Consider the following 70,874-nt stretch of genomic DNA (forward strand, 5'->3'; position numbering starts at 1 on the left):
ATGAGAAGTGGACTTACTGTACACACTTATTGCAGTACAGCCATTAGACCACTCCACTTCATGCCCCACAGATGTAACTGTGCCACAGCTTGATTGAATGCTACCTAATAGCTGGATGAGGAATTTCAACTTCATTAAGAATGTAGCAGACTAACAAAATCAAAATCCCTGTCCAAGGGATATGATACCATGAAGGTATATTAAACCATTAGCTTTCTCCCAAAGAAATCAGCCACTGATGTGTAAAATATGTGATTTCTTTCGAATTGACCTTGTGAGCTAGCATGCATTTGATGGAGTTGTTTGGAACTGAGCTAACAAACATCTTTCTCATTTTAAAAATTCTCTTGAAAGGGTTTCCCAGGTCTACGAGGTGAGAAAGGAGATAAAAGTGAAAGGGGAGAGAAGGTCAGTATATTTTATATCTTTTCTGGTCACAAAGGGCCAGATTTTGTCCACACAGTCATGGCAACCCTTTTAAGCCAACAAGATTAAAACAATGTAAATAGAAGAAGTTGTTTACCCAAAGTTTATCCATGAAATTAGATTTTTTGGTGTGTATCTATATGTACATACATACATATATGCCTCTTTTTCAATGGAAATTCATCAAAATCAACATTCCAGCAGAACATTTAGATTTTGATGAATCCGCATTTTCCAACAGACACCCATCCCATTGGAAAATTTCCAACTGGTTTTAATTATGGGTTTGCATCAGCATAACTACTTCAGTGTATCTATTCACCATTGTGAATTGTTCCGTGAAAATGGTAACCCTGGAAGTCTTTCTCACATTAAAATTGAACTGTCATCCTTCAGTGTCAAGTGTGGCTTAACCTTTTTATTGTGTCAACAGGGAGAAAGAGGAATACCTTGCAGAAAAGGAGCCAAGGGGCAAAAAGGAGAACCAGGCCCGCCTGGGTTGGATCAGCCTTGTCCAGTGGTATGTCATTGTTTTGCACAGGGGGAAAGCTTTACCTTACATTCCATGGCACCAAGAGTACCCATGACACTTTTCTCTTGACTCTGCTGTCTGTTGGAGGGCTCTGTTTGACAGCTCAGTTAATTTGCACTAGATCAGAGCAGACTGCCATTGTTTTCTGACTTTTTTTTTTCAGTGTTTCTTTCAATCTGCACTGCTGAGGCATGAGTGCTCAAGACATATCGGCTCACTGTAATGATCCTTTACTTGCCAGATAAGAACTGGCTGCAGTAATAAAGAAAAGGATCTTGTGTTAAGGACCGTCTTATTTAAAACTCAAAGATAGATGTGCAGTAGATAGTTCACCCTTTTAAAAGAGTGGTGAGTGATTTTAGCCCAGCACATCTCTATTCAGATCTTGGGGATTTGGAGGACAATGTGGTACTGTGAGAAGATTAGATATTGAGTCAAATTCATTCCTCAAGTCACCAAACATTACTTAAGTGAGTTTGCATTGGGGTTAAATTTGGCCCGTTTTTTCCTTTGGAAATTGATAGTTGATTGCAGTGCAAATTTCTCAATTTATAAATTAACTCAGATTAAAATTACACACCCTTTCCTGCGAAATAAGGACAGCTCAAGCATTAGTCCAAAGGCCATGTTTTAGGTCTGGTTTTGCAGTCCAGGCACTTTGTGCTATCATGTACAAGGGGCATCTTTTCATTGTGAATTCCCCAAGCTGTCAGTGAGTCCAGGGGAGAAGGCATGCTGTTGAGTGGTCCCTCTGACAGCTGCTCAGAGTAGGACAGCGACTAGCACCAAAGGGCTCTCTCTCCTCAGACAGCAATTGGGACCGGTTGAGAGTGAGAAAGAATCAGAGAATCTTCCTTCCACTTCCTCAAAACAGCTGGTTTTTTGAGACCAACCTTAATCAAACTTACTGTGTATGTTTCCAGAGTTTCACATTCATTTGATAGGGCCTAGATCAGTGGTGTGGCCCGTGGGCTGCACGCGGCCCATGAGGGTAATCCGCTGGTGGGCCACAGGATGCTTTGTTTACCTGAGCATCCACAGGTACAGTTGTTCGCAGCTCCCAGTGGCTGTGGTTCACCGTCCCCAGCCAATGGGAGCTGCAGGCGGCTGTGCCTGTGGACAGTCAGCGTAAACAAACGGTCTCACAGCCTGTCAGTGGATTACCCTGACGGGCCGCGTGTGGCCCATGGGCCACAGGTTGCCCACCACTGGCCTAGATAGAACAGTTAGATTCTGTTTTATATCAAGGTAGACAGGTGATTGAATTAATATCTTTTATCGAACCAACTTCTGTTGGTGAAAGAGACAAGCTTCTCGAGCTACAAAGAGCTCTTCTTCAGGTCAAGATAGTCCTTTTCTAAACTACTGTTTTCCTTGTACCTGTAAAATGGGTGTGTTGTTGCTTATCCATCTTGGTAAAATGCTTTGAGAATTATGGATGAAAGTTACTGTTGTTATTTATTAAAGGAACATTGTTGAAATCAGTGGTTATAATTTACTCCAGCCATAGTGATCTACTGTGAGGTACTTGCTTTAAACAAGGTAAAGTAAATGCTTCTTTGTTAGGCCTGGTCTACGCTTAAAACTTTTGCCAGCATAGCTTGTCAGTCAGAGATGTGATCTTTTTTTTCTTCCTTCTCCCTACCTCTGACCAACAGAGCTGTGCTGGCAAAAGTTCTGGTGTAGACGCAGATATACCAGGAAAGGAAATTTGCCGGCATATCTTACTTTGTTCAGGAAACTGGCATAAGGTATACCAGCATTTGTAAGTCATTTTGGCTTCTGTGGATCAGCTTTCTTTGTGTGTCAAATTATTTTACTTCCCTGGTTTTAATTTTGCTGTTACAAAGTTATAAGAATCTTGTCTGATGACAGAGTTGATGATGTCTAGATGAATTTTCTATTCTTGTCATCAAAGATAGATTTACAGTAATTTGAACCCATTTTCTTTCTGTTGCTGATGAAATTAAGTCTAAGTAACTTTTCTGTGTCCTTCATCAATTTCAACAAGCAGTTCATTTTTAAACAGGGAGAACGTAATCTTAAAGGCGATAAAGGGGAGCCAGGCTTACCAGGCCTGAATGGGTTGAGCATACCCTGCCCTTTGGTATAGTATCTCCTCTCTTTTCCTTTCTTGCATGGCTCTTGTGTCTAATTGTTTCTGCAGCTGCAAAGCTCTTTCATGATGGATATATGAGTGCCTTCCCCTAAAGAGAGAAGGAAACACACATTAGATTCAGAGCCAGTTTGTGCTTCTATGGAATGGTGGTCATAGGAGTACACTGACAGGCCATGCATTGAAAGAGCATTTGCTGTGTCAGAATCCAGCTGCCCGCACATATTGGCTGTCAAGTCAACAGGTTAAAGTGCAGATTATGTGAAAATGTGCGTGCTTGGCTGTGCTGTGGAAAGTGACTCTGCATGGCCAACTGAAGGAGTTTGCTGTAAAAAAACATAGAAAAATATGCATGTTTAGCTGGTCTATATTCTTCTTCCAAGCAAACAAATGGCAGTACACAGGCATTCTTCCACAAAGTTAAACAGGTTCCTACATGGATCAAGGAAACCAAATGTATACAGGGGACCCCAGTGAACTTTTGACCTTTTCCCCTCAGAGTAGTTTTATCTACCAAAGTATTTCCCATTCAAATTACAGGGAATACTTCAGTACAGGTAAATACCGAGGTGTGGTAAATATCAAGATTTTAATGGCATTCACTATATATGGAATCTGGTTTCTTCTGCACATAGACAGTATATACACTTGCTGATACAGTATTTCCATTTCCTAACTACTATGCATGTGGATTACAGGGCCGCCCAGAGGGGGGGGCAATTTGCCCGAGGCCCCACTGACAGGGCGGTGGCAATTCGGCAGCGGGTCTTTCAGTCCCTCTCTTCCTCATCGGCGGCACTTCAGCGGCAGCTCAATCGCTCCGCTTCAGTCTTCTGCAGCAATTCGGTGGCAGGTCCTCCTGTCCTCTTCTTTCTTTGGCGGCACGACTTGGGTTTCTCTTTTTTTTTTTTCTTCGTCGCTTGGGGCAGCAAAACTAACTTTTTTTTATGGAAGGGGCCCCTGAAATTGCTTTGCCCCAGGCCCCCTGAATCCTCTGGGCGGCACTGGTGGATTAACCTATACCTTATTGTTTCAAGACCCTTCGTTTGAGTAGTTGTCATCCTTCACTTTCTGACTTGCTGCATAATGTTGCTGTGTGCTATTGAACAGGTTTCAGTCCAGGAGTAGATAGCATGCTCCCTGTGTAGTGTTTGCAAACTAGTTTTTACATCTGTAAAGTGCTCTGGGATCCTTTGGGGGGAAAGCTGCAATATAAATGCAGGTGATTATTATTAATTATTATTATTATAATTGCCAAAATAAATATATGGGTTATATATTTTTATATTTTTATTTGAAAAGTTCCTGTCTGGGGCAAGATGCTGACTTTTCTGTACTTAATAAGAGCCAAGGGAAGAGAATGTGTCATACTTGAACCCTGAGTCATCTTGCCAGCAGGAAGTGCAGGACAAGACAGAGTAGGCTCAGGGTTGGCTTTGACTGATGGATGTCTAAATGCAAGAGTGGGATTCCTACTCCAATCCTCCAACTCCTCCCATCCCCCTGTAGCCCCTGCAGCAGAGGACAGGAATTTACCTCTAGCAAATACAGTGTTCACATGGTTTGGCGAAGTGCTCTCTTTCAAAGGTACTTCATCAGAAATTCAAAGTTTTATGTGGAAGCAGCACAAAGACCAAACATGTTATAATCACTCTGTAATGATACAATAAAAGATGTGTTACTATAGCATGACCTGTGTATCATGACATGAGTAATGTTGGGAGGGTGTCATTCCCCTGCCACATCTGTCTCACTGGGCTTCATGTAGGTTAGGTTATCTTATGAAAGTTAATGCAAAATATAAGTAATAGGCTGTGAAACGATGGACAGTAGTGGTCTGGTTTTTAAAAGGAGCAGCCCAAGGTCTATGTGCATTTTTCGCTTATATTTACCCAGAGTTACCATGACTGTGCACACAGACCTGGTATTTGCACACACAATAGCTAATTAGTTACCTTTCTACCAACTTATGTGTGAATACCCAGTTTTCACATGCGCACACACAGTAATTACATGTGCAGAAATGGGCCTCGTGCTCTTTAAAAATCCAGCACCAAAAACAGAGTATATATAGGTGACTTAATCTGCTATTTCTTCCAGTGTGGCTTTGAACTGGAGAGTTGGTTCATATTCACATCTAGCCCCTTTCCCTTCTAAGGATAGGTTAATTAATTCACTTGTCAAATGCATGTGGTTAATTTTTTTCCCCTCACTATAGCCAAACTTTACCAGCATTATTATCTTCATAGGACTCTGATACCTCTGTGCGTCAGTAACTAAGCATAAAATGCCCAATCTTTACTTCCACTGAGTAGTCCGATACTCCTTGAGTCATTATTATTTGTATTACTGTAATGCCTAGGCAACCTGGTCATGGATCAGGACTCCATTGTGTGAGGTGGTGTACGAAAACAGAACAAAAGGATGGACCCTGCCCCAGAGTTTACAAGCTAAGTGAAAAGGAGGACTTGTGGCACCTTAGAGACTAACAAATTTATTTGAGCATCAGCTTTCGTGAGCTACAGCTCACTTCATTGGATGCATTCGGTGGAAAAAAAATATATATGCATCCAATGAAGTGAGCTGTAGCTCACGAAAGCTTATGCTCAAATAAATTTGTTAGTCTCTAAGGTGCCACAAGTACTCCTTTTCTTTTTGCGAATACAGACTAACACAGCTGCTACTCTGAAACCTGTCAGTCTACAAGCTAAGTGAAATCTTATTGAAATCAGTGGAATGACTCTGGACTTCTCAAAGGGATTAAGTGTTGCAGAATCAGACTAAAAGAAACTGAGATGTCATTTAAAAAAAACTAAAATAAGAAAACCACCAAAAGCTGTGTTCCTGCAGAATTCTCTCCATACATGCTTCTCACAGCATAAACCCCTCAGCCTTTTAAATCAGGTTGTGAAATGAATTCACTGTGATTCCAGGTTTTTTTAATTGCGCCTGATAACTAATTGTTTCTCTTGCATATGTATTTTTGTTTTTATACAAATATATGTTTTTGCATGGTAATTAGAGTCAGTCTTTGTCGGTTGTTCTGTTGAATCTTACATCATCATGATGAATGGCCTGAGTTTTTTTTCAGCATGAAATTCAGGTAACTTCAAGTAGAAATAATACCTGTGAATTAATTTTTTCAGGGACCAGATGGACTGCCAGTACCAGGATGTTGGCACAAGGTAGAGTGAAACCCCCTGCTTTGTCAGTGGTTTGAATTTGGTTGCATTTTGAGTTTTTGTTTGTATTTCTGAGCTTCATTTAAACTGTGCAATGGAGAACGTACCTTACTTAGAAATTGCCATACCAGATCAAAGCAGAACTTATGTATCCTGTCTCTGACAATAGCAGAACCAGATTCTATAGAGGAAGTGCAAGAAACTTCAGAGCTGACAATTGCTGAATACCTTACTCATAAACCGGGTCCATAAAGAGCCAGTTTTTTTCAGGCCTGGCTTTACCAGGGCTCCATTTTTGCACTTGCAGTTTAGGGACCCAGTCATGTGCATAGTCAGTTTAGTAACTTGATTAATATGGGTAGCTCACATTTAGGTGAATGTGATCATTCATGTGAAGAAAGCTACTCAGTGTGCAAAAGTTTGTCAGTTTGAGCCCTGGGTCACTTAGAGCTCTTTGTACCTGATTTGTAGGCACACTTAGATGTTTATGCATCCAAAATGCCTAAACTACACTGACAAATATTTGCACCTGCCAAACAGCTAATCTTGCCCAGAGAGTGTAGGGGTATGTGTATAGCATGTATATATAGTCCATTTAGGAAATACAATAAAATGAAAAAAAATTAAATATTGAAGTTGTTCTGCACAAATGAAAACTAAGTTAAGCCCAAATTTTTGAAATAAATGTCCCCCACTCTAACCAGGCAATGCAGAATGGGGATTGTGCCACATGCTTCCTCAGCAATAAGTTTCAAATAAACGTATTAAAAGTATTTTCTCCCAATGTAAAATCCTCTTGATGCCATCAACGAACCACAAGTATTTGAGAATATAGCAATTTTTAAGAGTGTATCATTTTTTGACAGCACAGATGCCATGGTTTTCAAGGATGCCATAGTGCTTGTGAAATTACTGTCAGGGATAGCTTTAATGAATCGGGAAAGGTGAAAAGCTTGTTCCTGTGCTGAATGTTCCCTGCCACCTCATTAGTGAAGGCGGTTGGCTCAGAAATCTGGGTTTAACTTAATTTTCATTCTAGTTTTACAGTTCTCTGTTAAGCCCTCCCCATACTCTAGCTTTTAGCCATGATTTAGAAATCAGATAGAGTTTTGGCCTCTTTAACCAACTTACAAATCATTCAGTTTCATACAGGACAGGGGTGCTGGAACAATTTTTATAGTGGTGGTGCTGAAAACAGAAACCCTGTATTTGGTTATTACAACTTCAAGCCAGGGGGTGCTCCTGCACTCCCAGCACTCCGATACAGGTGTTTTTCTGCCATCACGATAGTGCGTCCTCACCTACCACATTGCCTGAAAGTGTTTGTTCTAGTGCATTCTAGGAAAATCTGGGCAGCTATTCCATAGTGCCTCAGTAGTGGGGATAAAGCACCTAAATGACGTGCACACAAAAGAGCAGGAGCACACAGAACAGTGCATCCTGGGATATCTAGTAAACAGACAGCTAGGAGGGAGGACTGCCCAAACCAATTGCCTGGTATGGTTAGGGCCTTTTCTCCATATCACTAAAGGACAGTACTGTAAACTAGTTACAGGCAGAGAAGCATGTGGCAGACTAACACTCTGGCAATGCTGGGACATTAGTAATTGTTCAGCTACCAATCAGATTTTAACCATGTGATGTGGGAATATAAATCAAGTTCAGAGTCGACCACATCACTAGCTGGTTACAAACTCAGAATGTAGGCAGTGCCTTAAAAGAATAGTATTTAATTATATGTTGATTCATTTAGTTGTTTAATATTAAAAAGCCAAAAGGGGTCAATTCTTACAGCATTAATATTAACTACTTTATGGTAAATGAGTGTAAAGAAACATTCCTGTCTTTGTGATTAAAACATTGTCCGTGTGGTTTTTTTTCAGTGATCTCTAATCATGAAGCATAAAGTGTGTAAATAATGTGACATATTTTGATCTTTTAATTTTTGTAAAGAAAAAATCAACAGTAATATATTGAACTTTTTTATACTGGATGCTGTCATTTATGGACTTTTAAAATGTTATAAAGTTTCCCAAGCCCATAGGACACGCATGGTAACATTGGGAGTTCATGTACAAACAAGCTGCAGTGGATGGGAATAATCGTATTTGCTGCTAATGCTACTGTGTGGACTAACAGTACTGAGACAATTTGTTGCCTAGTGTGCCTTAGAGCATGGAGGAGAGAGATCCCTCTCCTAAATTTGGCTTTCAACTCTGCATTTCTGTTGCACACTCACTAAAAGGGTGAAAAAACATGGCTGAAAGCAAAAAAGAAAAGAATGCAGCCCTAGAAATGAAAGAAACTCATTTGTCACCCGGCCGAGTGAAAGGACTTTCAGCTGGCAGAGAAAACAAGGCCAACCCCGTTCGCTGCTACATGCTCCCACCCTGATGGAAACAGTAAAGTTTTGGCTCAGTATGATGAACTCGGCCATCTATGCATGCTTCAACTACTAATGACAAAACTTGTATCTCGGGAAGAAACATACATTTAACTTTCTGAGGTGTGTGGCTGAAGAGTTGCAAGAGTCTTGCTGGGGATTCCATCTTTCTTACTACAGAATCCAGAGAACCTGGGAAACCTCATCTGCCAAACACACTTTTTTAAAAAATTGCTATCTTAGGCTCGGCGCATAATGAGAACTCTGCTAAAGTCTTTTCTAAAGCAAGAGAGCACTTAAAAGTGCTACACTGGGAGGATCCCAAAACTTCGAAGAGGTCACAGTATGAAATACAGTATTCAATTCCCTTGGTTGGTAGGGCTTGTTTTGTGAACATTGTATAATTTGATCTGCATACTCATACTCTTCCTCCACCTTCTTCTCCCTGTCTCTCTCTCTTTGCTATAAATGAGTTTGAACTCAGGCTCAGTCTATACCACACAACCACTCAAAAATACTCTGTGATCTGTGACACAGTAATCCCATTCTGCAAGTTACCTTGACCACTCCATTCCATTCTTGAAGAAATGAGAACATCCAGAAAGCCTAATGGTTTCTCTTTATTGGATGGGGACAGGGCTTAGCAGTAGACGCCAATGACATTGAAAAGTGGACAGACAAAACTTGGAAGTACTGGTAAACAGGTCATCGGAGCCTATATCAGGTAAAGCCTAATTAACCAAAAGCTCAAGACCCAGGCTTTTAGGACATGCTGATTTTGTAGATGTACTAGTAGGTGAGGGAACAGGAGTAGTAAGGTAACCAGGCAGATTGGAGAAACCTAGAGTGATTGCACAGCCATCAAGTACACTCGTCTTGGATAGGAGCTGCAGCTGCATGCCGTACAAAGTGGAATAGCAGTGTGCCACCCAGGGGGAGGGGAAGGTGTTCCCATCTTGGACAGAGCTGTAGAACTGGCTGAGGAGAGTTGGCTCTGAAAGGAAAAAGTTGCATGGCAAAGTATTGCAATCCTTTGATCTCTGTGCTCCTCCCAATGCACTTCTTTAGTAGCATAATGTAACTAAAGAATAAAGAGAGAGGAAACATCAAAATGTTGTGCCTATGGTGCTTATTGTGTTGATACAAACCTTGTGTTTAGATCATTATTCCATTGAGTCTACTGGGTACATGCAGGCTTGTGATGAAGTGAGGATACTGGGATAAAGGCAAGAATTAATGAGCTTTGCCTGTACAAGTTAACCTAGTGCAGAGTTAATTCCAGCTCTAATAAAATAAACAAGGATAATATGCTCAGTACTGTATGCTGCTCTCCATTAATGTCTCCAAACAGATAGTAGAAAGTTTCAGAATTATGCCTACGAATTATCATCAATGCCTTGGTGCATTATTTTTACTGGATTTGTCTAGGAAAGCCTCCTAGACAACAGAGAGCATTTCCTGTACACAGATTAATGTTTGAAATGGACATACAGCTCATCATGATAGAAGATGTGGACTACATAAAAGATTCACAGGAATATGCAGTTAACTTTATTTCTTATATTTGTCAGCCACTCTGGTTTTGTATTACTTGTCTTTTTTTGTTTAAAGACTGTAAAGATGTATGTTGTATTTTTTACTTTTCTCTATAATTATATTGATTAAAACTCAGATAAATTAATAGGTCAAGAAATAGGAATTATATAATTTAACCAGCAATAAAAATGTGTTTTAATTATTTCTAATTCATGAAGTTAGCTATCACTTTAAGGGGAGATTTTGAAAGGCACAAAGGGCAGTTACGCACCCAGTTCCCTAGTTCACATTAACATACTCCTATTTGGTTATGTTAACACGAACTTAGATATCTTTTGGAGTACACCAACAGGAGCTACATGGGGCATTTAGAGTACAGCACACTGGAGTGCTTTACAAATCACACCTTTCTAATGCATTTTGCCAAGGCAATGTAAACAAGCCCTAAAGCTAGAGTGGTTTATTTCATTCACTGTTGTTCAGGACAGTCCTGGCCATATGCTGCACCCTGTCATTTCAGTCATGTTAAATGCCCAATTGTTGTTAACAGAGTTCCAGTACAGTTGCCCTGTCTGGCCTAGTCTATGCAGAATTTTAGGGAAATCTTCCGCTGTTGGTCTAGTATTCGTGTAGCACAATCGGTGCAAGCAACAGTGTGATTGCACCAGTGCTATAATAGTAGTGGGAGATCTTGCTATAATTCCTAATGGGAAGACTTCCTCTGGCCTTTACTACTTTCCAAATATTTCCCATCATTGCAAGCTCCAGTTCCGTGCCACCAGCATACAGACATTGGGAGCCTGAGGTTGACTCACTGCCAGTATTTTAAACAACCTGATGATTAAGCCTGCCCTTGTGGGGGGAACTGTAGTTTGCAGTTGATGCAATTACATACTTGGAGGTTAATCAAGGAATGTTTCTCCTAGTTAGGAAAGAGATTGGGAGAAAACCCAAACTGACTCCAAACTGAAAATATTTCTTTTCAAGCCTTGATGGTTATTTTTGATAATTAGATCAAGAAATCAAGATGTTGCCAAATACTTTATTTTCTTTCATCCATTCATAGATGCTGACATTTTCTGTATATATAATGATGATGAACTTATTTCTCCTGTATATTTAAAATCTCTATCTATGAATGTTTTCTCCTAATGCTAAAGCTGAAATATTTCTTATGTGTTTTCTAGAAAACCAAAGGATAAAATGTTTCTTAGTCAGTTTTTCAGTTTTATATGTTTGGTGTCTGATGGTCTTTAACTAAACAAATCACTGATATGTGCTTTTTGAACTGGTCATTCTTGTTAATGCTAAAACTGAAAAGGATGGAATCTACCCACGTCAAAAATATTAAGCATATTCCATATTTTTTAAGCCTTTCAGATATATTACCATGGTTATCTACTATCAAAAGGTTGTACGTTTGTTATGGCCAAGACTTCCATGACAGAAACCCTGCTCTTAGGGTTGTTTTTTTCGATGTTTGTTTGTGTTTTTGTTTTATTTAGTCACAGGGTCAAATTCTTAGATGGTGTAAAACTAGCATCAGTCCACGACAGAGCAAGGATCTTTCATGAATTTTTACAAATTTTGGCCCCAATCCTGCAGTTAGACCTCTGCAGGCAGACCCTTCCACCAACAGAGATCCAACTACAGGATCAGGACTTTGGTGTTCTCTACACACTATGTAGAGGAGTTTGAGTTTTCAACTATTAGCTAAACACCACTAAATTGTGTTATTCAATTCACTATAAAATAAATGGTATTTATTTAAATATTCTCATCACTTCCTATGGCAAACAAAGTATTGTTATGCCATAACACTTCCAGATTTATTGCCATGACAAACAGCCAGCCTCTGCCATAAATAACCTTTCATAATATATAATTATGCATCCTTTTGGTATGAAAATTCAATAAACAAAACTAGATGTACAGAATAGTTGATTTTGGTAGATTGCATGGCAACTGAACGGTTGTTTAATGCTGCCCCCTAGAGGATATGTTTTCTAACAAAATAAGTAGCTTTATGTCAGGGAGAGGGGAATCTGATTTTTCTGATGTTAATTTGGGGGAGAAGTATGGATAACTCATGTATTTTTATGGTTGAAATATCTCTGTAAAACAACAGAATATTTATTTAAATACAGTTTCATATTTTCAATTTTTTTCATTTTCTGACATGTCATCATAATGGGAAACACCATAAACTTCTCATTTGTTCTTATTTAATTGTTGTCCTAGTAATTAATTCACTGTGCTTCTTAGATAGACAAAAAAAAATTTGCCTGAGATTGCCAGCCAAACTTCTTTGAAAGGAGAGAAAACTTTTAAATATTTTCCATATTGTCAACAGATTTATCTGAACAATGAGCCAAATGTACAAATAAAGAAAATTAAAAATCTGACTATAAAATGTAAACAATAAAAGCTGCTCTTAAAAAAATTATCCTTAGACAAGTACTATATGTTCTTGGCCCAATTCTGCTCAACAGAATTTACACCAGTGTAGCAAAGAGTAGAATTTGGCCATTTTTTTTTTTTTAATGGTACTTGTTTCCATTAGGATGCACTGTAACCTCGGTATTGCTTTCCCTCATTTTATGCATGATTGTTTTTACTTCATAAGCATTTTTTTACCTGACAATGATAAAAACAGTAGATTTGTAAGTAAATATTTGCTGGTGCACTTAATAAATGGGGCTTCCTATCTGTTAGCAATAAAGTTTTTGAAGTATTTAATGAAATGTTTTCACTGATTTCAAGCTGCCCAAATCACTTTAATTTGCACAGCTGGCACAGATGTGACATACTGCCTTGCGTGTTACTGACCTTGGCAGCCTTACAAGACAACCTTTATGAAGAGATGAACTGTTCTTGAACTGTTTCACTGTTACGCTAAGAATAACTATTCTACTAATGCAGAAAATTAGGAAGCAAGAACAACTGATCACTTTAGTCCATCCCCACTGCATTTTATTAGAGGATCAACCAGTCTTTGGCAGCTGTACCCAAAATTGTTATAAATCCCAGATATGAATCTAATCCAGTTTTAAATACTTTGGTGACTAGTAGCTTCATCTACTTCCTTTGGTAGTCTACTGAACATCAAAGTAAACCACTGAGTACAATTACTCTTCTTAATTTGCACTCAGTCTCTCTTGCTTGTAGTTGGTTCATGATTTAATACATAGTTTTAATTGTGTGACTCTTGCATGTATTTCTATTCCATTTAATCATCATGCAAAAATGTTCTAGCATTATTTTGTGGAATATGAGCACAGTGAGCAGTGAAAACCTGTCATTTCAATAATTTAAAACTGAGCTGAACAAGGCACATGAGCATATACTGCAGAGACTATGCAGTATTCTAGAGAGTTTAGGGGGAGCCAGAAAAAGATATTGAGGCATCAGTTTTCAATGCATTAGAACTGGCAGTTATCAAAACCACTGACTGTAGGTAGGAACTAGTATATCTGCAATTTACAGTTCTCCTTTCGTCTGCTGTAAAACCCTGTGTACTACAGGTTGGCAGAGGTTGCCTCATTGTTGATGAGTTTCATGTAATGTGAACAGTCAGCTAACTATTTTTATGAGGCTCCATTATACAACAAAGAGTTCTTAAAAGGAGGAAAGTAAAAATGGAGTAATCTCAATGCATATATTTAAAATACATAATCTGAAATCACTAAGACCTACCCTGCTGCTTTTTCTGATGATAAATACTATTTGTACCTATCAAAAACTGATATGTACAGACCTTAGGTTTTGCAATTTATTTTGTGTGAGTGTATAAAATTGAGTTTGTATTTTCAGATTTGTTTTCTTTAGTTAAACATAAATATAGTTAGGACCTGATTTTGCAAAGTGCTTAGCACCCAATTACTCACTGAGTTTCAGGATCAGGCCCATTAGCTAAAATTAAAACTGGATCAGCCTCTTACTGGGTGCATTCTGGTTGGTAACTTCAGTGTGGTGGAGTGCAATATTGTAGAAATTCTCAGAATACAATAATTTTTATCTTGCACTGTTTGTTTTTTCTCCATTTACCTTTGATGTTTTACATTCTGCATTTCACAGGAAAAAAGATATATTCAGTATGATAAAACATACAGCTGGAAATGCCACTGAGCAGGAAGTTAAGGCTACAATCACAGTTTACAATCCAAATAATCAAAGTGCAAACAAAACCACCTGCTATCTGTTGCCCCATACAATATTATTTGCAGTGGATATACAAGTCTTTTTAAACTGCATTCATTCTATAATCTAAGTGCAATTATCTGCAGTTGAAGAAGCTACAAATGTTAGTATTTTATACTAAATGAAAATCTGACATATTTATACAGTATTTAGAAGAATATAAATAAGTGTATTAGCTCACCTGGTTTCATTATGTCAGTGGGGCCTGATCCTATAAACTGTTATGCAAGCATTCCTTATTCATGTGAGTAATCTCATTCATTCAGTTGCATCTGTTCATGTATCCACATGAGTAAGTGTTTGTGTGCTGGGCCTCTTGTGAAGAACAGTTCTGTTTGAATGTATTTACATAGTATCTTATCTAAAGCTTTCCTAAGTTTCAGTAAAATGTATTGCTTTTCTAAAAAAAATAGGTACCTTTATACAAAGAAGGTATTTAGCAAGTCTTTTATTTTTAAACCCTTTTATAAACTGTTAAAATGTACATGCCAAGAGCAGTGTTCTACTTAGCCATATTTTTGGGGAACAACTGTTTGTTTTTTAAAAAGGCATTAATAGTGTTTCTTATCCATTGTTTGTTATGTTAAAATGGTATTAATAGTACTCCATTTTATTTTATTTTATAACTGCAATAGACAGTGATTATTTTGAAACCTTCAAAACCATTGCTTCATTGTGTTTTAATCTGTAATAAATTAATATTTGGACTCTTTAAAAAAAAATAAAACTGCCTCCCTTTCCAAGTTGTTTTTATGATGGTGTGAATGTGTATCATAAACTGCAGCATCTGTAGCTAAGAATAAACTTTCCAAATTGTAAATGTTAGTTATTTTAAATAACTACTAAATGTTTTTAATGAGGCAAGAATTCAAATAAAGATTAACAACCTTATTAATGGCAAAGAGTCCTGTGGCACCTTATAGACTAACAGACATTTTGTAGCATAAGCTTTTGTGGGTGAATACAGACGAAATACCGCTGCATCCGACGAAGTGGGTATTCACCCACGAAAGCTTATGCTCCAATATGTCTGTTAGTCTATAAGGTGCCACAGGACGCTTTGCCGCTTTTACAGATCCAGACTAACATGGCTACCCCTCTGAACCTTATTAATGTTCCCTTTAATGTATGTTTAGTTATAAAACAAATGAATTTGACTTTAAAATCAACATAGTTTTGAGTCCATTTTGCATCATTGTTTCCAAATCATCCACATTTACACAGAAATTAAATTCCTCTTGTATTTATCAAGTAAATCTATCCACAGCTGCAACTAAAGATGCAATTTATAGATGACCCTAATTTCTAATCAATAATAAAATCTATCAAGCCGTTTCAAACAGTTCACAAAGGGCTCAGGCCTGCAATCTCTGCAGACTGCTTACTCCAGAACGTTAGTGGTTGCAGGCATTGTTTTGTAACAACATTTATATTTAAAACAGGGCAAACTTTTTAAGGAATGGGTGGGAGAATTCCCCTCAGGCTTTCAATAGTTCTTCCACTGTTCTCAGTGTGTACAAATCGGTGCAAGTAAGTTATTGTGACCAATCTGAACTAATAATAGTATTTCCCCTGTTATGCATGCACCCTCTTTACCAGTTTGAGAGTAAACCATTTTTCTCCAGCATTGTCAGCTCTGGTGCTCTTTCACTGAGCAAACACAGGAATGTGGAAATACAAACTTTTCTTTGCTTAAGACTATGGGGTTTATATCGTGCTTCCAATACATTTGTGATATCGAACAATGTTCTGAAAGGTAGCCCACAAAAACACACACCACAGTTAATTTTTAGATACAGAAACACCCGCCTTAAAATACAAATATTCAAAAGAGAAAACTGTACAACACAGATAATGAGCATTTGGAAGAGCCCAGGCCAGTGACATAAAATTATTTTTATTAACCCCATGTGAATTCTAAAAAAAGTGACACCTACTTCACTGATATAATCTCCACAGAAAATTAGAATCCAGACAGGAAGTCTCAAAGTGCATCCGATGAAGTGAGCTGTAGCTCACGAAAGCTTATGCTCAAATAAATTTGTTAGTCTCTAAGGTGCCACAAGTACTCCTTTTCTTTTTGCGAATACAGACTAACACGGCTGCTACTCTGAAAAGTGATCAAAGAATCATAGGACTGGAAGGGACCTAGAGAGGTCATCTAGTCCAGTCCCGTGCACTCATGACAGGACTAAGTATTATCTAGACCCGAGGTGGGCAAACTACAGCCCACAGGACCGTCCTGCCCGACCCTTGAGCCTCTGGCTCCTCCCACACTGTCTCAGCTGGCCGTGCCACCAGCGCTCTGGGCGGCGGGGCTGTGAGCTCCTGCTGGGCAGCGGGGCTGCAAGAGCTGCTGGTGTAGTGTATTAAATTGCTCCCCGTAGGAATGTGCTACTTACCGTGTACTACTTACGGCTGCCAGTCCTGGTGCTCTTAGTGGCCTGGTAAGGGGGCGGAGAGCGGGGGGGTTGGATAAGGGGCAGGAGGTCTTGGGGGGCAGTCAGGGAGCAGGGGGTGGTTGGATACATGTGGGAGTCCCAGGGGGCCTTTCAGGGAGTGGCGGTGTGGACAGGACTTGGGGCAGTCGGGACAGGGAGCAGGGGGGGTTGGATAGGGGGTGGGATCCCAGGAGGGCAGTTGCAGGGGTCCTGGGAGGGAGTGGTCAGGGGACAAGGAGCAGGGGGGGGTTGGATGGGTCAGGGGTTCTGTGGGGGGACGTGAAGTGGGAGGGAGCAGATAGGGGGCAGGGGCCAGGCTGTTTGGGGAGGCACAGCCTTCCGTACCTGGCCCTCCATACAGTTTCGGAACCCCGATGTGGCCCTCAGGCCAAAAAGTTTGCCCACTCCTGATCTAGACCATCCCTGACAGGTGTTTGTCTAACCTGCTCTTAAAAATCTCCAATGATGGAGATACCACAACCTCCCTGGGAATTTATTCCTGTGCTTAACCCCCCTGACAGTTAAGAAGTCTTTCCTAATGTCCAACCTAAGCCTCCCTTGCTGCAATTTAAGCCCATTGCTTGTCCTATCCTCAGAGGTTAAGAAGAACAATTCTTCTCCCTCCTCCTTGTAACAACCTTTTATGTACTTGAAAACTGTTATGTCCTCTCTCATTCTTCTCTTTTCCAAACTAAACAAACCCAATTTTTTCACTCTTCCCTCATCGATCATGTTTTCTAGACCTTTAATTATTTGTGTTGCTCTTCTCTGGTGAGTTCTTTTCTATTGGAGACACTGTGTATTTGTTAAGGTCTTTTTTAATGGGATCAGAAAGCACATGAATGCAGTGATGCTCCTGCTGACATAATGCCATCACTAGAACAGCCTGTGCTAAATGCCAAAAGTTCTGAATAATTAATAATTTGCAGCATTTAATCTATCACTGTTCAAAGCACTTTATACACCTTTACTAAGGCCTTGTCTACACAAGAAAGCTGCACATTAAGTTTCACATAAATATAACCATATTTTTAAACCAATATACTTAAACTAGAGCAAACTGTGTAGATACAGTTCTTTCAGTTTGAGCGACTTATGGGTTAGCTTACACTTGTTCCCAAATGACCTAAACTAAACCAGAATAAGTCACTCTTAAAGTGTTCCCAAGGGGTTTTGCACCCCTTTAACAACATGAGCTTCAATTCATACTGTAGGCTGGAACAGTGTAATTTGCTCTTGTAGACAAAGCTTAATTCAGGGGTTGCCAACCTATGGCTCCGGAGCCACATGCGGCTCCTAGTACCTAGTACCTGGCACCGACTTCGGGGCTGGAGCTACAGGCACCAACTTTCCAATGTGCTGGGGGATGCTCACTGTTCAACCCCTGGCTCTGCCCCAGGCCCTGCCCCCACTCCACCTCTTCCTGCCCCCTCCTGAGACAGCCGTGCCCTCGCTCCTTCCCCTCAGAGCCTCCTGCATGCCAGGAAACAGCTGATTGGGGGTGCAGGGAGGGGGCACTGATCAGCAAGCCTACCAGTGGGTGGAAGGCCCTGGGAGCAAGAGGGGAAGCTGATGTGGGGCTGCTGACGCATTACTGTGGCTCTTTGGCAACGTACATTGGTAAAGTCTGGCTCCTTCTCCGACTCAGGTTGGCCACCCCTGGCTTAATTGCTAGGGTTCCCCTCTGGCTTGTTTTTACTGCTGTCAGCACTAGGATCCTTTCCTTTGTGGAGGGCCTGGCCAGTGGCTGAGTTTTCTGCCCCTTGGAAGTGACAAGCCTGGGGTAAGAGCGAGACAGACTGGCTATTACATGCACGAGCAACGGCAGGGCTGGGCCTGATAATTAGGAGACTCCAGGGTGCCCATCCCCTCTCCGCGGCAGCGAGAGAGGGAGGTCGGAAGAGAAGCGGTCTAGGGGGCCCGCGGGGCGGGCATGGGGAAGCTGCAGGGCCAAGGTGGGCCCAGGTCAGCGGGGAGGCAGCAGGGCCAGGGTGGGAGGCTGCGGGGCGAGGCAGGCAGGGTGGGTGGGTACAAGCCGGGTGAGGCTGGCAGCAGGGAGGCCGTGAAGGGTGGCCAAAGGTCCAGCAACTAAAGATGAATCCTTAAGGAAAGACTGTCCCGCGGCGAGACGTCCAGGAACGGATCCAGCCACCCCGGGCAGAGCCCTGAAGGGCGGACATGGGGCGGCGGGGGGCCCATAAGGCTCAGGAGAGCAGGGCGGGGCCTGGGGCAGAAACACTCCGGAGGGTGCCAATCTAACCCCCGCCGCCGCCAGCTCCCCGCCCCAGCCTGGCTCTTCTCGGCCCCCAGCTGCGGCGCGGAGCCTCGGGGGAGGGGAGGGGAGGGGCGTGACTTGGCGGGAAGCGCCCTGGGCCTGGCGCTCCCCGAACGAGGCCGGGCCCGGACCTGGACCTGGACCTGGACCTGCTGCGCTGGCGGGGGCGGGGCTGGCAGGCTGGAGCCGAGCCCGCCCGGAGAGACGGCGGCGGGGCGGGGCTGCCGTGCCGTGCCGTGCCGTGCCGTGCGAGAAGAGCCATGCAGGCCCAGGCGTGCTCCCGGCGCGAGACGCTAGCCCTGCGGAGGCAGCTCATCGGGTAGGCGCGGCGGGGCGGGCTCAGGTGCTGCGCGGAAGCATCGACGGGTCGCCGCTTTCCTTCGGCTCCGGCTCGGGCCTTCAAGGCGCCGGGTTCTCATCCGAGCCCGCGGGCTGCGAGCCTGAGGAACCCCCCGGGCTGCCCATGGCCCTCCCCTGAACAGCGTCCGCGGGTGGAGGGCGGGCAGCCCCTTTCCCGGCGCAGCTCTCTCAATGTTTGCATGAGCTGGAAAGGGAGCCGCCGGAATTCACTCCGCTGCGCCGCCTGGTAGCGGGAGGATGTCAGCAGAGCTCTTCGCGGCTCTTTTCTTTTAACCTCTGCGGTCGCGGCGCTTCCTACAGAATAGAAATAATAACCCGCAGCCCACATCTTCTGTCTCCCCCCCCCCCATTCATTGATCTGAGGATTTGGGGGGGGGGGTTCAGAATCCCCCCCCCCTTTGGATTTCTGCATTAACACAGGCTACGGCTGAACGTAATTTTGACTCCGCTTCTTTAACGTTTAATCACTTCCACTGTCTGGATAATGCTCCCGGGCTATGCCCGCGCTCAGGGTGGGGTGTAGGGTACAGCCCGTTACACGTGTAACTCCCCGCCGCAGTGAAAGAAAGGCAGGCTGCATCCACCCTCGTCACCGGTGTGTAGCTACACCGCTGCAGGGAGAGGCTCCGGCAGTGGGGAAAGGATCTGGCCGCAGGGAAGCAGTGAGACACTCCACTGCTAAAATAGCACTTTAAACAAGAGCAGGCCGCCTTGTATATAAAGAGGTATGTAGAGTATATGACCGGTGGGTTCAGGTGCGTGGGGCACTCTACTCGCCAAAGCCCGGTAGTGCTGGAAGCGGGGTTGCTGCTGCACCCCCTGGCTTGAAATAGCATTAACAAACACCAAATACGTGCTTTCCTTCATCAGCATCCCCCGCTATAAACTGTTCCAGAACCCCTGCCTAAGCCGTGTCTGGCAGTCTATGCTGCTCTTCGTACCTGGGCTAGCTGAGTGTGCTGTGTCTGTAGTCTAACACTTCCACAAGTGAAGAGGTAGCCTCAGTTACACCGCTGTAAATCCAGAAGGGTTATTTTGGATTAACACGAGGCTTATTTAGGAGTAATGCCAGCGCTGTTAATGGGATTTATGCTGGTGGAGTTGAGATGATGATCAGGCTCTTAGTATTTTGTAAGGAGTGAAAACAAATATTTTCAAAATATAAATATATTTCATTGTTTGCTTAGTTAATATTTTCAGTGTATTTAAATAAACACATATGGTGTTCAGAATGGAGAGGGGTATATAGTGGTGTCCCCCAGGAGTCTGTACTGGGACCAGTCCTATTCAATACAGTCATAAATGATCTGGGGAAAAGGGGTAAACGGTGAAGTGGCAAAATTTGCAGATGATACAAAATTGCTCAAGGTAGTTAAGTCCCAGGCAGACTGCGAAGAGCTACAAAAGGATCTCTCAAAACTGGGTGACTAGGCAACAAAATGGCAGATGAAATTCAATGATAATAAATTCAAAGTAATGCACATTGGAAAACATAATCCCAATTATAAATAAAAAAATGCTGGGATCTAAATTGGCTGTTACCACTCAAGAAAGAGATCTTGGAGTCACTGTGAATAGTTCTCTTTTAAAAAAAAAAACCATTCAATATGCAGCAGCAGTCAAAAAAGTGAACAGAATGTTGGGAATCATTAAGAAACGGATAGATAAGACGACAGAAAATATTATATTGCCTCTATATAAATCCATGTTATGCCCACATCTTGAATACTGCATGCAGATGTGGTCGCCCCATCTGAAAAAAGATATATTGGAATTGGAAAAGGTTCAGAAAAGGGCAACAAAAATTATTTGGGGTTTGGAACAGCTGCCATAGGAGGAGAAATTAATAAGACTAGGTCTTTTCAGCTTGGAAAAGAGACGACTAAGGGAGGAGGTCCAGAGGTCTATAAAATGGTGACAGGTGTGGAGAAAGTAAATAAGGAAGTGTTCTTTACTCCTTCTCATAACACAAGAACTAGGGGTCACCAAATGAAATTAATAGGCAGCAGGTTTAAAACAAACAAAAGGAAGTATTTTTTCACACAACGCGCAGTCGACCTAATATGGAGTGTAACGTCACAGTTGTGAAGGCCAAGACAGTAACGGGGTTCAAAAAGAACTAGATAAGTTCATGGAGGATAGGTCCATCAATGGCGTCCCTAAACTGTGTTTGCCAGAAGCTGGGAATGGGCGATGGGATAGATCGCTTAATGATTACTTGTTCTGTTCATTCCCTCTGGGGCACCTGGCATTGTCCACTGTTGGAAGACAGGATACTGGGCTAGATGGACCTTTGGTCTGACCCAGTATGGCTGCTCTTATGTTATGAGGCTATGTTTGTTTATATTGCAAAATGTCTCATTTATATTTAATTTCACATATTCTGCTTCATTTTATAATATTACAGCTCAAAACCAGAAGTGTTGCTGAGACATTATACCGAACAGAAGTACCTTTATTATACTAGTTTTCCTCAGCAGAGATCAATAATTGGCAACAGAAGAAAATGAACTATTGGAAATTTCTTTGCACTTCAAAAAGACCATAAAAGCTCCTAGAACTGTTGAATGCAACAAAGACAATAGCAAGGAATCTGTTTATGTGACTGTTGACCTTTGAAATTAAGACTAAGGACAGACTTCTCTCAATTGGCTTTTCTTAATCTGTAAAGGTTTTATGACAGGAAGGATATGGTTGAAAGTAAGCTCTGGTGTTAAAAGAAATGTGTTACAGATTCAGTCATACACACAACATGAGGAACCACCTTTAGAATTTAATCTTCCCCTAATTGATGTGTCCACAGTCATCGACATTGGAAGCCAGATTTCTTAATAAGTGCTATCTTCTCATCTGCTAAAGGAACACTATAAACTTAAAAATCAGAGTATTTTTTTACCTACTGTTATAGTATTGTTACAAGTAAGATTGCTGTCACTGAGTTAGTTATTTTTCTGAGTTATTTTTCGTTTTCTTTGTGTATTTGACAGCATTTTGTGTGCATGGTCAGTCTGTGTCCCCTGTGGTTAGTGTGGGTCTTTCATACAGCAATAGAATCAAGAAAAATAGATTTGTGACAATAGAAATATATGGTCATAAATCCACACAAACTGGCACAGGTACTAACTAAGGCTATGTTTATGTCACGGAGGTCATAGAAGTCACAGAATCTGTGACTTCCAGAGACATCCATGACATTCTCTGCTTCAGCCCCAGGGGCTGCAGGGCTCTGGAGCTGACAGTCAATGGGGCCCTGGCAGAGTTCCCACGACAAAGTTCTGACAGACTCCTGAGGGGGCCCTCGTCAGGGTTCCAGCGATGGGCGACAGCCTCACGTGGGCAGAGAGGGATACCCCAGTTTCTCACCAGAGGCATCCCATTTTCTCTTTGGGAAATATGGTCACCCTGCAGCTCCCAGATGCCATGAGCGGAGAGGGAACCCCAGAGCTACCAGCCACCATGGTGGTGGGAGAAACCATGGAGCTGCAGCAGCAAAAGTCACAGAAAGGTCACGGCTTCCATGAATTTTTCTTTATTGCTCATAACCTGTCTGTGACCTTTATTAAAAATAACCATGACAAAATCTTAGCCTTCTTATAACATATTCTAGTTCACTGACTAATTTCAAGTTGATGGTGTTCCTTTAATAACTACTTGAAACTACATATTTTCATCAGGTAGGAATTCTCTCTCCTGCTCCCTTGGGCAGGCACTTGTTTGGGCACCTCATTATAAAACAACACTGATCAGTTAGGCCAGAGGTGGGCAAACTATGGCCCGCGAGACCATCCTGCCCGGCCCTTGAGCTCCCAGCTGGGGAGGCTGTCCCCTCTCCCCGCAGCTTCAGCTCACCATGCCACCAGCATTCTGGGTAGCGGGGCTGGCTCTGGCCAGGCGGTGCAGCTGCCAGTCCTGCTGCTCTGAGCAGCATGGTAAAGGGGCAGGGCGACCTGGGGGGGCAGTCGGGACAGGAAGCAAGGGGCGGCTGGATGGGACGGAGGTTCTGGGGTGGGGGGGCGGTCAAGGGATGGGGAACAGGTGGGGGGTTGGATAGGCATGAGAGTCCGGGGGGCCTGGCGGGGGCGGGGGTGTGGATAGGGGACAGGTAGCAGGGGGATTTGGATAGGGTGTGGGGTCCTGGGGGGTTCCCAGGAGGGGTCAGTCAGGGGACAAGGAGCGGGAGAGGGTTGGATGGGTCAGGTTCGGAGGGGGGCAGTCAGGCGGTGGGAAGTGATAGGGGGCGGGGACCAGGCTGTTTGGGAAGGCACAGTCTTCCCTACCCAGCCCTCCATACAGTTTCAGAACCCCGATGTGGCCCTCAGGCCAAAAAGTTTGCCCACCCGAGGTTAGGTCCCAATCTTGCAAAGAAAACGATGTGGGCAGACTGCAGCAACCATGCAGAGACTTACAGAAGTCACCAAGGTTGCATGTGGGCACAGGTCCATCCATAGGATCAGAACCGTATAGAGAATACAAGGAAAGTGAAAAAAATTATGAAAAGTTGAGAAGATCGGATTTGGGAGGAGAGCTTAACAGAATTTAGTGTATGTGCCTCTTGAAGGAGACAAAGGGAGTGGAGACATATAGCTCTCTGAAATGTTAATGTAATAATAATATAAAGAGGGGACCAGAGCATTTCCGATCAGACAAGACACTAGATATAAGTCCCTATATTTAAAAACTGGAGTTTGGTGGTCAGACATTCTCAGTGAAGGGCTCTTGATTTTGAAGTTGGTTTTCGCTGCTGGTCCACCAAAACCTAAGTTGGCTGACTGTTAAAGAGCATGGTACAAGAGAGAGCCTCTCTCTCTTCTCCAACCTTTGCTTGAGGGGACTGAAGTAGAGTGCAGGCAGTTCATGTTTAGTTTATTTTGAGAAAATATTGCTTCCTTTTTGCCTTTGGTTAAAATTACAAAAAGATTGGTAATAGTTAATTCTATGTGACTTTTAGATGTTTTATCAGGATCTTATAGTTAAAGAAGCTTTGTGGTTTTGATGTTTGGTACAGCTCTTCTTGCAAGCTCTTTTTTCCTGAAGATCCGGTGAAGATTGTTAGAGCAAAAGGCCAGTATATATATGATGAACAAGGAAGAAAATACCTTGACTGTATCAACAATGTGTCTCATGGTAAGTTTAAAATAACATTATTCGTTACCAGGTTGTTCTAAATGAAGGCAACAGTATTCTGGGAGAATTCAACCACACAGAATAAAAACAATGAAGAAGGCACTACTATGTTGCATTGCAGAAGCCCAATTTTTATGTCATTTGGTTGGAAAACATCTCTTGGGTCTATAATTTGGACAATACTATTGACACACTTTGATTTCTAGGTGTGTATACATGAAATTTTCCCCATTTGCTTTCTGCCCAGTCTTTGTAAAAACGCAGTAACCTGAAATTCACAAGACTCCTGCTTATGCAGCCAAAAGTAGATCAAGTAAGCAATGAATGACTTTATAGGGTCTGTTCCATTTGTGTACGTTTTACCGTAAGGCGGGGTTTTTTGTGTATATTCTCCCCTAAGACTGTTTCTTTGCTTACTCCTTGACCGCTGCTTCAGTGGAAAATCCAGATGTTTCCTCTTGCATGTATTTGGAATCTATCAAAGTGGTCAAGGCTTGTAGTCCTATGCAGAGCTATGCATTTGAAGGATTTAGAGGGCAGAGTGCACACACAGTTCAGTGGATTAAAAATTGGATACTATCCCAGATTTAGCAAGCTGATTCACAGGATCCAGGAAATCTGGTTAAGAATATGAACTAAAGCAATTTTTTAACAAATACAACCAGAACAACTTGTGAACCAGATGATGCACCCTAATGTAGACTCTCCAAGCATACCAGCACTGTGTCTTTGCCCACTGACCATACTGTTGATACACTACTGCTGCAATACAGGGAACAATGTCAACTTCTGCGCCATAAGAAATATGGGAGCATGTCAGTGGGTATCAGTGGTTCCCAAACTTTAACAGCCCATGAATCCCCTTCACTAAATTGTGAAATTTCATCAACCCCCATCCTAAAAATGAATATTTCCAGGGATTTAAGTTTAAATTTCCTCCGCACTCCGTGGGGCTCCTGCTGCTGAACCCCGTTGACCACACCAGTCAACTGAGCTTGGGCTGCAAGTCCCACTGACTGCTGAGGCTCGGGCTGCAAGCCCCAACTGCCCGTCCCCGCTCTCCCTGGGGCTTGGGCTGCCAGCCCCACACAGAGCACTGGGGTTCAGGCTGTTAGCTCCCCCGCTGACTGGGTCAGGGCTCGAGCTGCCAGCCCCAACTGCCTGGCCCCACTCTTCCTGGGGCTCGGGCTGCCAGACCCGCGCAGAGTGCTAGGGTTTGGGCGGCTGGCTACCCCGCTGACGGGGGTAGGGCTCGGGCTGCCAGCCCCAGCTGCCCTGCCCCGCTCTCCCTGGGGCTCGGGCTGTCTGCCCTGCACCCGGGTCCCACCTGCTGCCTCCAATGCCCGGGGTCCTCTGGCCGCTATTAGTGAAATTTTTCTGGCGAACCCCCTGTAATGTTCTGTGAACCCCAGTTTGGGAACCACTGGTGTATATTTATCTATTTGTCAACAACAAATGTCATAGGGAAAGAACTTGTATGAATGGAGAGAACATTAAAACTCCCCTTTTTTTTTTTCAGTTGGGCACTGCCATCCTGATGTAATAAAAGCAGCACATGAACAAAATCAGTTGCTAAATACAAATTCTCGCTATCTCCATGATAATTTGGTGGATTATGCAAAGAGACTTTCTAAAACACTGCCTGAGAAGCTGTGCACATTCTATTTTTTGAATTCAGGGTAAGTATGAGGTATTACTAGTGATAAACTCTTAGCTATAGCTGAGGTACAGGTATAGTGACTATACACTTCATTATAAGTAGTTAGCTTCAGGATCTTGTAAGTATGGGTGTAGATCATGCATTGTCTGGTTTTTCAGATAATTTCAGACTTTTTGAGAAAGCTGCTGGAGTTTATCCTTTTTAAACTTTTGCTGCTCTAAAGGTTTAAGTTTCTAAATAATTAGGAAGACACAGTGGTTTTGAAAAGCTTTTAAAAAGCAGCTTATAGAAGAAAACATGAACAGTTCATACTATTTAGATGTGTTTCTCACTCTGTCATACTAAGGGTTTTTTCCTTTTCTCGATCTGTCTGTGGTTGCTCTGGCTTACGTGGACTTGCCAATCTTGTTTTAAATTATTTTTGAGGTACGAGGATATTCCAGTACTGGATGCTGACATTTGAAATTTTATTATTATATTTAATTATGCATTTAAATGTTTCTATTAATGTTCCCCATGCATCAAATAGAAGTGTGTACTATATTATCTCAATATTGCATTATAGAAGAAGACTAAATTCCATAATGTTCGGGTCAACTTACACATACAATTCCAGCTAACTACTTTTGCCAAGCAAATATACTATACATTAGGATATGAACTAAAATACACTTTTGATACAAAGAGTATTCTGAAGAGCATTTTATTCTATTTCAAAGGCTCTGCTCTATCGGGCAATAATTTTTTTTCAAAAAATTGTCAGTCTTTAAAGGCAGTACTATCTATACTGCAATAAAAGCAGTCAGCGTAAATTTAATTTTCATAGTAGTAGCTTCTATAGCTTCTTGTCTAAACTGATTTATCATAGAATTATAGAAAGGAAGGGATGGAAAGGACCTTGAGAGGTCATCAAATTAAGCCCCTAGCACTGAGGCAGAATCTAGTAAATCTAGACCATCCATGACAAGCGTTTGTCCAACCTGTTCTTTAAAACGTACGATGATGGGGATTCCACAGCCTCTCTAGAAGCATATTCCTGAGCTTAAGTATCCTGGTAGTTATGAAGTCTTTCCTAATATCTAACCAAAATCTTCCTTGTTGCACCTTAAGCCCATTACTACTTTTCCTACCTTAAGTGGATACGGAGAACAATTGATCCCTGTCCTCTTTATAATAGCCCTTCATATATTTGACAATCTTCCCTCTGTCTTCTTTTCTCAAGACAAAAAGGCCTGTTTTTTTTTTTTTAAACCTTTCCTCATAGGTAAGGTTTTCTAAATCTTTTATACTGTTTGTTGCTCTCCTCGGGACTCTCTCCAGTTTGTCCACATCTTTAGTACAAAAGTATGGCCCTTGTAACTGAACACAGTAGTCCAGCTGAGGCCTCAGTGCTGAGTAAAGTGGGACAACTACCTCCCAGTCTTACACATGACACTCCCATTAATACACCCCAACATACACCTTTTTTACAACTGTATCACATTGTTGACTCATAATCAATTTGTGTTCCACTATGCCTCCCAGATCCTTTTCCACACTACTACCACCTAACTAGTTCTTCCCCATTTTGTAGCTGTGCATTTGATTTTTCCTTCCTAAGTGAAGTACTTTGCAATTGCCTTTATTGAATTTCATTTTGTTGAATTCAGACCCGTTGTCCAAATTGTCAAGGTCACTTTAAATTTTAATCCTGTTCTCAAAAGTACTTGCAACTCCCTTCCAGCTTGATGTCATCTCCAATTTTTATAAGCATTCTCTCTAACTCCATTATTCAAGTCATTAATGAAAATTTTGAATAGTATTAGACCCAGGACTGATCTTTGTGGCACCCACTAGGTACATCCTCCCAGTTTGATAATGAACCATTGATAACTACTCTTTGAGTATGGTCTTTCAACCAGTTGTGCACCTACCTTATATTAATTTCATATAGACTCGCATGTCATTCTCATATGCTAAACTAGGGAAATGTAGACGGTATCAAAAGCGTTACTAAAATCAAGCTAGATCACTTTTACTGATCCCCTCATTCACTAGGCCAGTAACCCTGTCAAAGGAGGAAATTAGGTTGGTTTAACACGATTTATTCTTGACAAATCCATGCTGGCTATTCCTTATAATCCTCTAGATGCATACAAATTTATTCCAGTATGTTTCCATGTGTTGAAGTTAAGCTAACCGGACTATAATTCCCTGGGTCCTCTTTGTTCCCCTTTTTAAAGATGGCTACGACGTTTGCCTTTCTCCAGTCCTCTAGGACTCCCCCTGTCCTCCAGGAGTTCTGAAAGATAATTGCTGAGGGTTCCAAGGTTACTCCTAGGATTGTTATTTTTATCAGGCCCTGCCAACCTGACTATATCTAATTTATCTAAATATTCTTTCTTTACCTATTTGGTTTGCACTCCTTCCCTCTGGTTGTTAATATTAATTGTGGTGAGTATGTGGTCACATCTTTTTTTTTAGTGAAGACTGAAGCCAAATAGGTATTAAACACCTCCACCTTCTTGATGTCATCAGTTATTAGCTCTCCTTCCCGGCTATTTAGAGGATCTACACTTTACTTCATCTTTCTCTTGCTCCTAATACATTTAAAGAACTTCTTCTTACTGCCTTTTATGTCTCTTGTTAGGTATAACTCATTTTGTGCCTTAGCCTTTCTGATTCTGTCCCCATGTGCTTGTGCTGTTCTTGTGTCTTGTTCCTTAGCAATTGTCCATGTTTCCACTTTTTGTAGGATTCCTTATTGATTTTTCAGATAATTGATGCAGAATTTCAGAATTCTTGATGCAGCCATACTGGGAAAGTTTGCAGTTCTGCCTTTAATATTGTCTCCTTGAGAAACTGCCAGATCTCCTAAACCCCCTTTTCCCTTGTTTTTCTTATGGGACTTTACCTACCAGTTCTCTGAGTCTGTTAAAGCCTGCTTTTTGGAAGTCCATTGTCCTTATTCTGCTGCTTTTCTTTTTCTTTCTCTCTCTCTCTCTCTCTCCTTAGATTTCATGATTTTAAGAAAAGGATCACTTTCACCCTAATTACTGTTGGTCAGAATCAAGTCTAAATTGGCCATCGCCCTGGTTACTTCTACTTTCTGAAACAAAAAATTGTCTCCAAATACATTCCAAGAACTTTCTGGAAATTTTATCTTTTGTCATATTCTGTTTCCAGCAGCAGTCTGGGTAGTTAAAGTCCCCCATGACTACCAGGTCTTGTTTCGGATAATTCTGTTGTTTGTTCTAAAAATGCGTCATCTACCTCCTCTTCCTGATATAGTATACCATGACATCATCCCTCTTCCCACCCCCGCCTTCCCTCCTATATCAGAGACTTTCAACTGGTTTGTGTCTCACCTTCTTCTGAAGCTTAGAACAAGTGTATATATTCTTGTGAAATAATGCAACACCTCCTCCCTTTTCATTCTGCTTCTCCTTCCTAAACAAGCTATACCCCTATATTCCAGTCATGAGACTTATACCACCAAATCTCCCTGATGCCAATTAAGTCCTAGTGTAGCTTATGTACTAATACTTCCAGTTCTTCCCATTTATTCTCATATGCCTTGCATTTGTGTATAGGCATCAAAGCTGTTAAGCAGATCTCCCACTGATTTCCCTCTTGTTGCTCCTATGACGTTTTAATTTTCCATGTCCCCTCCAACACCTAGCCCTTTGTTCAAGTTGCCTTTTTTATGCTAACTTTTGTCACCTACTCTCTTTGAATCTAGTTTACAGCTCTCCTCACTAGGTTGGTAAGTTACTGCATGCAGATGCTCTCCCCCTTCTTGGTCAGGTGGATCCCCATCTTTTCCCAGCAGATCTTCCTGGAAGAGCATCCCATGGTCAAAGAAGCATTCTAGCTAATGTTATCCTTAGTTAGCCTCTCTGTGGATTCCTACCCTAAAATATAGTTCTTTTCAGGTAGTCAGATTTCAGTATAAGGGTATTCATTTCTATTTTCAGATGTAATAATTTTTCTTTCAAACTAATCAGGGCTATGATTGTTTTGGCCTGCTTCTGTGGTAATTTTATATTATGTACTTATCCACTGTTGTAAAATGCTTTCAGATCTTCTGCTGAAAGGTGCTATAACTAGGCTTGACAGAATTCAATTTTCTTTTAATCCATTTAAATTTTCAGTTACGTGAAACGGGGGCAGAAGACAATTATTTAATGACAAACATTAAGAAAAACATTAAAGCAGAAATTGTCAATATCACATCAGAATATACAAAGTAAATATCCCTGACTCAAACTCTACATTCTCAAGCAGCATTTTTCTTATTTTGATTATCGTAGATGGAAGTATTTTCCATTTGGTTGTGTGTGTGTGTGTACAGTGAACATTTACAAATAAACACTCTAATCCAGGGGTTCTCAAACTGGGGGTTGGGACCCCTCAGGGCGTCATGAGGTCATTACATGGGGGGTTGCGAGCTGTCAACCTCCACCCCAAACCCCGCTTGCCTCCAGCATTTATAATGGTGTTAAATATATTAAAAAGTGTGTTTAATTTATTGGAGGGGTCACACTCAGAGGCTTGCGATGTGACAGGGGTTACCAGTAAAAAAAATTTTGAGACCCACTGCTCTAATCCTTCCAAGCCTGTATCTAGCAAGTGCACTGTAGTATCATAATCCCAGTCATATCCAGCCCAGTGGGCTGCAGTTTTGCACCTGTGATTATTTGCATGTGCAACTGATGTAATTTGTGGATGCAAAATAACACAGCAAGGAGGGCCAAGGTTTCATATCCTGTCCATGTGTGTGCAGTGAAATAGCTTTTGAATTGTCAATTGCAGATCAGAAGCCAATGATCTTGCCTTGAGATTGGCACGACAATATACAAAACACGAGGATATTATTGTTCTGGACCAGTAAGTATATCAAATAATATTTAATAATATCTACTGTATTTTATTTTTGTTTAGTAATTTTAATTGCCATTTCTAAAGAAAAGGCACAATTTTATTCAACTACCCCCTTTCTATTTCTTTCACGTAATTTTGCCCTGTAGAGGTGTCAATGGTACTAGTGACTATAACAAAAAATAGTCCGTTAAAATACAGTAACTAGCAAAGCAGACATAAGAAACAGCAAAGATTCTGCATCTGGAGTTTTGGGGCTTAGTTCCAATTTGATTCCTGATCATGGCCAACAGATAATATTTTTCCTGATACACAGAGTTGTGATGGTAGAAACAAGCCATTGAAAGCCAAAGAAGTGGGGGATTGATGTCAATTTCTTCTACCAAATAAACAGGGTGGAAAGTAGGAGCCAAAATCCCAAATACAGTTGACCTGGTTGATAAATTCCTGTGCAAAGCTATTTTGGGCCATGTGACCAGATCTTGGTCTGCTGGATTGTCTGACAGCAAAGGGTGCAAAACCAGATTAATTCTAGAGAACTGTGATAATATGGAAATTACTGTTTAGTTCTGCTGCTACATTGTTTTTGTTTTAAGTGCTTACCATGGACATCTGACATCCTTGATTGACATAAGTCCATATAAATTCAGAAATCTAGAAGGACAAAAGGAATGGGTCCATGTGGTATGTACATATTGCAGCCTGTATACCTCGACTATTTCTATTAACGTATTATCCACCACATCTGTGGCATTACTAATCATAAGGCATTGTTCCCTTGTTCAGGCTCCTCTCCCAGACACGTACCGCGGGATATACAGAGAAGACCATAAAGATTCAGTCCTAGCCTATGCCAATGAAGTGAAAAAAATAATTGAGCAAGCACAAAAAAGGGGCAGAAAGGTGAAAAGATCTTTCCTAATCTATTCACTGACTCTTTAGTGCTGGGAATTAGTAGTAGAGTTTATCAGCAGCAACAGACATTTCAGACCATCCATGTCAGGGAATTAAGAAGCATATAGATTGCATAAATGACAATTCTATTTTCATATTACATCCATCAGATATAATTTCTGAAGATTTGACTATATATAGCAAAGTAATAGTTTAAAAACTATTCATCCAGCTAGGTAGAGTATGCAACTTGCCTATGTTACTGTAGTAACCTTTATTGTTTAGTTCAAATATTGCATGTTACTCTTCAGATTGCTGCATTTTTCATTGAATCTTTGCCAAGTGTGGGTGGTCAGATCATTCCACCAGAAGGTTATTTCCAGATGATAGCAGAGTAAGTAGATGCTTTCAGAACCCTTTATACATGTTTTGTGTTCTTATTTATCTAAACTGAGATGAAACCACCGTCTTTATCACAACATGCAAATAGCTTAGATTTAATATGCTTTTTGACATAAAAAGCATAAAATGCTCTAGTCCTATTGACTTGTAAGCTCTTCAGGACAGCAACATTATTATTATTATTATGTAATGAAGAACAAGCATATTGGATTTTTATGTACCTGGTTTAGATATTTTCTGTTTAAATGTGCTGTATAATTCAAGTATCAGTTGAAGTATCAGAGTTTTGCTACAAATTTTAGAGATGGCAGTTGAGTGCCAAAAGTCTAATATGTCCCTATTATGTTACAGACACATACGCAAGGCAGGAGGAGTTTTTGTTGCTGATGAAATTCAGGTTGGCTTTGGCAGGGTTGGCAAATGTTTTTGGGCATTCCAGCTTCAGGGAGAGGATTTTGTACCTGATATTGTCACTATGGGCAAACCAATGGGAAATGGGCACCCCATCGCCTGTGTAGCAACAACAAAAGAAATTGCAGAAGCATTTGCAGACACTGGCGTGGAGTATTTTAATACAGTAAGTAAAGAGAGTTAACCAAATCATTGTTTTCTGGTTACATGACCAACTAAATGTGAAAGAGGACATCACTGTTTAAGTGTCACAGTACTGTAGGATACAAGTAACATGTTAACTGAAAGCAACATTGAGCAATTATAGTCCACAAACAATGGAGGAAGGTTTTCGGCTGTTAATGTTGAAATATTTATTGATACATAAAGACTGTCCTTTATTTATTTTTTCCCCCCTCCCTATGTGCCTGACACTTTTTTTTCCTTTTGAGCTTAGTTTGGAGGAAATCCTGTTTCATGTGCAATAGGTTTAGCGGTTTTAGATGTGATTGAGAAGGAACATCTTCAGGCCCATGCCACACAAGTAGGCAACTTCTTGATGGAATTACTGAATCAGCAGAAGGTCAAGCATCCTATCATTGGTGATGTCAGGTATCAACAACCAATTCACATTTTCAGATAGTATGATTTATCAAATTGGAGCAACAAAGGTGGTGGCAAGGTCTTTAAATCTTGTGTTAACAGGCAATGTTTAGCATCAACTAACATTCTAACAGTGGGCACCAATTCAGCATCACAAATGTTTTTTGGGTCTCTCTCCCCGCCCCCATACAAGCTATTACAAAGATTGACTAACTTGAATTGGCCTAGAAACTGACACCCTTATGATGGCACTGCCAGATCCAGATTAAAACACAGAAATGGAAACATGCATTGATTCTGCCATCACTGAATTCACAAACACAACATAAACTCAATCAGGGAATTAGCATGACCAGGAGGAAAAAACTAAATTCTTGCTGTATTAATTACATTAATGACAGCACCTCTTCTGTGTTAAGACAACAAGTAGTACCCTTTTTCTATCCCTTTAACAAACTAATCACGTTAGTAATAGCATTAGTGAAATATGAAAATATTACAACAGTATATGCTCATAGGACATTCGCTGCTCCACTTCTTTGTAAATTATTCCTAATTCCTTCTTGCTGATTTTAGACTGAATACCTGTTTTTCTTTTAAAGGGGTGTTGGATTATTTATTGGAGTGGATTTGATAAAAGACCAAGAGAAAAGGACCCCAGCTACTGAAGAAGCTGAGTATTTAATAACAAGGTATTTTTTTTAAAGTACATACATCCATGTGATTTCACAATATTGTAGCACTTAATGTTGTGAGAGACAAGTACTAATCATTCAACATTTATACAGCATGTGCATAGCCACTGGGGATTAAAATATTATATTGACATCAAGATGATAAAATGGGTTTTAACCCGGAGCTTGTCAATCTCCACATACAGCTCAAAGTGATGTCTAATCCTTAAAGACTGATGTCATTGGGAAGTTTGTGTGAAGTTCATAGGTAAAATAAGACTTGTGTAGTAACCAAACTTTTAAATAAAGACACCCAATTCTTCAAAAAGTATTGAGGCTCCAATAATGCCTGGTTTGTTTGTTTGTTTGTTTGTTTGTTTTAATCTTGGCTTTAGTGTATGCCAGTGGGCTGGTGTTTTTTTAAACTATAAAAAGAAGCACTGAGGATTTCAAACAGTTTCAAATTACATTGTGCTGAAACTTGGTATATAAAATGTCAGTCAAAACACCAAAGAATGTAATTTGGATTGTATCTTGCATGCAGTCCTTAATGTGAATTTCTGTTAAAACAAAGTAATCCCCTCTCATCTCAGCTTCTTAAATGTTGTGAATGTTAGATGATGATCTCCAACTTGACACAATTTGTGGTGATTGGACCACAAAACTTGGAGATTTCAGAAAAATTCTCTGTCCTCTATCATGCCGACACTGCTGTAATTAATATTTTAAAAAATTACAGTTTAGGTCAAATTATTGGAAGTATTTAGATTTTTAGACCAATCTTCTTCCATCTCTAGATTAAAGAGAGACTATATTCTGTTGAGTACAGATGGTCCAGGAAGAAATGTGCTTAAATTCAAGCCTCCACTGTGCTTTACTATGGACAATGCCAAATTAGTTGTGGACAAAATGGATGAAATATTAACAGGTAAGACTGTCAGATTAATTTGCAGTAGTTTTGGTTAGCGGACTGAGAAATAATCTTGGTTATGTCACTAATATAGTGTGACCAAAGGAAAGCAATTTAGGGCAACTTTTTCAAGATGGTTTCTAACTTAGAAGAAGAGGCAGTTGGGCCTAATGCTCAAAACTGCTCTGCACCTTGAAAGCTAGGCCTTTGTTACCTATAGTAAAGCACCCAAAATTAAAGGCTATTTTAGAAAATTTTGGCCTTAAGCTGTCCAGTGAAGCTATTTAAGAGGTGAACACAATTGTACTTAATGGGGGATAACTGTATGAGTCTCTCTTAGCACAGAGAGATGCCTAGTAAAGGTGGTCACTTGCATAGGTTCATTATATTTATCTGCTGACCAGGCACATGTTGAGAATTAGTTCAATATTTATATAATACTTTGTATCTCTAAACCTATTAACTTTTTTTACGTTTGCACATTTAGCTCAGTAGGGTCATTAATGTCTTGTCTGAACGTTATGAATTTGCTTGCATTTCAGACATGGAAAGAGAAAAGACATCTGAGCCAGTAGGAAAACACCATTAATTTTAGGCCTCAGCTCTATCTGGCCAGGTAAGCATTTTATCTTGTGCAGTTTGTTTAATTAGAATGCTAAGATCACTAAACTAGTAATGACAATGCAATGGGTGTAAAGAGCTAACTAATCAAATGCTTCTTTAGTATTTTTGCAAAATAGGTGACCCCTTCTGCTATTCTAATCACTATTTTGATTTATGTAGGATCACTTTGGCTTCTCAGCCCCCACAACAATCTATTCTCCCTCAAGTCAAATGCCTGTGTTTTGGTGTAATTAAATCTTTATCCTTAAAGCACTTCAAAATTTGACTACTCCAATAGCAGCTGGATCCTTTAGAACCTGCTGCTATTAAAAGAATATCACCCACTGTGCTGTCTGTTTATGGTGATGGAGAGGGTAGCTGGTTTTCAATGTATTTCATTGTGTTGGTTGCTGCTTATGTGACTGTTCTACTGAACCCTTCAGTAAGGCAAGCGCAACTTGGTCCATGCTGGAATCTATTCTATTCTCCTTTAGTAATCAAAGAAGAAAAAACAAATACTCTATGTGCTTCCTACAAGGCATAGTATGTGACCGAGTCCTACCCCATTTAAGTTGATGCCATTTGGAATTTTGCCAGTAAAGGGAGTGGCAATAAGACCAGGAGCAAAAACACAATGTGGTGAACTAAGGAGAAACCTTAAAATCCTTCTGCATTGCACCGGCAGTTAACTTTAGTTGAAGCAAATGCTGTATTATCAGCTACAAAAGATCATGCCAACATTACCTGTTTTATTCAAGCATGAAAAAGTTGCTTCTGAATTAGCATATAAGCAGCATACCTTAACTAGTATTTAGTCTAGGTTTGTGAAATTAAACAGCAGGCAGAGATCTTAGGGCCTAATTTAATTGTCATTAAGATTAGAGACACTGACTGCTGTAGGGGCTGGATGTCAGCTTTCAGGTGTATGCAACGTAACTGATCACAAAAAACTCTGAAGGCAGTTCTCCTTTTTAGTTGCTTATTTCCTACATCATACAAGAAACAATTGCTACAGTACATGGCAAAAAGTCTGCAACTTTGCTTTAACTAAATCAATACCTCTCCTCCTAAATTGTATTTTATTTCCTCCATGTAAAGAAAATATTAAACCTGATACGTACTTTACAATGTCTTATTTCATCTATAGTTCCCGACAGTAATTTGACAAAATCTACTACAAAGGATCATTAAATTGATCATGCTTCCCATAACTAGTGCACATTTAAGCTAAACAATTACATTTGAAGCTGCAATGTTTAGTAATGCTTCTTTAGCGGTGAAAAGCTTTAGAGAAAATACACAGGCATTATGATATAGAATTGTTTGCTTCAACTGTAGCAAAGGTGGTGTGGGATTCACTTAATTAGCAGCCAGTTTCAGAAAACAATGACTACGCAGGAGTTATTTCCCTATTCTAGCTCTTATGTACCACACTTTGCAGCATTTCATTTTTCTGGTTTGAGCTATTCCAGTGACTATAACCATCTCAGCTAGGCCAAACATTCTACCATCCCATAGTACGCAACTAGAGAGCATGCAGAACCCAATAATCATATGCATCTGTCCTTATTTTGTCATACTTCAGTGTCTCACCAACTATACCACCTGATTTATTTTGTGCCAATATAAGGTTTAAACAGCTAGACTGGTTTTCAGCCATAGTTTTCAAACAGATGGCTCTCAGTACCTAACTGTACCAAAGTTCCCTGTGAATTGCTTTCTGAGGACATGTTTCATGAGGAAAGAGGAGGTCCAATCTAAACTGCCCACAGATGGCATTCTGTGTCCTTGACAGACACCAGAGGACGTATGGGCAATGAAGTATAGCATAAGATACCTTTGTACATGTTGCATGCTCTCACTGGGTAGCTTGAGGTTCTCTTCAACAGCACTGGAACACATCTCAACTACAACAAAAAAGGAATGGTAAACTCTGCTTTGGAGTATAAGCACCCTCAGTTTTTGCTTCAGGCTCTAATCACTGCACCCAGGATCCAACTCCACAAGTCTGTGTGACAGCCTGCTCCTTAACCCACAAGCTGCTCTATATGCATTTGCTAGCTAATGTACACTTCACCAGGGATACTAGTGTGAGTCTTCTCTGCTGAACTTTTTCTAGAACTAATTAAAATATCTGCCTATTTCCCACTCCCTAAACCCCCATGGTTATGAAATTATTTAAGTTCTCAGAGTTGAGCTTGATTTTTTTTTGCTGTCTTTTTACTGATTTTAGAAAAAAAATCATGGCATGTAGGATTACTTGTGTTCCATTTTATTTTGCATGCTCCCCTACCTTGAGGTAAATGAAAAGGTCGTGATCTTGTGAGCTAAATGCTGTAGTTTGTTGCTGTTCTTCCCCCCCGATCTACCTGGAGCACTTCTATAGCAACTTCAAAAGAAAGTCAAATTCACAGAGTGTTTCCTAATGGCAGTGGGCTAGTACAACAGTAAGATACAGGAAGTTGTATACAGTCTAGAGGTTTAAGTACTTTCCAAGAATAAGGTCGGGGGAGGGATAAATTTTGTATCTGGTTATATACTTTCTGCTAGCCTCCGCCTATCAAATGGTGGGAAATGCAGCTCTTTCCCTCCTGATTGTAGATTCCAGTGTGAGTTCAAAGCTGTAATACACCTGTGCCTCCTTTTCCAGCCTGCTGCCAGATAGTTCGTTCTATGTGTGTGTGAAAACTTGTAGAATAGGATTAGTAAATTAAGTGTACTCCTAACAGTATGCCATGGTCTACATCCAGAACTACTGAAATTAAATACTATTCCGTGGCTAGGAAGCCATCCAGGGAGAGCAGAATTATGGGAGATGCTGCTAGCAAAAAGATATAATCAGGTAAGAGGTTTCCAGTGCTGCAGTTTAGTATCTCCCACACTTTCACTGCTTATGAGAAGTAGTGAGTCGTTAACTGAAATAAGGAGGGATGAGAGAGAAGTTAACTGTCAGAGTTAACTGCACAAAATGGCAGTGCTACTATACTAGACCATGGAAGCTGCTGCAGAGAACAAAAAACCCACTTTTTACAGAGTCTAATAAAGGTGTTAAACAGATGATCAGGTTGCTGCCTTGCCTATCGCGAAAGCACAAGCTCTTTCCACCACAAAGTCACCATAGATCTTGTGGAGTGAGCCTTGATGCCATCAGGAACAGAAGCACTGACACCTTAGCATCTCATTTGAAAGAAGGAAAAGCCCATTTTTCTTGTCAGTTCAGTGCACCAGATATAATCTTTAGTGCTCTTTAAACATCTGAAGTGTGCTGTTTTCAGTTTTCTGTTCAGTGCTGTGCCTTTGGACAGAATGGAATACAATTTTCTTGTGAGGCAGGGAATGCTGATTCTGGGATTCTTAGCAGTATGTTGTCATGTTACAATAGAGTTCTACTATTGTATAGAAGTGCCACTTCAGGAACTCACCTAGCAGACTAGAAGACACTGTTTTTGTGGATAGGCAGAACGGATATACAGGTCAGTGGCTCGATAGGGTGTGTGGTATGGGCTTTTAATGCCCTTGGTAGGCTTCCACAAAGATTGGCTGAACCACTTGGACTGCTCTGAGAAGTCTGAATACCTGAGGGTTCTGTGTAAAGGAACCAGAGGATCCTGAAAATAGGATGTTTCTTGTAAGTGGACACATGGCATATTATGGTGCTGGGTGAAAGTCTCTTGTCTACGTCTTCCTGAATAAAGTCCAGGATCCTTTATATTTGTTGTACTGTTAACACCATGAGCTAAACCTAGTCCACATGTAGGAGCAGGCCTTTAGTATTGAAGCTCACCTAGTAGAGAGGATGGATAGCTCTAGCACAGCTAATACTTCCTATCTCAAGCGTCAGGTGATCAGTTGTAGATGATTTGGGTGTGGATGGAGGAATAGGCCTTGGTAAAGGATATCTCATCTCACAAGTAGCTGCAACAGTGCTGCCAAGTTCAGTTCTATCAGATTGGAGAACCACGGTCTTCTTGGCCAGTGAAGACCTAGCATTATCAGGTTTGCTGCTTCTCTCCTTTTCTGTATCTTTTCTGGAAGTAGAAAGGGCAGAAACGCATATGCAGGCCTTGGGGCTATCTATGCAAAAGAGCATCTGCCCCCAGGGCTTCATCTGATGGAGTATTTCAAATGTATGTTCTTGTGAATAGGTTGACTACCAGAAGGCTGAACTTATGCAAAATCAACATGGACTTCCTGATTCAGGCACTGTTCTGAGTCTGCTGAGCCAAGTCTGTCTTATGGTTCAGCTCTCCTTTTACACATACTGCTCCTCTTTGCCCATTCCTTATGTATGCCCATACACCTGAATGAGAGTCTTGTCTGACTGAATCAGAAGCCCTCAATGTAGTTCTGGAATCTCCATAGCACTAGTTTATACACATTTGAGCTCCACAGGTTGATGCTCCTTTCCCAGGATTCCAGATGCCTGGCACTGTCCTATGTGCTAGATGTACTTCCCATTCCATCTAGGCACAAGTACCTGAGAGTCTGGAATGCATGAGGAGATTTTTGTTGATGTTCTCTGGGATAATGTGTTAGCTGAGTGTTCAATACAGGGCTCAGAACCAGCACCTGATGCCTACATTCTTGTGAATGGGTCTATGCTTTTATTAGAAAGTACTGGAGGCAATGTATATGGGACCTTGTCCATGAAATCAGGAAGACCAGCATCTGTGTTTAATATTTAGTTATGGTCCATGCTGTGCACTTTACCAACATTGATATCATGTTCTGGATCTTGAGGAATTTGTCTAGGCATGGGTAGACTGCTGTAGTGGATGCCATGGCCCTTGCACAAAGTCTCATTGCATCCAGTGAGATCTGCCACAAAGGCTTCATAACTGAGCTACTGTGGCTCTTGCAAAGGACAGGATACTCTGAGGGTAGCTATTGTACCTTTGAGTCCCTTTTACCTCCTCTACCAGGTGGCTCTTTAGGAGAGAGATTCAGTATGATTACTATATCTCTTGTAAGAGATAATACTGCAGCATCAATTTATAACAGTATTTTGTTTGGCTCTTGCAATTTATATCTACAGCTGTGCCTGCTTATGCTGTGACCCTTATCAAGGAGTAGCCTGTTTGTCTTTGATCACTAAGACTTGGCTGCAGCAGTATTGGCTCTGGCAAAGATTTAGAAAGCAGCTCTTTTAAGAGCTGAGTTAGCACCACAAGTTTTGTCATGGCTGTCTGGAAATGAAGCACTGAATTGCTGGTTCAAGGTAGCTAAGGCTATCCCCTGCTTATTGTGCAGGGGAAGAGTAGCTTTCTGTGCTAACAAAAAAAAGTTAAGCTGCTAAAGAACAGGTGGGAGCAAAGTGGTGGTTGACTGCTGCTGCTGCCAGGGCCAGAGACTAGACAGCAGTTTGTGTGCACCCCCCTTCCTCCATACATTGGCCCTGCTACAGCTTTGAACTGCCTCTGGAAATTGCTGTATTAAGCATTTAGAGAAATGCTGCAGCTGTAAAGCCAGACAAGGAGATGAAAAATTTCAGATACTAAAGTTGCTTCCTGTTAAGTCATGGTCAATGCCCTTTAAAGTAACCCATCTCCAAGTACATTCTACTGAAGAAAAAAACCACTTCTAAAGAGCCCTAATATTTAGATAGTAAATGAGTGCTAGAATTACATCTGCTAGTCCTGACAATTTACCAATACTTCTATAGTAGATGGTTTCTACCAAGCCCGTTAGCATTACTCCCCAGTAGTATCATTGCCTTTTTGGCACACTTACTCCAAATAGAATTAAGTTTGCATTCCATAGTACAGAAGGTAATTAAGGTGGGAAAGGAAATGCTACAGAAGTTGCAACAGAGAATGAGCCCTTAAGAGGAGTCAATTGTGTGGGAGGGGTCATTTCGTAGTCTTGATTTTCTGTTGCTCTGTTGGTTGAAATTTTAGTTCTCAATTTTTTTAAACTATGTTTACATAACTGCTTCAAATTTAAGTGTCTCTGCTACACTGAAATATCAAAGCTATGCTAGATTTGTGGCAATGTCACTTTGAAACAGTTCCTCCAGCTTCCATCAAGAAAGCATAACAGTGGGTGCCATTAAATAGAGTACTCTGACCTGGTATTTGGAGTCGTCAGTAAACCTAGAAGGTTAATTATACTGCAGTGAATAGGTACAATGAAGGATTAAAAAAAGAATTGATATTAGTGCCCCTGGAGAAAGTGTAGCCCACACAATTTTGGACTGGCATTTTGAATGCCAGTTTTATCTTTACAGGTTTTCTTTCTGCTTTAAATTTATATGAAGCTAGAAAAGTTCAGCTTGTCTTGAATTTCTAATATAAAGTTCTGTCCATCTCACTTTTCCAGGAAGGCTGGAAAACTGAAGATTAGTCACGAGTTAGGGAAATGAGACCTGCACACAAATGAGCAGGACTTTAGTCATTGTTTAAGACACCTTTTAACAATGCCTGCTAAAAGCAGGTGGAAAAAGGGATTCTTCCCAACTTAGCTTCATTGAAGGATCAGAGAACTGTGGGGTAGAGGGGAGACTATCTGCAGCCCACTCAGCAGATCTGCAGTCTATGTGACATCCTCAGGACCATGCAGGTAGCATTGGATGCAGCCCATATAAAAACAATGGTAAACAGGTTGAGAACCACTGGCCTACAGTTTGGCTTCTTTCTAGGAAGCCGAGGCAAAGTCAACTACTAGTACCCAATTAAGCTTAAAGGATAGTTGGTTGTCTGGAAGACAAGATATTCAAAAGCCACCACCACTCCTGGATAGCTCAATTTAGGTGAGGGATTTCTACTGAATTTTCTGTTCTGTAATATCACAAAATTGAGTTGGGAGCTGATGGCTCATTTTCAAGTGTGAGCACACCACTGACCAACACAGTCCAGTTTTAAAGTCCAACCTTTAACTGACAAGATTGCTCTGAACAACTAATTTTACTTCAGTTCTGGAAGCAGTACACTAGAGTTGTACTGATACAGCTGAAGAATGGCACATGACACTAGATTACACCTTTTTTATTTCAAAAGCTAGGATAGCTTCAATATCCATGTCATGGTGAATCAGAACACATGTAAAATACCTTACAATACATTAGATTCCAAAAAGGTACCAAAAAGTACAGTAAAATTAACACTTCCATTACAGGAAATGTATGACACAAAAACAATACAAAATAAAAAGGTGGAAAGTGACACTGGTTCCCTAAGATACATCTCATTCTGTACAACTGGAGTAATGCAGAGTCCATAGTAAACTCCAAGAGGCAGTCCCTAGTTGCAGAGCTGCAGCTTTAAGCAGACCCTCAATCAATTTCAGTTTAACCTATTAATAAAATCATTAATTAATATCTTCAGCAAGGCTGAAGTTTTACACACCACACTGTCTAGACAACTAGTTATCTGTAAATATTAAACATGTAAGACATTTCCAGGGAGCTCTTAAGATGCACATTTAACAGGCCATAGAAATTTATTGTAAAGTTAAATTTGGTACATAATTGTAATATCCATCTACAGCATTGAGTACAAAACCTATGCAGTCATTTTCTAAAAGAGACCATGCCACTGCATACCTGAATAAATTTGATCAATATGGCTTGTAATTATTCTGATGACCACCACGTCTTGGACTTTTCCCATAATTTGCACTGCCTTGACCTATGAACAAGAGATCAAATGCATTAAACTGCTATTACTTGTGTGCGCTTATACCCAATACATTTCTCTTTACTTACTGTAATCATAGCCTGGTCCATATTCATAATACCCACATCCTGAATAATCATAGCCTCCATAGCCACCATAACCTTGCTGATAGCCGTATCCTTGATTCCCATAACCCTGGGTCCAGTAATTGCCATAACCTTGATTCCAAATTTGACTTTGAGCTACAGAAGGGAAAACCATCCACAAAATCCCATTTTAGTACAAGCATCTTAGTTCTGAATGCGTCCATACTTAAGTAGCGTGTGCAACACTTACCACCTCTTCCACCTCTGCCTCTGCCTCCATAGCTGCCTCTTCCTCCACCACTACTGAATTGTTGCTGCTGGTATACTTCCTTTGGCTGTGCTACCTTGATCTCACACTGAAAAAAAAAACAAACAAACAAGAGCCATGTGCTTAAGTACAACTCTGCCTTTGTAACTGAAAATATAAAGTAGGAGAGTTGTGATTTTACTGGTCTACTACCATGGCTCTCAATCTTTCCAGGCTACTGTACCCTTTTCAGTAGTCTGATTTGTCTTTGTACCTCAAGTTTCACCTCACTAAAAACTACTTGCTTACAAAAGAAATATAAACACTATTACAAAAAAATTGCTTGCTTCCTCATTGAGAGCCACTGGTCAAGAGGATCCAAATAAACACAAATACCAGAAGTTGGTACTCTTTTGCAGATTTGAGATTTTAAATGAACAGTGCCTGGATATTCCACTCTTGTTTACCATTGCAAGGTAACCAGGGAGTGCTATTAAAGGGGCATAGTCAAACTAAAAAGGTTCAAAAGAATCGTGTTAAATTCACTACAAGCTATTAAAGTTTAAAATTTTGTGCATTTAACAAGCACTTCAGCTAATTTGTGTAGGTCTCACAATAAAGTTATCTACCCTAAAATATTAGGGTTATTTTAAAACTGCAAGGGGACTTGCACAAGTGTAGCAGCTGAACTCCTTTTCTGAGTTTAACAGTCTTTTACAAAACTTGCCGCAGTATCAGCAGAAAAAATTTATTCTTTGAGAAATCCTAGAAAGGTAATGCCAGAGCCCTTCAAATAATAGTCCAACTTAACTAATGAAATACAAGTTGTCCTTATTGCATCTGTGTACCTGAAGACCAGAAAATAGTCACTAAACTGAATCTCATACTTTCTGAAATAGTGTTGTAAACTAGATACCAACCTCCAAAATTGGGGAAATTGCTTCAATTTGAATCATTTCCTACCTTGCTTCCGCTAACATTATGGAATTTTTTTTCCAAGATCTTCTTGACTGGATCTTCTTCCTTGAAAGTGATGAACACAAAGCCTCTCCTTTTGTTGGTCTTTGGATCCATTGGAAGTTCAATTGCTTCAATCTGAAAACATGAAATACTACAACTTCAGGACAATTACTTTTCACTTTATGCAACATGTTCAAGCATGAAATACAGAACAGTAACAATACAAATACCATGATTATGCTATTCTGTTGGCTTTAACTTCCTTAACCCAATTCACACAAGTTTAGAGCTCTAGCCTTCCAAAATAGGATTTAAACATGGTGATAAACAAGTGCACATCTGGCAATTTCTGCACGGAGCTGTAATGGTCATTTTTTTATGTGCATGACTTCAAAAGTCAAACCCTTAATTTTAAGTTACTACTAAAAAATGCTTAGTGTTTAATAGTTCAAGACATTTTGGAACTGATGTAAACTTGAAGATCCAGTCTATGTTCAGTTTACATAATGTAATTACAGCATATTCTGTTGTATTTCAGCGTGTACCGGGATTAAGTTATATACCTCTCCAAACTCTCCAAAGTATTCCCGGATTTTCTCTTCTGTGGCTTCAGGGTTAAGTCCACCAACAAAAATTTTCTTCACCGGATCTTTCTTCATTGCCATGGCCTTTTTGGGGTCAATAAGTCGCCCATCTAACCTGTGTTCTTTCTGTTCCAATACCTGCAGATAGATTTGGTATTGGAAGATTAATTCACACAAAAGGAGATTTTCACTAGACTTTAGAAAGCTCAGAGGTATAACCTTAAACTCACCTTGTCAACACTTCCAGCTTCTTTGAACAAAATAAATCCAAAGCCTCTTGATCTTCCTGTGTTCGGGTCCATCTTTATTGTACAATCAGCCACTTCACCAAATTTAGTGAAGTAGTCTTTCAAGTCTTTTTTGCTTGTATCCCAGCTGAGGCCACCAACAAACATTTTCCTGAAATTTCAAAAGGGTAAAATTATTACAGCATTATTACAGGAATTGTTACAGCAGCAGACAGCATGATGTACATTAATATCTATATGCCTCCTGTGCATCGTGAGGAACAAGGCCAAAGGCAAGAAATGCATTCAATGGCCTGTTAATATATGCCATTTCAAGGGCATTGCTGTTAAAAGGACTCTGCAGTCTTTTGTATTTCAAAGACCTTTATCCAAAATTAAAAGAATTTATGCAGTGTTTCCTGAGAGTTTTTGGTGCAAGAATAAGAGTACGGCGACAGTTTGTTGTTAGAACCAGAGGTTCTCCCCCTTTAAGCCTCAATATTCTGTTAACAGCACTTCATTGACTGCCACTTAACTTTTTAGTTCATAAAATAAAAATTTAGTTTTTGGGATAAGAGTTAACATCCATAAAGCTGAAGCATGTGCTTTTTTGTATTCAAGAATTTTGGCCCAGTTCCTATGTGGTTAGCGTCATATCTACATGACAAATTTATACCATTTTGTAACTGAGACAGGAAACAACTAACTTGTAATTCCATAGATAGAACCCTGAAAGCTTAGTTAAGAATTTATGAAAGGCAGCCAGGTTTCCCTTCTCTCTTGCATAGTAAATTCAAAACCATCTAGTTTAGAAAATGGAGTATTTGTAAAATTGACATCAAGAGTAGGAAGCCACCAGAGACTTAAATCAAGACTTAAAGGACATTCAGCTATCCCAGTTTGTCTATCCAGATTTGAGCTCAGAAAACAATCCAAGATACAACAGGAACTCCAGCAAAACCCAAGATGATGGCTATACTTAACATCATGGTATTTCTAAGGTGACATTTATAACCTTAAAGCCTTTCACACATCTCTAGGGCTGAATTCAGAGCCCTGACACTGTGTAAAGGCAGCCCAGCTGCTTAGTTCCACAGTTTGGCTACTTTTAAGTAAACTGAAGTAACTTGAGTTATTTGACATTACTTTTTGGCTTCCAGTTTAATCTATTTGATAATTTAAGTGTTCCCAGCTATCTGCAAAAGGAAAAAGCCTTAACAAATGTATATTACTCCATCTATTTTCTTAATATAAATAAAGGACCTGTAATCATCAGGTAAGAGGACCATTTCCTGATTACTACTTCCTTGTGTAGAGACTCTAGTTGTGTACTCTTTAAAGCAGTTGCAATGTCATTAGTCCAAACAGGGAAGTCAGAATGTGTTTTTGGTCAGTTAGTCCTCAGTCACACTAACCTCACCTTTACAAAAAGGGGTATGAAAATTTACCAAACCAGGCACTCACCCATTACCCTGAGGTGTGAAGATCTGTAGTAAATCTGATTTTATCCTCACCAAAATGCTCGCTCACCCCAAGCAAATCGAATTTTTGCAAGGCTTCTTTAATCTACACTGACTGACAATAGGTTTCAGTAATCTACAGTGGCACTTTTGTTTTAATGGCAAGACAATTCTGTAGGTACACTTTAGAGTTGCCAGAACTTACCATACAATGCAGTTTAGTATTACAGTATACTGCAATGCTTTCAAATCATTTATAGTACAAGAATTTCAGATAGTTTCATCCCTAGATTTTGGGCCAAATCCTGGTCCCTGGACACTGCATAGAAAACAAATCAAAAATCTCCCCCTCAGTGAAGAAACCGGTAGTCACACTATCACATCTCCTGTTCTGCTGCTACCATAGGTGTGCACTGCACTTCAATGCATAGGGCAGAATTTTTGAAGTATTTGATTTGCACAGTACATTATCCAGTGGCCTCGCTCCTACACTCCTCCTCAGGCCTGCTGGACAGGCAAACAGTCATAAGGAGCAGAACCATGCCATTGTGAAGCATCCAAAGATCTGAGGCTCATGTGAGTATTTGGACCTTAATCAGAAGGCTTCAAACCAAGGACAGAATGTAAGCTTGAATGGAAAGGAGTGGCTTAATCCACAACTCTGAAAGATGCACATATGCTGTATTTTGGAACCAGACATAACTGCACACCAGTAAGCACCAATATGGGGGTGGTAACAGCAAATCCCAAAAAAGACAGTTGGATAAGTGCCAGCACTAGAAAAAACTACACCCTCTCCCCCAAAGTCACAAGAGATCAAGGCATTGTGTATACTAGAAAATTAAGTCATCTTAACTGCATCACTCGAGGGGGTGAAAAATCCACACTTCAACTGCATAGTTACACCATCCTAACTCCCAGCATGGATAGTACTAGACTGACAGAAAAATTTCCACCTCTCAGGCAGGTGAATTTATCTATGCCAGCAGGCAAAACCTTAGCAGCAGTATAGGTAGTTAGCAGCTACACTGAAGCGCCACAGTGGTGCCATTACAACTATGCCACTAAAGCATTTCAAATGTAGACAAACCCCCACGTAGCTGACGGTGCCCCAAGAAATGCCCCCTAGTAAGTGGTGCAGAACGTGTAAGGTTAAGTGTTCCCGCTCTACTCTCACGATGCCATCTCTCCCCCACTTACTTCCCCGGGGCCGTTTTCGGGGAGCAGGCATCTTCAGAGACCGTTCAAAACCGGCCGATAGTGGGATTCGCATCAACAGTGGAGGGGGCCCGGCTCCCATTCCGCAGAGGGGAAGCGCTCCAGCCCGTACAGCGGGAAAAGCAAGGCCCTGCCCAGCTTCCCGGCCTGGAAACCCCGGGCGGCGCAGCCGGAGCGGGAGCGGGAGGCGAACTCTGCCATTTCAGAGCGCGAGGAGCCAGCAGGCTGGATCCCCGCCCCTCCCCCCAGCCTCCACATGGCGCCAACAAAAGGCAGCCCCAGAACAAAGGAAAGGCCTCCGCCGCTGCAGTGACCGGCCTGCTCATTGGCCGCCGCGCCTGCCCCTCCGCGACGGGGCCGTTCGGCGGCCCGACCCCCCCCCCCCCAGGGGCCGGGCCGGTCTGCGCGGCGGGGCCTTCTACCCTCTCCGCCCCCCATTTCCGTTACGGCGACAGGCAGGAGCGCGCGCGCGCGCGGCCTACTGATCCGCGACAGCGCGGCACATGGCGGCGAAGAGCGGGGCCGCGGCGACACCTACCCCGCGTCCTCCTCGTTCTTGCTGGCGTTGATCTGGTCGCCCTCGGCTCCGTTCTGGCTGGCAGGCGCCGCCGCCGCCGCCGCCGCCACCACCACCGGCGGCGCTGCGCCGCTCTCGGCCTGCTGCTCCCCAGCGCCTTCGCTCGCTTCGTGCCCGTTCTGGGTGGCGTCGGCGGGATCCGCCACCTGCTGCTCCACTTCGGACATCCTGCCCCTCTCCCGAGGCCGGAGACAGAGCCGCCTGCGACACAAGCGTAGCGCACGGTCAGAAAGGCCGCGGTCCCGCCACCCCCGCCCGGCTCTGTCCAGGCCCGCCCAGACTCACCTTAAAACCCGCTCTCGATAAAATCCGGGCCGGCCGGAATCGGATAAAAATCCCCGCGTGAGCTCGATGCGGGATCCCGTCGCGCGGCGCTCGGCTGCTGCTCTTCGACCGGCCCCGCCGTCACCCCCTCCCCCGCGAGAGACACGCACTCTCCAGCCCGCACCGCGGTCTTCCGCGCGTGGCCGCCTTTATAGAGCGAGCGCTCGCGCCACCCGGCAACAAGGCGCCTGCTTATTGGCTGTCGTCGCTTGTCACTCAGGCGGCTTTGGCTCTCTCATTGGCTCCCTGCGGACCAAGAGTGGGGCGGGCAGCCCTGGGGAGTTTGGGAGCGAGCAGAGCGGACAGCGGGGCCGAGCTTGGGTCAGGCCGGCAGGCGATGCGGGCGCGCAGCGGGGCTGCCTCCCCCGGTTTGGGCCTCGTGTCCGGGCGGTGGCGTGGAATGAAGCTTCCCCCCCAGGGGTGTGTGTGTCCGCCTCGCCCTCCCGCCCGGGTGCTAAGGGAGGAGGCCGTTCCTGAGCAGACGGGAAGCAGCCTGCCCATCTCCTGGCGGGGGGGGGGGTCTCCTTAATCCCCCCCATTGGCCTCTATTTAAAGGGGGGGGGGCGGTGAGACTTGGTTTGATCAACCTACTGAAGCTGGTGACTTGTCTGTGATGGGAAACTTCGCCCCCTCAGTCAAACGCACAAGCCCTGTCTGCACAGCCAGTGCCGCACCTTGTTGCGTAGATGCTTCCTCCATCAGTGGAGGGGGCTTTTCTGCTGCTGTAGAGATAATCCACCTCTCCAAGAGGCGGTAGCTAGCTGTGTCTACACTAGGGGTTAAGAGAGGTTTCAGAGTCGCAACCGTGTTGGTCTGTATTCGCAAAAAGAAAAGGAGGACTTGTGGCACCTTAGAGACTAACAAATTTATTTGAGCATAAGCTTTCGTGAGCTACGGCTCACTTCGTTGGATGCATGCAGTGGAAAATACAGTAGGGGGTTTTATATACACAGAGAGCATGAAACAATGGGTGTTACCATACACACTGTAAGGAGAGTGAGCACTTAAGATGAGCTATTACCAGTGTGGGGGGAGGAAGAAAACCTTTAGTAGTGATAATCATGGTGGGCCATTTCCAGCAGTTGACAAGAACGTCTGAGGAACAGGGGAAGGTGGAGGGGGATAAACATGGGGAAATAGTTTTACTTTGTGTAATGACACATCCACTCCCAGTCTCTATTCAAGCCTAAATTAATTGTATCCAGTTTGCAAGTTAATTCCAATTCAGCAGTCTCTCGCTGGAGTCTGTTTTTGAAGTTTTTTTGTTGAAGAATTGCCACTTTTAGGTTTGTAGTCGAGTGACCAAAGAGATTGAAGTGTTCTCCGACTGGTTTTTGAATGTTATAATTTTTGATGTCTGATTTGTGTCCATTTGTTCTTTTACGTAGAGACTGTCCAGTTTGGCCAATGTACATGGCAGAAGGGCATTGCTGGCACATGATGGCATGTATCACATTGGTTAAGTCAACCTAACTACTCTGCATAGAGTGCAAAATTTTTCACAGTCCTGAGGGCTGTAGCTGTGCCTACACTTTAGGTGTAGACCTGGCCTGAGGCACAGAGGTGAAGTGACTTATCTAAGGAAAGCGTTTTTATATAGTCGATTGTGTGTCCCCCCCACAAATGGTCTTAGTGCATTTATCCAGCATTTAGTCGGCGGAGTGCATCTACAGTACCGAGGCAATCGTTGACTTTTGGAGCTTTGCACTGTGGGTAGCTATCCCACAGTTCCCGCAGTCTTCACCGCCCATTTGAATTCTGGGTAGACATCCCAATGCTTGATGGGGCAAAAACATTGTTGCAGGTGGTTCAGGGTACATATTGTCATGCCCCCCTTCCCTTCCTCCCTCCGTGAAAGCAATGGCAGACCATCGTTTTGTGCCTTTTTTCCTGGGTTACCTGAGCAGACGCCCTACCACGGCAAGCATGGAGCCCACTCAGCTCAACATCAGCGTATGTCTCCTGGGTGTTGGCAGACATGGTACTGCATTGCTACACAGCAGCCGCTCATTGCCTTTTGGCAGCAGACAGTGCAGTATGACTGGTAGCCATCGTTGCCGTACTCCAGGGTGCTCTTTTAACAGACCTCGGTGAGGTCGGGGGTGCCTGGGCAAACATGGGAGTGACTCAGCCAGGTCATTACCCTTTTAAATTTCGTCTCATGGCGATTCAGTCCTGCCGGCAGTCCTACTACACCGTCTCTTAATGAGCAGCCAGGAGACGACGATGGCCAGTAGTCATACTGCACAGTCTGCTGCCAGCAAGATGTATAAAGATAGATAAAGTGGATCAAAACAAGAAATAGACCAGATTTGTTTTGGATTCATTTTCTCTTTCCTCCCTCCGTGAAATCAAAGACCTGCTAAACCAGAGTTTTGAGTTCTATCCTTGAGGGGGGCCATTCTGTTTCTCCTTGATGCAAAGTCATCCCCTTGTTGATTTTAATTCCCTGTAAGCCATGTTGTCAGTCGCCCCTTCCTCCATCAGAGCAACGGCAGACAATCGTTTTGCATCTTTTTTCAGTGCAGACGCCATAGCACTGGGAACATGGAGCCCGCTCAGATCACGGCAGCAATTATGAGCACTATAAACACCGCACACGTTATCCAGCAGGATATGGAGGACTATAACCTGCAACAGAAGCGAAACCAGGCGAGGAGGAGGTGACTGCAGCGAGGTGACAAGAGTGATGAGGACATGGACATAGACTTCTCACAAAGTATGAGCCCCTGCAATGTGCACATCATGGTGTCAGTTGGGCTGGTTCATGGTGTGGAACGCCGATTCTGGGCCCGGGAAACAAGCACAGAGTGGTGGGACCGCATAATGTTGCAGGTTTGGGATGATTCCCAGTGGCTGCGAAACTTTTGCATGCGTAAGGACACTTTCATGGAACTTTGTGACTTGCTTTCCCCTGCCCTGAAGCACAAGAATACCAAAATGAGAGCAGCCCTCACAGTTGAGAAGCAAGTGGTGATAGCCCTGTGGAAGCTTGCAACGCCAGACAGCTACTGGTCAGACGGGAATCAATTTGGAGTGGGCAAATCTACTGTGGGGGCTGCTGTGATGCAAGTAGCCAACGCAATCAAAGATCTGCTGATATCAAGGGTAGTGACTCTGGTAAATGTGCAGGTCATAGTGGATGGCTTTGCTGCAGTGGGATTCCCTAACTATGGTGGGGCAATAGACAGAACCCATATCCCTATTTTGGCTCCGGAGCACCAAGGCAGTGAGTATATAAACTGCAAGGGGTACTTTTGAATAGTGGTGCAAGCACTAGTGGATCACAAGGGATGTTTCACCAACATCAACGTGGGATGGCTGGGAAAGGTACATGACGCTCGCAACTTCTGGTCTGTTTCAAAAGCTGCAGCAAGGGACTTACTTTCCAGACCAGAAAATTACTGTTGGGGATGTTGAAATGCCTATAGTTATCCTTGGGGACCCAGCCTACCCCTTAATGCCATGGCTCATGAAGCCATACCCAGGCACCCTGGACAGTAGTCAGGAGCTGAGCAAGTGCAGAATGGTGGTAGAATGGGCATTTGGGTGTTTAAAAGTGCGCTGGCGCAGTTTACTGACTCGGTTAGACCTCAGCAAAACTAATATTCCCATTGTTATTACTGCTTGCTGTGCACTCCACAATATCTGTGAGAGTAAGGGGGAGATGTTTATGGTGGGGTGGGAGGTTAAGGCAAATCGCCTGGTTGCTGATTAGGTGCAGCCAGATACCAGGGCGGTTAGAGTACAGGAGGGCGCGGTGTGCATCAGAGAAGCTTTGAAAACCAGTTTCAGGAATGGCCAGGCTACGGTGTGACAGCTCAGTTTGTTTCTCCTTGATGGACACCCCCACCCCAGTTTCACTCTACTCTCCTGTAAGCTAAGCACCCTCTCCTCCCCCCTTCGATCACCACTTGCAGAGGCAATAAAGTCATTGTTGCTTCACGTTCATGCATTCTTTATTTATTCATCACACAAACAGGGGGATAACTGCCAAGGTAGCCCAGGAGGGGTGGTGGAGGAGCGAAGCACTGGGTGGGGTGGTGGAGGAGGGAAGGACAAGGCCACACAGCACTTTAAAACTGATTGAATGCCAGCCTTCTGTTGCTTGGGCAATCCTCTGGGGTGGAGTGGCCGGAGGCCCCCCCACCGTGTTCTTGGGCATCTGGGTGAGGAGGCTATGGAATTTGGGGAGGAGGGCGGTTGATTACACAGGGGCTGTATCACCAGTCTGTGCTCCTGCTGTCTTTCCTGCAGCGCAACCATTTGCTGGAGCATATGAGTTTGATCCTCCTGCAGCCTGAGCATTAACTCCTGCCTTCTTTCAACAAGCTGACGCCACATACCATCTTCAGCCCGCCACCTCTCTTCGCGGTCATATTGTGTTTTCCTGCACTCTGAGATTGTCTGCCTCCTCGTATTTTGCTGTGCTCTGTCAGTGTGGGAGGACAGCATGAGGTCAGAGAACATTTCATCATGAGTGCGTTTTTTTTCGCCTTCTAATCTTCGCTAGCCTCTGGGAAGGAGAAACATATCCAGCTGGTGGAGGGGAAAAAAAGGGAGAGTAGTAGTTAAAAAGACACATTTTATAGAGCAATGGGTACACTCTTTCACAGTAAACCTTGCTTTTAACATTACATAGCACGTGTGCTTTCATTACAAGGTCACATTTTGTCTCTTATTGAGGATATGCCAGTTTGGTGTGAGAGATCACTCATGCAGGGCCAGGCAGCAGAATTTGGCTTGTAGGCTGCCATGGTAAGCCACAGTCTTTTGGCTTCTTTAACCTTCATAACGTGGGAAAGGCTTCAAACAGCAGCGCCCTCATTTCCCATACAAAGTAGCCATTGGATTGCCCATTAAAAATGGGCTGGCTGCGGTTTCCAGGTTCATGTGTAGCAGAAACCGAACTAACTCCACACACACACACCCAATTCTCTGGGATGATGGCTTCACCCCTCCCCCCACCGTGTGGCTAACAGCGGGGAAGATTTCTGTGCAGCCACAAGCAAACAGCCCTGCAGGAACGGGCACCTCTGGATGTCCATTTACTAAAACCACCCCTATTTCAACCAGGTGACCATGAATGATATCACTCTCCTGAGGGTAACACAGAGAGATAAAGAACGGATGTTGTTTGAATGCCAGCAAACACCAGGACCATATGCTGCAATGCTTTGTTCTGCAATGATTCCTGACTATGTGCTATTGGCCGGGCGTGGTAAAGTGTCCTACCATGGTGGATGGAATAAGGCTGTCCTCCCCAGAAACCTTTTGCAAGGGCCTTGGGAGTACCTCCAGGAGAGCTTTATGGAGATGTCCCTGGAGGATTTCCGCTCCATCCCCAGACACGTTAACAGACTTTTCCAATAGCTGTACTGGCCACAAATGCCAGGGCAAATTAATCATTAAACATGTTTGCTTTTAAACAATTTATAATATTTACAAAGGTATACTCATCAGAGGTCCCTTCTCCACCTTCAAGATCCGCGAGCCCGCCTTGGGTGGGTTCGGGGGGTACTGGCTCCAGAGCCAGGGTGAGAAACAGATTCTGGCTATTTGGGGAAACCGGTTTCTCCACTTCCTTGCTGTGAGCTATCATCTTCCTCGCTCCCAAAACCCACTTCTGTGTTGCCTGCCACTCCTTGGATGGAGTCAAAGCACAGGGTTTGGTAGTGGTGGCTGCACCCCCTAGAATGGCATGCAGCTCATCATAGAAGCGGCATGTCTGGGGCTCTGAACCTGAGTGGCCATTTGCCTCTCTGGTTTTTTGGTTGGCTTGCCTGAGCTCCTTAATTTTCATGCGGCACTGCTGCAGATCCCTGTTATAGCCTCTGTCCTTCATGCCATTGGAGATTTTTTCAAATATTTTGGCATTTTGTCTTTTCGAATGGAGTTCTGCCAGCACGGATTTGTCTCTCCATACAGTGATCAGATCCCGTACCTCCCGTTCGGTCCATGCTGGAGCTCTTCAGCGATTCTGGGACTGCATGGTCTCCTATGATGATGAGCTCTGCATGGTGATCTGTGCAGGTGAGCTCGCCTCGCTGGCCAATCAGGAAATGAAATTCAAAAGTTCGCAGGCCTTTTCCTGTATACCTGGCCAGTGCATCTGAGTTGAGAGCGCTGTCCACAACTGAGCACTCTGGGATAGCTCCCAGAGACCAATACTATCGAATTGCGTCCACAGTATCCCAAATTCGACCCGGCAAGGCCGATTTCAGTGCTAATCCCCTCATCGGGGGTGGAGTAAAAAAATCGATTTTAAAAGCCCTTTAAGTCGAAAAAAAGGGCTTCATCGTGTGGACGGGTGCAGGATTAAATTGAGATAACGCTGCTAAATTCGACCTCAACTCCTAGTGTAGACCAGGCCTAAGGTTGCCCCTCACCCCAGGCCAGTGGCAGAGCTGGGAACAGAACCCAGTCTTTCTGAGTCCCAGTCCCGTGCTCTGTCAGCTAGGCCTTCATATTATCTATGTAAGTAAACATAGATGCCTCTCAGAACACTGCTACATACCTCAAAGTATCCCACTGCTTAAGAAAACATATATTGTCTTCAACATGTTGTTTATTTTTAGAAAGAAAATTAGGTTGTTAATTAGGGGGGTTTTTTCAGGAGGGGGCGGGTGTTAATTTGTAAATTTCATAGTTCCCAAGCAGCCTGCATTTTAAACTATAAAGTCTCACTTGGTCTTGTATGAAACCTGCTAGTGTTGTCATCCATCCTCAGATTTTCAGGCTAATCAAAAGTCTGCCCCACATTCTGCAATGGCTGCAGCTTGCAGGACATACAATCCTGAATGTAGTTAATGTGATCTCACATTACAATGTAATGATCTTTCATTGCTCATTAGCATCATTGACATACTACAAATGATACCACTATGGAAGGGTTATTCCATATAGCCTGGTACAACCAAAACCCCTTTGAGACAAGAAGAAAAGGAGTACTTGTGGCACCTTAGAGACTAACAAATTTATTTGAGCATAAGCTTTCGTGAGCTACAGCTCACTTCATTGGATGCATTACTTAAGCCCAGCCTTGCACCAATTTACATAAGTGAATATATCTGAGTATCATTGATTTAGGTTATATCTACAGCTCAGACTTCTGCCATCATAGCTTTGCAGGTCAGATGTGTGAAAGCTGACATAACTGTGCTGGCAAAAGCCCTTAGTGTAGATGCAGTTATACTCACAAAACTGTGCTTTTATTGATACAGCTGGTTTTGCTTGTGAGGTTTTAACTGTACCAGTAAAAGTGCAGTTTTCCCAATATAAGCTATGTTCACACTAGGAACGCTTTTCCAGTATAGTAGCTATATTGGTAAAGCACTCTTATTGTAGACATGGATTTAGAGTGTATGTCTACATACATTGATTTAGTTAAATTGGTGAAAAATGCTGTGTGGACAATCTTAATTCTGTTTAAACCCGATTATTTATGTTTCTTGCCTTCCAGGTTTTGCAATCAGGAGGGCTAGAAACTTTTTTTCCTAAACAGAACCTTAGATTCTGATGTTATCATGTGACCGTGGGAGCTAGAGCCTATGCCTTAATCTGGCTCTCCCAAGAGTGCAGCTGAATCTCACTGATAAAAAAACAAGCTTGAGAAGTCCAGGAGAGCCCATGTGGTCATATTTTTCAACATCTTCAGTCTGTTGGTATCCCATTTTGGCATCTCATGAAACTGGAGCATGAAAAGGATGAAAGTGACAATTGCCACCTAAATTTCTCTGTAAATGTTACTAATTGGCAAAGAGAAATGATTATTTACCTGTCTGCCCACTGACTCTGTTACTCTGGTAAATTTCTCTTCTGGCTCCACTCAAGTAATTGCACGCTCTACTGCAATTCAGGAGGAACACAGGTGACTGGTTGTAGTTAGCAAAAATAAAAATGTGATGGTGTACTTTCTTGCTATACAATCAAATCTAAGATCCAGGCCATCCTTACGCAAATAATTTAAAAACATTTTTAGGCCCCCCTCCTCCATTTTCAAATTAAGATCAAAACAGAGAAATGTGGTTTTTTTCCATGTCTTTGTAACAAGCAAAGAATGATTGCAGAATAATGTTGTACTCAGGATGACCACAATCCCATAACATGCTATTTTTAGAGTAAGGGCCTAATCCAGTTCCTTTTGAAATCAGTAAAAAGATGTCATTGGGTGAGGACCTAATGGAGAATTTCTAAATAAATAAGCCAATTTACATAGTTACGAGATTACTTGATAAATCTGGTGCCTCTCAACATAATGAAGAATTCACCATTTTGAGTCCACTTCCCAGCCCCTGTTGTCTTGGTGCCTATGGCACTTGCCATGAACAGAATTTTAAAGGCCCAAGATGGAGTTTTGTTTTGAGTCCCATGCATGTGTGCAATGTTTGATTAACAACTGCTGGTGAAACTAACCATTTTTTTTTCATTTTTGTGTGGTTAAATTCTCAGCCATATTGTTTGTGTTTATAAACCTACTTTTTATTTTCACATTCTCATTGGTTACAAATACAACATTATTAAAACAATCTAAAATTTAGTGACCACTCAAAATGAATTTCCAGCCCAAGGAGTAAATTAAAATTAAACTGAAGTAAGGCCACTTTAATTCTCTATGACAGCCTCACAGAGAGGTTTAATATAGCTTAACTAATCCACTTTCAGTTCACACCTTTAGTTAATTCAGATTAATTTTCCTGTGTCCCCATATAGCCAAGCCCTTATTTAAACTGAGTTTAATTTCATTCATTTTAATTCATTTAGGAAGTGAATTAAACTAAATTGAATTAAGACCATTTTAATTCTGAATAAGAGTGTCTGGTATGATTTTAATGTGGTTTAACTAAGCCACTTTAAATTCACATTATTAGTTAATTCAGATTAATTTTGCTGAGTGTCCCCGTTTAGACAAGCCATTAGCTTCACGCACCTCTTATTAACCAGGAGTTACACACTTCTCTTTTCGGGTGGATTTCTCCCTCTCCTTTCCTTTCCTTTCTTTCCTCTCACCTTTTTCCCTAGTTCTCTTTATTTTTTGTTTTGCTTTATCAGTTTTCTTTTCTTTGCCTCACCTTCACATCCCTCATACAGCTCTTCTCGCATGCATTATCCTGCTTCTGATTAACATTGACTCATTGACTTGAATGCCCTCTGATACTCCAAACTCCCCAAATCCAACAGCAAAGCATAAGACTGGAGTATCTCTGTATCCTGGCAATCCCTGGCTACCATTGGCAGTTGACACAAATTAGAGTAGCTTTTCGGACTATGGGGCCTGCAAAATCACTTTTGTATACCTACTTGTATCCCACTGCACTGCCTATTCACAGAGTACTCCACAGTGACAGCTAAGGATCTAGGAGTTGTTTTGGACAATCCTTACAGGGTATTAGAGTAACTAGATTTCCTGGTCTTGTGCTTCACTCTGTATTTAAAAGGTGTGGTTATTTCCCAATAACCACACACCCTCTTGTGTGTTATTCCTTACATAACATGCCTTCTGCTGTGAAAAGACATGTTATGTTTCTCCTGTTTTCACACACAGTGTGCCTGATCCTGCAATAATGATGATTTTGATAGGATGATGATTTATCATTGAAATCAATGTGTATGACCTCTTGATTCCGGGCCCAATTCAGCCATTCTTATAAGTAATACCTTATGTATTTGTGGACAACGGTTTTACTCTAGGTGAGTAAGGGTAGCAAAATTGCACCTCAGACAATACACAGACTTCAGCTGCAGAAAAAAAAAAACAGTTGTAAAGTAGAACTGAGGATGTGACTTCTACAAAAGCCTGGAATCCTCCCATCTAATCTAATATTATTCTTATTTGAAAAAATGTATGAGCGATGCTAGAAATATTTAGGAATAGATTTCCAAAGGCAAAAATTGATCCACACCAAATTTCCATGCATGCAATTTTCAAAGATGGTTGAGCACATAATAAAATTATGCCTTTAAAAATCTGCCACTTAACTTTGAATATCTTGCTGTGGTGCATTTAACTTGAAATATTAATTTTCCTTACAGGGTTTTTTTTAAGTCTTTGATTTCATTTTTTATTTATGTATGCCCCTTTAACAAAACTTTTGAAAACTCTTTACATATATATTTAGCCGATGGTCTGTAATGGCTCAGAATTTATAAAATACATATATAGAAACATAAGAACATAAAAACGGCCATACTGGGTCAGACCAAAGATCCATCTAGCCCAATATCCTGTCTTCCAACAGTGGGCAATGCTAGGTGCCCCAGAGGGAATGAACAGAACAGATATCATCAAGTGATCCATTCCCTGTCGCTCATTCCCAGCTTCTGGCAAACAGGGGCTAGGGATACCATCCCTGCCCATCCTAGCTTATAGCCAATGGTGGACCTATCCTCCATGAATTTATCTAGTTCTTTTTTGAACCCTGTTACAGGCTTGGCCTTCACAATATCCTCTGGCTACGAGTTCCACAGGATGACTGTGCGTTGTGGGAAGAAATACTTCCTTTTGTTTGTTTTAAACCTGCTTCCTATTTCACTGGGTGACCCCTAATTCTTGTGTTATGAAAAGGAGTAAATAACACTTCCTTATTTACTTTCTCCACCCCAGTCATGGTTTTATAGACCTCTACCATATCCCCCCTTAGTGGTCTCTTTTCCAAGATGAAAAGTCCCAGTCTTATTAATCTCTCCTCATATGGAAGCCGTTCCATACCCCTAATCATTTTTGTTGCCCTTTTCTGAACCTTTTGCAATTCCAATACATATTTTTTGAGATGGGGTGACCACATCTGCATGCAGTATTCAAGATGTGGCCGTACCATGGATTTATAAGTAATAGAGTATAGAGTATAAGTATAGAGTATAGAGGCAATATGATATTCTTCTGTCTTATTATCTATCCCTTTCTTAATGATGCCCAACATTCTGTTTGCTTTTTTGACTGCGCTGTACATTGAGTGGATGTTTTCAGAGGACTATCCACAATGATTCCAAGATCTCTTTCTTGAGAGGTAACAGCTAATTTAGATCTCATCGTTTTAAATGTTTATGTGGGTTATGTTTTTCAATGCACATTACTTTGCATTTATCAGCATTGAATTTCATCTGCTATATTGTTGTCCAGTCACCTAGTTTTGAGAGATCCTTTTGTAGCCCTTTGCATTCTGCCTGGGACTTAACTCTCTTAAGTAGTTTTGTATCATCTGCAAATTTTGCTACCTCACTGTTTACCCTTTTTTCCAGATCAAGTATGAATATGTTGAATAGGATTGGGCCCAGTACAGACTCCTGGGGGACACCACTAGTTACCTCTCTCCATTCTGAAAACTGACCATTTATTCCTACGCTTTGTTTCCTGTCTTTTAACCAGTTACCAATCCATGAGAGGACCTTTCCTCTTATCCCATGACAACTTACTTTGCTTAAGAGCCTTTGGCGAGGAACCTTGTCAAAGGCTTTCTGAAATAGAAGTACACTATATCCACTGGATCTCCCTTGTCCACATGCTTGTTGACTCCATCAAGAATGCTAGTAGATTGATGAGGCATGATTTCCCTTTACAAAAACCATGTTGACTCTTCCCCAACAAATTATGTTAATCTATGTATCTGACAATTTTGTTCTTTATTATAGTTTTAACCAGTTTGCCCGGTACTGAAGTCAAGCTTACCAGCCTGTAATTGCCAGGATCACCTCTGAAGCCCTTTTTAAAAATTGGCATCACATTAGTTATCCTCCAATCATTTGGTACAGAAGTGGATTTAAATGATAGGTTGCAGACTACAGTTAGTAGTTCTGCAATTTCACATTTGAGTTCCTTCAGAACTCTTGGGTGAATGCCATCTGGTCCTGGTGACTTATTACTGTTTAGTTTATCAATTTGTTCCAAAACCTCCTCTAATGACAAGTCAATCTGGGACAGTTCCTCAGATTTTTCCTCAGAAAGCTTTATATTTGGTCACTATGTAGCCAGTGAATTATTACTAACACACAGAAATTATTACAGTGTATAACATCAAAAAGTAGGTAATGTTGGATTGTGTGCAAATACAAATAGCCTGACATTTTTTTTATTCATAGTACTAGCTAGCGTCATTCCCTTAGTCTTTCTTAAACCTATTATTCTGGCATATAGAATAGTATTTGCTGTTATACTCTTCTATAAAACAAACTATACCCAATTAATTTCTCCATATTTTTATGACAGTACAGAGAATACAAAGCTTTGAAACAATATTGGGGGTTCAAAGTTATATTTGTCTTTTGTTACCAGAATGCAAACTTAGCTGCAACCAGAACCCTTTAGTGTTTTTTTATATTTTCAGCTGGCTAAAAATAAGTAAGGACAACTAAGGCTTCTTAAACCTCTTAACAGATAAAGTACAGCAGCAAAGCTAGGTGCAGAGATATATTCAGAACTGTAAGTGACATTCATTATGCAGTAATCGTAATGTTTATTGCAGTGTTGTTGAGGCAGTGTTGGTCCCAAAACCTGGAGAAGACTTCAGTGTAGCTCAAAAGATTGTCTCCCACTAGTAGAAGTTGGTCCAATAAAATATATTACCTCACCCACTTTCTCTCTCATGTTTATTGTTATTCATTCATAACAAAGAGCCAGATCAAAAGTCTTTTGAAATCAATGGGAGTTGGATCAGACCCTGAGTGGTTTTTCAAACATCATGATGATATTTAATAATATTAATGCAGTAAGTTGTAGGGTCAGAAGTTTTAAAGCAGCAGGATTCTGTGAGAGTCTAATACTATAAAAAGTTTCATGCATGTTAACTGAGAAATATTTATTCCTTTCCTTTGGTAAGTAAGATAAGGCTAAAAAGACATCGAGTGAAGTGCAACGTGAGAAAGCCCAAGATAACTGGCTGAACCTTTGGATGCAATTGCCATCTCATTTGTCAATGCAGGATTCTCTTGGAAACTAAAAACAGACATTTCCAGAAGTGCTTCTGGAAGCTGTGAGCAGGAGGAGTAGTATAAATGCCAACATGGGAACACAGAGCATAACAAGAAAAAGATTATTGGGAAGAACAGAACTGGAACCCTCTCAAATGGAAATCCGTTTAATACTAGGATGTAGATATGGGGACAGATTTTTGAAAGCTGTCGATTCACAAAATGTATACCTAACTTTTAAATACAATTGCACTTACAGTTTGTGCATTTGCATATGAAAATAGCCAATTCTTGTCATGTGCATATAAGAACCCAATGCAATCATAGTGATTACACATGCAAAATAGAGGTCCAGTTGTGCAATCTTTACAATGATAAACATGCACTCCTGTGAAATGTCGCATTGACTTTAATGGGGCTGCTCACAAGACTGCAGAATCTGGCCTTAAGCGTGCAGTCATGCATATATTGGCCTACTATAGATATAGATCACATTACAGATTGTCACAGGTTGAGTACAGCTCTGACTTATACCTGGTTTTTCCCTCCCCCTAAACTGAGAAAGCAGATAACTAAACTGAGCTTGAAGACAGTTGGGAGATACAAAATTCAGCCTTTCCTCTGTGTAGTGGGATGTCTTTGGGAAAGTGGCTACTTGCTGTGGAAGCTCAGGGAATCTCAAATATTTAGCTTTTTAGTCTTTTAAAAGAAATCTTGAACAGAAACGTAGTGTACATATTTAACTAAGGCCCTGATTCTTGAGCCAGGACTCATAAGTACTCTGAAGCAAAGCCGCCTCATTTCTGCAGCATTCTGGTGCAGGAGTGTGATGGGGCATCTGCCCAACACTGGCTTGTAAGGGGTTAAAGGAGCCCTAGAGAGGTTGTGCAGAAAGCAGCAAATAGGAGAGGGGCTGCAAGGAGCAGCCAATGAGGGACAGGCAGGCCCACACAAGAAGAGCTTCAGGGCAGAGCTGCTTCAGTTTCAGAGTTTGAGGATAGAGGACTGGCTGCCTTGCAGGTGGAAGAAAGCTAGCATCCTGGACTGAGCAATACTGGGTAGGATTAGGGGGAGTGAGAGCAAGTTCTTGGTTGGCTGCTAAGACTGCCATACTGAGGCCCTGAAGTAAGGATGAAGAAGGTGCTAGGACTGTAGGGAAGTGACCCAGGGAAATTGAGTGGTTGGAGGGGATGCAATACATGGCTGCCATCTGCAGGGTCCCTGGGCCCAGTACCCAGAGTAGTGGGCAGGTCTGGGTCTCCTCCTCACCACTGAGGAAATGGCTGGGCTACTGGACTGCAGTACATACCCCCAGAAGGGTGGAGCACAGCGTGTGGCACAGCTGGAGAGTGTGTCATGAAAATTATGCCATGGTCCTGGGAGTGATGTGGGTCCTAGAGCAGAAGTGACAGCGGTGAGACACCACCAGCAGTGGGTGCACTGGCTAGCATAGCTAATCCCTGGGACAGTCAGCAGGTGGTGCCATAGTGGTGAGTCCCACCCATCACAGGGTGATTTGAAATTTTGTAGTGGATTCCAGTAATTTTTTGAAAAGATATCCTATTGAATTATATATGAAGATGAATGTTATAATCAGTACTTATTTTAATGTTAAACTCAATTTTATACAGCCCCGAAACATTCAGTGTAGCATAGGACTGTATGCTGCAAGTGCACCAACTCCATAGTATTTGTTGTTAACTAGGTACAGACATGCAAAATTTTTTATTGCATTCCAGAAAAATAAGAGAAGTTGAGTATTTACATGACTGTTCTTTGGTGAGTAGTTCAGGGTGAAACTAAAGCCGGTGGAAAGGTTTCTTTGCCTTTCTTGTCCTTAAAGGCTAGATTTTGATACACGTTGGTAAATCTCCTTACCCCACTACAGGTAGTCTTTATGAGTAAGGTGCTGCTAAACTGGAGCAAAGATATTAGAATCTGGATCTTATAATATGTGTTAAAATGGGTGATGGAATGGGTTTCTGAGACCAGTTTCAAGAAATTGCTGTTCTGAAAAGTCATTTGTCCACATGATACGGCACTAGTTAGTATGGTGAGACATTCAGTATCTTCTAGAAATTCCCAGAGACTGGATTATCAAGGGTGAAGCAGAACATGTCAAAAACGAGAAACAAATGATTGTAGTAGAGATGAACTCTACATTTTAGCGGAAATGTTGCAGACACCTTAACTGCCACTTTAGAATATTTTCCAAGCTACACAGTGAGGCAGATCTCTGAGGCTCAATAGTGACATCTTGTGGCCACTTAGAACCAATCCCCCCCATTTCCTCTTCTAACCACTTATATTCTTTGTCTGCTACAGTATCTAAAGATAAAGCTCAACTGTATGCATAGTACTTGTGGCACCTTAGAGACTAACAAATTTATTAGAGCATAAGCTTTCGTGAGCTACAGCTCACTTTATCGGAGGCATTGGATGCATCGGAAAATGCATCCGATGAAGTGAGCTGTAGCTCACGAAAGCTTATGCTCTAATAAATTTGTTAGTCTCTAAGGTGCCACAAGTACTCCTTTTCTTTTTGCGAATACAGACTAACACGGCTGCTACTCTGAAACCTGTATGCATAATGACCATCTCAGTTTTGTCCTGTCCTCCTTCACCCCTGATAATCTGGTCTCCGGGTATTTCTAGAGGATACTGAATGTCTCACCATATTAACTAGTGCTTTATCATATGGACAAATATGCACAAAGGCCAGAAAAGGATGACCACTGAATTTATTTTCCTGTGATAAAACAAGATTGAATTAAGTTCTCTGTAAATGGAAGACTAATATCTTGGCTCACTCCACTGCTTACCTTCTCATTTGCTGTTTTTAGACTAAACAGGAGTGAACCATTTGTTGTTTTCTATATCCTATAAATCAGAGATGGAAGAGACAGTTTCAATCTTCTAGTCTTATCTCCCTGCCAGTGTATTATTTTTTTTTCTGATTGTACCCATCCTATTGTACACAGAGTGTACCAGGGAAAGTGGAGATTATGGCAAAGGATGTTAGAAGGGGGGCAAACCCTCTTCTCTTACAAAAAGTGCACTGGATAGGATTCCTCAGTCTGGCCAAAATTCCCCTTCTCTACCCTCTATGTTGTGTGCCACCTGACTACCAGCCTTTTCCCCAGAGGTGGCTGCATTGCAGGGCTGCTGTAAATATTTAGGTTATGAACTAGGAAGTGCTCCACAGGCGGAATTCTCATTGATTTAGCCCGCCTGCGTTCAATTGCAATTCCAGGACCAGGTTTATGGCGAGTAGTGAAGCGTTGGGGGATCCTTCCAGCTCAGAGGTGGTATATAAATAATTCATAGTATGTATGACCCGCGTGCAGAATTGAAATGAGCCGGCTTTCAAACCCGTGAGACATGAAGCTTAAATCTCAGCGACAAACACACACCAAAGCCCTTTGTCGCCAGCCAGAGAGACCGCCACCGCCTCAAGCCCACGAAACCTCCAGAGCGTCTGGGTCTGAGGGATCAGGGGACACGGCGATGGTTAATCTGTAATGAAAGCGGTGCAGGGGCTCAAGCCTGCAGGTGCTGGGGCGCAGCCCTGGCAGAAATTAAGCAGAACGCCGGCAGCTCCCCCGATGCTTGTCGTAAGAGGGCGGCAGGGGTTTGTGGCCAATCCGGATGCCGCACGTCCACACGGGGCGGCTGGGCGCGGAGAAAGGAGCAGGAAGGAAGAGCCACGCGCAAGCGGAGTGAGGCCGGGGGGGAGGGGGAGTAGGGAGTCGCTCTCCAAACGCCCTTACGCGTTGCTATGGGAACAACCCGCGCGCGGACGTGCCTGGAGCGGCGGGCGCCGCCGTTCCCCAGACGCCGGCCCACGCTCCCCGCCGCGCGCGGGGCTCCGAGGCACCGAACGCGCGCTTGGCAGGGACCTCGGCCCGCCCCGTAGGGGGCGGCTCCTTCGGCGGCTGCCTCGGGTCTCTTAGCAACCAGGAGCTGCTGGGCGGAAGGTGTGTGGGGTCGTGGCCGGCTCTACCCCCGGGCTCCCCAGGGGCGCCGACCCCATGGGGGGGGGGCCTCACCCACCGGGGTCTGCGGGCTTCCGTGCGGGGAGAGGGGCTCGCAGGGCCGGGTGGCCTAGGGAGCGGGCTGGCTGCGGGGGCCAGGCAGCGATCCCCTGCCCGAGTGCCGGGGGCCACCAGGGGCAGATTCTGCTCCCACCCCTCCAGGTTCAGCGCCGCAGGAGAGCGGGGTGGGTCCGTGGGTCGGTCTCACGTGGCAGATCCCCAGCTCAGCCCTGAGGCCTGGATGTCCCCGTGTCAGTAGGTTCCCATGCTGATGGGGGTCCAACCCGGCGTGTCTTGCGCGCGCACAATTCCAGCTGACTGCAAGTGGAGCGCCAGAAGCTGCAGGATCGGGCCCCTTGTTTTGCTTCTCTTCCAGTGACACCCCGGCGTTAAAGAACTAAATGGTCTACAATGAGAACCAGCTCTTTTTTTTTTTGTCAGCAGTGTGCCCTTGTTGCCAAGAAGGCCAATGGCATTTTGGGATGTATAAGTAGGGGCATAGCGAGCAGATCGAGGGACGTGATCGTTCCCCTCTATTCGACATTGGTGAGGCCTCATCTGGAGTACTGTGTCCAGTTTTGGGCCCCACACTACAAGAAGGATGTGGATAAATTGGAAAGAGTACAGCGAAGGGCAACAAAAATGATTAGGGGTCTAGAGCACATGACTTATGAGGAGAGGCTGAGGGAGCTGGGATTGTTTAGTCTGCAGAAGAGAAGAATGAGGGGGGATTTGATAGCTGCTTTCAACTACCTGAAAAGGGGTTTCAAAGAGGATGGCTCTAGACTGTTCTCAATGGTAGCAGATGACAGAACGAGGAGTAATGGTCTCAAGTTGCAATGGGGGAGGTTTAGATTGGATATTAGGAAAAACTTTTTCACTAAGAGGGTGGTGAAACACTGGAATGCGTTACCTAGGGAGGTGGTAGAATCTCCTTCCTTAGAGGTTTTTAAGGTCAGGCTTGACAAAGCCCTGGCTAGGATGATTTAACTGGGACTTGGTCCTGCTTTGAGCAGGGGGTTGGACTAGATGACCTTCTAGGGTCCCTTCCAACCCTGATATTCTATGATTTTCTGCACGGATACCGCTGTGGTATCTCCCATGAAGGAAGTATTCGCCAGTTTTCAGGGAATAAGCCTCTCATTTCTCTCTGGTGGTTTGGTGGAGCCCATCCATGACACGTCAGCCAGGGCAAGTGCTTCAGGTGTCCTGGATTGGACCCTAGGACAAGTGCTTGCATTATATTTTTAGTTTATGAGCTCATTAATGGCCTGACAGAGTTTGTACAGTACCATGCTCTTATGTTTAAATTAAGTGCTCAGGATAATCTTATAATTTCCTAATCAAAGTGAGAAAGACGTTGAAGTTTAGTTGGGCCAGATCAGAGTAAAAGGGTCCCAGCCCTCATTCAAGTAAATAGTGCCTTTGGCTTCAGTGGGACAATGTGAGTGGCTGTGGGTTGCAGGATTGAGCACTTTCTGCAGCCCTGCATCTCCCACAGTTCTGCTACGTCTGGTGCTCCCCTGCACTCTGCAGTTTCCAAAGGCAGTTCAAAGCTATGGCACGGCGTTTGCTGGCCACTCCTTTTTCTCCCACTTAACCAGAGGCACAGCAGCCAAGGAGCAGTTTTTCTCATCATCTTTTTTGTCTTTATTTTTTAACCATTTTCAGGCAATAGTGAGCTTTTTTTCTTTGTTCCAAACCTTCTGCGTGGTTTAGGGTTTGTGCAGCTTCAAGGCCACAGCTGTGGGGAGCCTCTGCAGCAGTGCTTCCCTGCTGAGGTCCTCTGCCCTCTTTTATGTATGGCACAGCAGCTGTGCAAGTACCGGGCAAAGCACAAAAGGTGCTCAGTATGTGAGGAAGCTTCCCCAGGCTTGACAGAGGATATATTATGTCCAGCTTGCTGCCAGCCAGCCAACCCACAGGACTCTGAATTGGACAGGCATGTTGGCCCCTATTCCCCTCCCCAATAGCTATGTCTCCACTGCAAAAGTCACAGAGCAGAACAGGAAGAGGCTCTGAGGAGGAGGAGGAGGAGGACTTTATCCAGATGACCCAGAGGAGGAGGTAAGTCTTGGAGTCACACAGTTAAGCCCTTGCAGGGCTACTGGTCCTCCTCCACAAGTCTTGAAATGGGTCTTAAGTGCCTTAGGAAGAGAAGCAGGGCTCATAACCAGCCCCTTCCCTCCCAATTAGAGCCAGGGAACTCTGACAATGAGACCCCATCCGCAGCTTAGGGGAGTGGGACACTGAAGGGAAGGACTCAGAGGGAGAAGTTTCTAGAGAGCTCTGGGTTGTGCACAAAGCAAGCTGCAAAAGATCGTGCTCTGATTACAGCCAGTCAGTAATACTCTTAAAGTAGACCAAAAAGTGAAAAAAGCCCAAAAGAACTAAAAAGGGAAAGAAAAAGTACAAAAAAATCCAGAAGGTACTATCCTTTGACTTGGACTCCTCTACCAAGGAAGGAGAGTTTTTCAGGCTTTGAATCTGAGTAGGACTTGTAAAAAACAGTTTTTTTCCCCTTGTGAAGTTTGAGGCCATGTGCAAAAAGGTTGTGTTCACAATCCAGACCCATCCTAAGAAGATTCCTGAGGATAAGCCTCAAAGCAAATACTGTTCCTCAAAATCTTCTCCTGAAGCAGCAATTCTCCTGTATTTTTCTTTTGAGGATCGATCAGGGAGGAATGGGAAAAACCTGATGCAGATAGCATATTAACAAGCCTGACCTTAGGTTCTGCAAGCTGCAAGAACCAAAGAATGCTCTTACTGAAGTCTCAGCAAGAATCAAGGCACACTCCACAAGATCTATAAGCAGTGATTCTCAACCTGCAGGCTGCATGCAGCCCATTTAGCAAATAGCTGTGGCCCAGCTCATCTCTGGGCTGAAGGGCCGGCCCGCATGGTTCCCGGCTGCCTGGTGCAATGGGGTCCGGGCTGCCCGGCCCCTTGGGGTCAGGGGTCTGGGGCTGCCAGGTGGCTCCACAAGCTCCAGGGTTTGGGGCAGCTGCCCGGCCCTGCAAGCTCTGGGGCAGCTGCCCGGCCCTGCAAGCTCTGGGGCAGCTGCCCGGCCCTGCAGGGTCAGGAGTCCGGGGCAGCTGCCCGGCCCTACAAGCTCTGGCTCCAGAACACCTGGCCAGCCTTGCATGACGGGGTACTGTGGTGGGCAGCCAGCTGGCCCCACACAGGGTCCTGGGTCGGGATCAGGGCTAGGGCTGACCCTGTCCTGCCACCCAGCTTCTGCGTCCCAGATAACACATTGCGGCCCACAATGATGAAGTAGAGAGCCATATAGCAACTGATCTTTAGCAACTTCATGGGCCAAACAAGCAAGTGCTTCCACTGTTGAGAGATGCCCAGTAGACACATGGGCATCAGCTAACACCTGTATCAGACTTTCTCTCTTCCTCATAGGCCTTCTTTGGCAGAAAGGTCTTGCAAGCGGTGGCCCAGTAATAGTATTGCTTTCTGAGTAACCTCTGTGGGTGTGGGGGATTCTTTTTCTATCTCCTATGTATGAGTAAACTGTCAAATTTTAGAAAGGTAATATAACAAAAGATGCTGGTATGTAATTGCATGTTCAGCTAACAAGAATGTCATGTAATTACTGAAAACACAGTGTTTTATTATAAGGGAGAAGCGCTGAAATTTTAATCTTGAAGCAAAGATGCAAGCATTAATGCCTGAGCCTCAGATTTATGTAGAAAGAACTCTGGCCCTCATCAAACCAGATGTAATTGACAAAGAAGAAGAAATAGAAGATATAATTCTCAGATCAGGATTCACCATTGTTCAGGTAATATGCTGTACATAAAACAAGATTCTGCACACTATTGGTTTTGATTTGAAGTTTGTTTATGATCTGATAAGCAAGATGCAAACACCACCAATTTGGTTGATTTAATGTACCCTTTCTACACACATGCATATCATACATCTTTTGAAAGCTTATGTCTACTTTAAGATGAGGTATGATATGGAGCTGTCATGTGGTACCATTAACATAGAAATGGGGATAAACAATAATACTAACATCATCCTGTTAAAATGGCCACTATAAAATATTTGCATTCGTTTCTGTTAGTCTAATGACTCTGTATTATTTCAAGACCTAAAATTGGATTTCTTTGTGACCTCAAAGAATCATGACAACAATCCAAAGGATTCAACAAAATCTAATACATTTGTACAGGTATCATTGAAATGTAACAGTACTGGTGACGTTTCTAGTCAACATCATTATCATCCATCTTGTTCATCATTATGATCTCTGTCGAGAGGGCGTGGATTATCACAGTCTTCGTTACATAAGCAAGTACACTGTTCTGTGCAGGGAAGATTGTTCTGAGTACAGACGCTATTTGTTGTGCAGCGATCCCTTCTTTTACTGGCCCAGATAAGATCTTGTATAAGCTGAGATGCCATTGGGCCCTTGAAGAGTGTAAGAAGCAGTTCATCATCCACCTATTTCCATCCATATTGCAATGGTGATCCAATATATGGTTTACCTATGTGTGAAGACATCCAAATCTGTGTTTGCCAAGATGCTCTTTTGACATGTCCTTCAAAACTGTCTTCACCTGGTGGGAGTTGGCCAGTGACTTGTCCTTTTTGATGGCTAGATTGAGGTACAAACAACTCGTGTCTCTGGGGGTCTCCTTTCCTTTCTTGCTCTGGTCATACAGCAGTGCTACCAACTTCTTTGCTGTCCACCACTTTCTGCCAGTTTGATAAGGTCTCTGAAGCAGTAAGCTCCCTTTGTTTTGGCAGTATTAGATACAGATTTTTTTCCCCAATACCAAACAGGGATGACAGAGTCAAATCCTACTAATGTGTGTGCAGCAAGAAGGATGCTGCGGAAATCAGGAGTGAGTGCATCACAAATTGCATGCACAGGTATGAAGCAGTGCTTGTCAGTGTGCTGTAATGGTGCCTGTTTCAATCTACATGTTATCTTTGTGTTCCAGCAACGGCCAAAATATCTATTATCAGGTGACCTAATTACTATGGTTTCTTGGACACCAAAAGATCCAAAAGCCATGTTGGTACATACATCATGCAGAAGCATCCTTG

The 70,874-nt window shown here is 42.5% G+C and overlaps 4 protein-coding genes across 16 annotated transcripts in view; 3 read left to right on the forward strand and 1 right to left on the reverse strand.

Annotated features, from left to right (window-relative positions):
• COL23A1 (collagen type XXIII alpha 1 chain) overlaps positions 1-15,113 on the forward strand; it is a 349,789-nt gene extending 334,676 nt beyond the window's left edge. For 2 of the 3 annotated variants that reach the window (XM_043491161.1, XM_043491162.1), the window contains 5 exons: positions 355-408; positions 860-946; positions 2,988-3,065; positions 6,221-6,259; positions 8,140-15,113. In XM_043491161.1, coding sequence (XP_043347096.1) covers positions 355-408; positions 860-946; positions 2,988-3,065; positions 6,221-6,259; positions 8,140-8,142 — 261 coding nt within the window. In that variant the 3' untranslated portion in view covers positions 8,143-15,113. The remainder of the gene's footprint in view (positions 1-354; positions 409-859; positions 947-2,987; positions 3,066-6,220; positions 6,260-8,139) is intronic. The other variant, XM_043491163.1, reaches the window with a different exon arrangement.
• Positions 15,114-19,052: 3,939 nt separating this feature from the next.
• Positions 19,053-35,643, forward strand: PHYKPL (5-phosphohydroxy-L-lysine phospho-lyase). Of its 2 annotated transcripts, XM_038412316.2 has the most exons (12): positions 19,053-19,410; positions 24,457-24,575; positions 26,095-26,254; positions 31,030-31,104; positions 31,692-31,779; positions 31,882-31,998; positions 32,301-32,383; positions 32,743-32,968; positions 33,239-33,393; positions 33,987-34,076; positions 34,856-34,986; positions 35,511-35,643. In XM_038412316.2, the coding sequence occupies exons 1-12, from the start codon at positions 19,352-19,354 to the stop codon at positions 35,555-35,557; spliced, it is 1,350 nt and encodes a 449-aa protein (XP_038268244.1). In that variant the 5' UTR covers positions 19,053-19,351; the 3' UTR covers positions 35,558-35,643. The 2 variants fall into 2 exon arrangements, with proteins under 2 accessions (XP_038268244.1, XP_038268243.1); XM_038412315.2 differs by having other exon boundaries at positions 19,178-19,410; positions 31,692-31,998.
• Positions 31,110-49,048, reverse strand: HNRNPAB (heterogeneous nuclear ribonucleoprotein A/B). Of its 7 annotated transcripts, none has more exons than XM_043491169.1 (9): positions 48,829-49,008; positions 48,505-48,744; positions 45,292-45,460; positions 45,041-45,199; positions 44,481-44,612; positions 43,521-43,626; positions 43,274-43,426; positions 43,112-43,196; positions 31,110-31,749 (listed from the first exon to the last, which is right to left on the reverse strand). In XM_043491169.1, exons 2-8 carry the CDS (start codon positions 48,708-48,710, stop codon positions 43,126-43,128), a joined length of 996 nt encoding a protein of 331 aa, XP_043347104.1. In that variant the 5' UTR covers positions 48,711-48,744; positions 48,829-49,008; the 3' UTR covers positions 31,110-31,749; positions 43,112-43,125. The 7 variants fall into 7 exon arrangements, with proteins under 7 accessions (XP_043347104.1, XP_043347105.1, XP_038268248.1 ...); XM_038412320.2 differs by lacking the exon at positions 31,110-31,749 and adding an exon at positions 33,198-37,478; XM_038412321.2 differs by lacking the exon at positions 31,110-31,749 and adding an exon at positions 42,540-42,861.
• Positions 49,049-65,543: 16,495 nt separating this feature from the next.
• NME5 (NME/NM23 family member 5) overlaps positions 65,544-70,874 on the forward strand; it is a 13,216-nt gene continuing 7,885 nt past the window's right edge. Inside the window, exons 1-2 of one of the 4 annotated variants that reach the window (XM_043490993.1) lie at positions 65,544-65,747; positions 69,431-69,597. In XM_043490993.1, coding sequence (XP_043346928.1) covers positions 69,469-69,597 — 129 coding nt within the window. In that variant the 5' untranslated portion in view covers positions 65,544-65,747; positions 69,431-69,468. Of the gene's footprint in view, positions 65,748-66,860; positions 67,872-69,430; positions 69,598-70,874 lie in introns of those variants that run through there. The other 3 variants (XM_038411936.2, XM_043490991.1, XM_043490992.1) reach the window with 3 other exon arrangements.

The sequence above is a fragment of the Dermochelys coriacea genome, chromosome 8, assembly GCF_009764565.3.
Source record: "Dermochelys coriacea isolate rDerCor1 chromosome 8, rDerCor1.pri.v4, whole genome shotgun sequence".
Classification (NCBI taxonomy): Eukaryota; Metazoa; Chordata; order Testudines; family Dermochelyidae; genus Dermochelys; species Dermochelys coriacea.

Excerpts from the sequence above, each read along its gene's own strand:
- PHYKPL (XM_038412315.2), top strand. The coding sequence starts at position 19,352 with ATGCAGGCCCAGGCGTGCTCCCGGCGCGAGACGCTAGCCCTGCGGAGG. Across the intron at positions 31,105-31,691 it reads GATATTATTGTTCTGGACCA|TGCTTACCATGGACATCTGA; the intron begins GTAAGTATATCA and ends TTTTGTTTTAAG. Across the intron at positions 34,987-35,510 it reads AATGGATGAAATATTAACAG|ACATGGAAAGAGAAAAGACA; the intron begins GTAAGACTGTCA and ends CTTGCATTTCAG.
- HNRNPAB (XM_043491169.1), bottom strand. The coding sequence starts at position 48,710 with ATGTCCGAAGTGGAGCAGCAGGTGGCGGATCCCGCCGACGCCACCCAG. Across the intron at positions 44,613-45,040 it reads ACTTTGGAGAGTTTGGAGAG|ATTGAAGCAATTGAACTTCC; the intron begins GTATATAACTTA and ends TCATGTTTTCAG. Across the intron at positions 43,427-43,520 it reads AGGCAGAGGTGGAAGAGGTG|CTCAAAGTCAAATTTGGAAT; the intron begins GTAAGTGTTGCA and ends TCCCTTCTGTAG.